General features: G+C 40.7%; 3 protein-coding genes and 1 pseudogene across 3 annotated transcripts; 2 read left to right on the forward strand and 2 right to left on the reverse strand.

Moving 5' to 3' along the window:
• Positions 1 to 886: 886 nt before the first annotated feature.
• LOC138590328 (putative beta-lactamase-like 1) lies at positions 887 to 8,813 on the forward strand (annotated as a pseudogene).
• Positions 8,814 to 10,412: 1,599 nt separating this feature from the next.
• On the forward strand, positions 10,413 to 14,021 carry LOC138589268 (guanylin-like). Its single transcript, XM_069659475.1, has 3 exons — positions 10,413 to 10,484; positions 11,476 to 11,671; positions 13,957 to 14,021. The coding sequence occupies exons 1-3, from the start codon at positions 10,413 to 10,415 to the stop codon at positions 14,019 to 14,021; spliced, it is 333 nt and encodes a 110-aa protein (XP_069515576.1).
• Positions 14,022 to 15,107: 1,086 nt separating this feature from the next.
• Positions 15,108 to 19,982, reverse strand: trappc6b (trafficking protein particle complex subunit 6B). The gene is made up of 6 exons (XM_069660825.1): positions 19,708 to 19,982; positions 19,552 to 19,619; positions 18,294 to 18,411; positions 18,115 to 18,198; positions 17,361 to 17,454; positions 15,108 to 16,421 (listed from the first exon to the last, which is right to left on the reverse strand). Exons 1-6 carry the CDS (start codon positions 19,786 to 19,788, stop codon positions 16,390 to 16,392), a joined length of 477 nt encoding a protein of 158 aa, XP_069516926.1. The 5' UTR covers positions 19,789 to 19,982; the 3' UTR covers positions 15,108 to 16,389.
• A 1,008-nt stretch (positions 19,983 to 20,990) lies between these two features.
• Positions 20,991 to 39,835, reverse strand: foxp3b (forkhead box P3b). The gene is made up of 12 exons (XM_069660824.1): positions 39,766 to 39,835; positions 28,245 to 28,411; positions 27,022 to 27,112; positions 26,713 to 26,887; positions 26,211 to 26,303; positions 25,967 to 26,054; positions 24,872 to 24,946; positions 24,558 to 24,711; positions 24,082 to 24,158; positions 23,517 to 23,618; positions 22,789 to 22,910; positions 20,991 to 22,702 (listed from the first exon to the last, which is right to left on the reverse strand). Exons 2-12 carry the CDS (start codon positions 28,407 to 28,409, stop codon positions 22,645 to 22,647), a joined length of 1,200 nt encoding a protein of 399 aa, XP_069516925.1. The 5' UTR covers positions 28,410 to 28,411; positions 39,766 to 39,835; the 3' UTR covers positions 20,991 to 22,644.
• Between the last annotated feature and the right edge of the window lie 12,184 nt (positions 39,836 to 52,019).

Here is a 52,019-nt window from a genome sequence, read left to right on the forward strand (position 1 = left end):
TAAATGTTACTTGAGCTTTAAGGGATTTCAAGCTCTTCTTAAAGGTGAAGTAAGGACACGGGCTTCTGTGCTCCCACTTCAAATACACGTTAACTAGTTTTCAGCAGCCAATATCGGTGCTTATGAACAGTCGTTCCCTTGCAGAACTCATCCTGGCTCCAGCACTGCTTCTTCCCTTCATCAGACCTGTGCTCGCTCATATCTGTTATTAATTTTTCTGCATGATGCTTAACCCTCTGACACGGTGATGAAGAGCATCCAGCGGTGGATGAGTGCGTGGAATTACCCCCCCCCCCCCCCCCCCCCAGGATGTGATATGATTTGATTGCGGAGGATGAGTGCTGAGCAGGTCTTCATACAGCCCTCCTTACGTTCAGCTCGGCGGCTGAATCTCCCAGCAGATTATGATGTCACGCCGGAGTGGGAATAGCATCAGCTCTCCATCTGAAGCCAGGGATCACCAGCCGGGATTAAGTGCACAAAGGTAGTGGTCTGTAGACGGTGGATGCTCAGGAGCAGTGGAGCTGAGTTCATGCATGTCGTGCTGACTTCTTCCCCCGAGGACCTCGCAGGAAATTAAAATGTGGATTTATGATTTCTGGGGATGAAGAATGACACAAAGACGATGACAGAAGACTGAGGATTGTTTCCCTTTTTTGGTAAGCTTTGGAGAGCTCAATTATCTGTCCTGCTGCTGCTGCTTGTGAAAGATTTACTGGTGAACTGAACTTTTAACATGTTAACAGCTAAAGAAGGGATTCAATGAAGGAAGTTTATGTCAAATTTGATGAACAACCTGTTTGTGCTTTACTTATTATTCTTAACTTTTCTCCCCAAACATTTATTTTGTAGACCAGCACCTGCTGCAAAACAAGCAGCGAGCAACATGAAGGTGAAATGGACCATGCTGGGAATGGTCGTCTTCTTCCTGCTCTCTGTGATCATGACCGTTGGCTTCATATGGCAGTACAGGATGCCGAAGTTGAAAACAAGTAAAGTCTAGCCACCACAGATTTACAGATTTAGCCCCTCAGACCACCCACACACACACCCACACACACACTTTTTAAAGACACACTTTTAGACCCGGGCTTTCCTTAGCCTCTTAGGTGTAATTGCTTGTTTGGAGGACCTGCAGCGGGATTACACAAAGCTGGAAATAGTGGCAGCAGGATTAAAGGAGACTTTGACTCCTGCTGAGAGACAGGAGGAGGAGGAGGAGCTGAGTGCTGCTGGATGTTCCTGCATGAACTGACAACAGTCCCTGGCTTTAGTTGCTCTGGCTCTGAGGGTGACATAAAGCTGAGTTTGGCTCAGGGACAGCGCTGTGTTCGGGGTGTTCAGGGTGTGACTGTGACAAACACGCTGTGCCTGAAGGAGTCAACAAGTCACATAACAATAAAAAACAACTCCGCCTTATCAGTTTGGACCGCTGGGAACTTTAAATCAGGCCGATAAATTTACAGCACTTAATTACATAATATAGTTTTATGGCCGGTGTGTACCTGCAGGATCCTTGTAACATGGAAGTATTACCTCCTATCTACCACCGGTGTTACAACAGAATATGTTTCTAACAGCTGAACAGTAACATGTTTCAGAACAGATGTATTACAGAGAGAACTGCCTTATAACACTAGATAATGTACTGTATTAGCAATAATATCATAATTCACAATACAAATATAGCAGGTATTAACTCATCCCAACTTACTTTATATTCATCCTTCCAATAAAAATGCAGCACAAAGAGGTTAACATTGCAAACTAAAAAAACAACAGAGCAGAAAACTGTTAGACTGAAACTAACAACAATAAATCCAATTTATTTTCAGTGCTATTAAAAGTTGATGAAGCTAAATTAGATCTACATGTGGGAGTATGTAACTAATGCATTTCAGTAACGGTGCATGCTCTATGTTATTCGACACCTGAGACACCTTGTGTAGTCATAACAAAGCCAAACACACTGTGTAGGCAGGAGCCTAAAGTTTGACAGGAAGCAGCTCTAAAGTCAACGGTCCAAAAATGTGCAAAAGATTATATTGTTGTTGTTGTTGTTGTTGTTGTTGGATGGTTTGTTTTGTAGCATTTGACTGAGCTAGGCTAACAGTTTCCCCTGCTTCTAGTCTTTGTGCTAAGCTAGGCTAAGCTAGGTTAAAAAAACGTAAACAAAGTCCTGTTCCTACCCTGCCTTTGATTAGCCTCACCCTGACATTTTTCAACCTAAACATAACCAATCATATGGAAGCGCTAAGCGGACATGCATCCATACATTTTATTATGGTGATAACAAAGTTGCACCTTTGTAACATCAGATGATCATAACTGGTATCCCCAGAGCTGCAAAGCACCAAACAAACACAGAAACAGGCTTAACTGACCTCCTCAGTGTGGCCGATGGCAGCATGGCTTGTCCTGCTCTGTAACATCACAGTGAGCGGCCTGTTGTTCTGTTTTCTAGATCAACAGATAATTATCCCGTTAACACGAGAAAACCAGCTTTGTTATCTCGAGATAAATAAGTGGAGATTGTGGGAAAACAGAGTAAATAAAATGTATGGATGCATGTCCACATGGACGGATAATCATGACCACAGGCCCTATACAAACGCAGATAGGCCGAGAACACGCGCGCTGCACACACCAGCATGGGGCAACCCATGAGCTGGGCTGCATTAGCCTCCTGGTCCCAGGGAGGCAGCACTGCAGCACCTCCCGCTAAAAAGTATCACAATCACCTTCCTCTTGCTTTTTCTTGAAAAATGTCGAAATCGAAGATATTTGATGGATGAAAGCGCCATCTTTAGCGACTCCTTCTCTCTTTAGTTTGTGTTTTGCCGACCCGCTGAGTCAATGTTTCTCCATCTTCAAAATGTCATTCTGACCATGAAATAGAAAGTTATCGTACCGCGCAACCCACGTCTTTACGTCTATGAAATTTAATTGCTAAATTAAAGAAAACATTCTGACAATTTTATTCAAACAACCTTGTCAAAATAACATTCATGTTCAAAACAAAAATACTTTACACATAAAAACAAGATATTCATCCTTAAGGCCATGGCACCCCATTGGCTCAGGGCCCTGGGCATGTGCCTACTTTGCCCATGCAGTAATCTATGCATGTCCACTTAGGGCTACTGTACAACTGAGTGTTTGACCTTAAGAATATTTGTTCAGTATGATTAGATTAGAACAGTTTTTGATCTCTCGTCCTGGTACGAGCATTTCTCTGCACTGGATGAAGTCATTTAAATCTGTCTTCAGACCGCTGGATTGACAGAGAACAACACCTGCTTGGCTGTACAGTTTGGTGCATATCCTCCCTTGACAGATAGAAAACTTGTACGAGCATGTTTCGTACATATTCTGACTGACGTTTTCTCTCTTTCTGCAGCACTGTTGGAAAAGAAAGGGATAGTAGAGGAGATGTGCCCTCGCTTCCCCGAGCCTGTGCCCCTCAAACACCCCATCACATCGCTGAGGGTCGCCCTGGAAAAGGTGAATCTCTTTCAACCAATTTACTAACTCGTATCAGTTCAATCATGAAAACATTCTGAATAAAGTCTCTCCCAACAGATCGATCTGCTGCTGAGGACGACCGTGTTCAAGACAAAGCTGCCGGCCATTTCAGCCATCGTGGTTTTGAACAACACGGTTCTGTGGAACGGAAACTTTGGCAAGAAGAACATCAGCGACCCGGCCTCGGCTGCACCCAATGAGTACACGGTGTACAGGTGTGATTTACAGAGTGTGGAACAGGTGTGGTAGAGATTAAGAGAAAGTATGACACAGATAAACAGAAAGGGAAGTGGTGTCTAAATGCAAAATACTAGTTTTAAATGTTATTAGTTCTGAAAGCTGCACAGCCAGCCCATAATATTAGCAGCTCCATTATCTGTCCCTAATGATACCACACAGGATGTAACCTGCAGTCTAATACTTCTATTGGATATAACATTATATCTGAGGCTTAGAGCAAGAATTAGGGGTAGGGGGCGAGGATTAGAACTACATGTGTGACCTGTGATCAATGAGACTGAACCACTCACTAAATTAAGAGCTTAAATCTGTGCAGCAGCAGCAGCAGCAGCAGAGGGGATGCTTTGTGTTATTAACCCAGGATGCATTCATTAAATCAATGGGAATAAGTACTCACTTTAATCCCTGTGATTGCAGAATTGCGAGCGTCTCTAAGATCTTCCCCACACTGATGCTCTACAAGCTGTGGGAGGACGGCCTGGTGGGCTCTCTGGACGACCCTCTGGAGAAGTACGTGGAGAACTTCACCATCAAGAACCCGCTGGGCAAAAGTGGGAGGCGAGCGTCGTCGTCGTCACGCTGGTCCCCCGGCATCCGCTCTCCTGCACTCACCCTGCGCAGGATGGCGAGCCAGCTCTCAGGTGAGCCTGCAATCTGTTTGAATGACACGGTGGCCATGTTTGATTGACTTACATACAAATATTGTGCAGCATTGTTGGGAATTAGCTCCATTATGACTGATTGATCAGTGATTGAAATAGGTCTAGTGTTCTCCTAATCTGTTAATCAACTGCTATTTGGCAGGCGGTATTGTTGTCATGCATGGTTAAGAAGCTAACAACCTACAGCCCCGACAAATACCGTCAGAAAAAGTGGTATAATATTCAACATGCATGGATGAGATGAACAGGTTAATGTGAGCATACACCTACTGAACTTGTTTTAGGAATATCTTTCTGCAACAGTCATGAAAAATATTAATTTCACTCTTAACTGCTCCAAACAACTTTAGCTTTCTGTCCTTTCAAAATTACAATAACAGGGCAGGTATGTCACCGGCTAGAAAACTACGTCTAGTAAGTAACAAGATACCATGAATACAAAACAAATGTAAAATGGTAGAAAGTGGTAACTCCTGATTAGAAGGCTGAGAACTTCGGTACAGACTGGAGAGATAGAGGTGTAAAGTCTTCCAAACCACCACCTTACAAAGCAAACAGGCCTTACCCCGTTTGTAGCATTGGAAGTAAAATGCTAACTGCAGATAAATCCAATATAGATGTTAGGTGTTTATTTTTCAGCTCTGAAACTGTATGCATTTAAGTTACTGCATTTACATTGCCAAACAGCGATTACATAGTTTTAGGAAAAAGAGGGATACCAGGTGCTCTCGGTCGGAAGGTGTTAAACTCACATCACTGTTGAAGGAGGGAAGTCACTGGGCTTTCTTCAGGCCACAAAGCCAAGGATTTAGTTTACAATGCCTTCACTGAATCAGAGCATCTCTCGTAAAAAACAACATCAAAGAAATAAATGCAGACCAGTTTAACCTTCATCGGGTCATCCTCAGGTGGCTTACCTTGTTTGTCCATGTTCAAGAAATTACATCAGTCACACTTACCTACAGGGGCAGGGCCAATATAACACAAATATGTAACTGGACTTCTAGAAAACACAATCTGAAAATGCAACACATCTCAAACACAGAGCCATACTAACTTAGAAAAAGGGTTTTTTGTCTTTAATTTTGAATTGCCACTGATTTCTTCCTAAATTTTGGAACGGACCCCAAACGTGATGTCACTGACACTAATGCCATCATTTTGCCTGACTACTTTATTAATGCAAGACGTGGAAATGGGAAGAAAAATGCATCTAAATTGTAATAATCAATAGCCTACACCAATTAACCAACAGACACCTGATTTGCTAACTTTGCAACCCTTCCTGTTGTATCAAAATCTGTCCTGCATTAAAAAGCAGATCAAAACAACATCAAATCATGTAAAAAGAAGAGACACATCAGTGTAAAAATAAGGAACACGTGGAATAGCCCTTCTTCTTTTTTAAGGGGTCAGTTCATAACAAAGCTGGGTCATTGTGTAACTGGTGATTCCACTTCCTGTCACCCAATTACATCAGCGTCAGCTAATTCACAAATGTAGGTCTTGACTCTCATACTGGGCACCATGTAATTCCTATTTAAGGACATATTTCTAGCTCCTACTACAGCCCCTAAGCTAACCTGTGTTCACATGAACCGAGGGAGTACCTACACACACACTGAGCTGTGTCCAGAGATAGAGCTAATCAGCTCAGCGATGTCAGAGTGAAGAGGAGGGATTAGCAGTGGGGGAAGCCCTGCTGAAGGCAAGACTCTATCTGCATCCTATTTTAGGACCAGAGACTCAGACCATGACATAGTGCAGGTGCACGATGGGGGATTACTTTTACTCATAATTCGGTTGGAAAGGTTCCTAATACCAAAGTAGTGGGCAAATTGAAACGTGGAGATGATGAGGAGGGGGCATAACCAAAGCTATAACCATTCATCCTGGGGAAAACATGTCTGTACCAAATTTAATGTTATTCCATCCAATGTTTGTTTGGACATATCACTATCAACCAAAAAAATCACTTGTGGTGCCACTAGAGGGAAGGCCAGTGGATCACCGAATGCCAGTCGGACACATTGTCTTGAGTTCTAGTCAAAAACTCACTAAAGCCATGAGGATATATCCTGTTGGACAGTGAAAGTCTCAGATGTTTCAGTCTAGACCAACTGATCGACTAACCAACCAAACTTGGAACAAAATGGCCTTTCATGTTAAGACAACTGACCCTCCGGAGGGACAGCCAATAATTCAGGGTATCAGGGCAGATATCTGAGTCACTTCCTCTCCTGACTTGTTTGGTCAATACTTCTTGGATTACAAACTGAAACCAGAACACTTCAAAGACTAACAGTCATGTGTCTTGTCTATACTCAGCATTTATACTCAGATATCTGTTTAAAGAGATTACTAACCAAGTGAGAGATCAACTTTGCTTTCCATAGAGCCACGCTGCTAGTGTTAATGTTGACAGAGACTCTGTAGTAGAGTGCACACATCCACTTTAAAGTAAGCCATTAAGTGTTAATGTGGCTGTTAGCAAGAGCTCCGTTGAACTCTGTTTGTTGATAATGTGCAAACAAAGCAGGCATTGCAGGAACTGTTCCAGAACATATCGATAGAATAGTGGTCATGTTAAGTGGTGGGTTAAACTCTTACACAAATATCTGAGGAATGTTTTCAAAGCTGTTCAGTGAGCACAGTCCTCTTTTTAAACCAGCCAATGCTCTTCTAAATTCATGCACAGCCCACAGATTGACTCACTAAGGTTTTCTATATTTTGACAGGGTTGCCCAGAAGATTAAGGTCAACTAATCTCCTTTGGAGTGGTGACACAGAGGAAGCCCTTAATTTGTTGCAGGATGATGTCCTCGTGGCTGACCCGGGCACCAAGTAAGACTCTGATTCCATCCTGCGCTGCGTTATATTTGACTGTGATAACTTTAGACAAGCACTGCATTTCTGTGGTCGGAAAGGAAAGAGGGAGTTGATGTCTTTTTGGATCCTTTTGGTGTTTCGAACCCCTGGTTAGGGCCTCCTTCCCTTAAAGGCAGACACAGACTGTAGGGTATTGCAGAGATTTGCAGTACGATTGCAGGGATGACCTTTACCGATCCTTATTTGGATAAGGCTAGGACCTTGAAGAACGTCAGGTCTATTCTGGATGACCCTTGTCTCCTGTCCAAGGATTTCAAGTGGCTTCCGTGTAGATGCAGACACTGTTTGCCAAGATGCAGGACGAGTAGACTTGAAAACTTGTTCGTCCCTGCTGCCATTGTTTTCCAAATAACTTGATGTGGTGTTATGGATGGTGTTTATTTGGAACTATTGTGAATTCCTTGCCTGTTGGAGGTTACTGCTTGCTGTACAAGCTACGTACGTCCCTCTGGGGAAAATAAAGATATCCTAGAACTAAGAACTTAGTATCTATAACATTACTGTCTCTTGTCCCTCAGATGCCACTACAGCAATGTTGCTTTTTCCTTAATGGCCAACGTCTTGGCCAAGAACGTGGCCGGCTCAGACTTTGAGACCTGGGTGTCAAAAAACATTCTGAACCAGCTCAACATGGAGGACACTGGTTTCAACATAACTCCAGCCATTCAGAAGCGGATGGCCGTTGGTGTATACACTAACGGCCAGCCGGCTCCACTCTACAACCTGGGCTGGTATCGACCTGCAGGCCAGATGTATTCCACAGCAGCTGATATGGCCAAGCTCATGATGGCTCTTCTGGGGGCTCACAGCGGGAGGCCGCTTCGCCAGGACACTCTGAACACCATGATGACGCCGCTCTACAAATGCCACAGCAGCTACTTCGCTAACTCCACTGGCACACCGTGGGAGATCAACGAGCAGTTTGGCTATGACGTGGTAAGAAAGGATGGAGACCTGGACGGTTACGCGGCCACCCTCTCCCTGGTGCCAAAGCTCAAGCTGGGAATGGTGGTCCTGATGTCCGGGGTTCGGCCTGCAGACAAGGACCTTGTAAACCAGGCCTACAGCTATCTCATCCCTGCAATGGCGAGCGCATTCAGGGAAGCTAAAAGAACTTTAAGACCTCCACCTGATCCATTTCCATATGTGGGCTTTTTCACCTACAGGAATATGACTTTCTATGAGATAAAGGTGGACTCAGACGGGGTGCTGATCATGCAGCAGTTTGGACCACAGGTGGACACAACTGTGCCATCCAAGTACCGAACTATTAGGCTGGATTACCTGCAGGACAGAGTGTTCAGGGTGGTGTTTGAGCAGCCATTCCCCTGCAAGCTGAAGGTTCACAGTGCCTCTGTGTCCCTGGAGGCGCAGGACCGACAGCTTTTCAACTTTTACCTTTTCAACAAGAAAGGTGTGTCACCGGGGTTTGATTCCCCAGGACTCAACACTTACAAGGTGGCGAGGTTAGGTGGCAGACCATTCTTTACGTCATAAAGACAGAAAATCAAGTCGGTCTCTGTAAGTCTGAAGTTGTGTTGAGGACTAATGCAGTGGGAAACTTGACATTGCAAACACAGGGCAGATTTTTGACTGATGCTCCAGTGGTCACATGTGTTCAGTGTCGTGGACCGCTCCCTTACTGAGGGTGATGTGATTATTCTGAATTTGTTTTTTATTGTTATCATTTACTTCCTGCTCATAGCACAAATACGTCATTTAGTCTTGTCAAACTTCAGTTATTTTCCTGCCCTACAACTAGAACAGTCAAAGCATTGCTGACATTAATGTTTACTGTACAAATGTTTGCTAAGTTGTGTTTGGTTAATGGACAATGTGGCGGTGTTCCTCTTGAACCTTTAAGTGCCTCCAGTGTGACCTAGAAAGAAGAAAAGCATGTTTGATTGACATGCCAAGAGGTCAAGTTTTTCATGATTCAAACCCAGCAGAAAAGCCTGTAAACATGTTGTCTATGCAATAAAAGCAATGATGTAAGATAAAATGCTGAGTACAACTTGTGTTGTATAAAAGATGTTTATTAAGCAAAAATTAGAATCTGGTATTGTGAAAGTCCTCGTCCTGTTTATGGTTATTCAAGAAGATCTACTGATCCAAAACACTTAAGAGCCAGGTATTTCCCTCAGGTGTTGGTGGAGACCAAACCAGAGCCTAAAGGAGAGCAAACACTGATCAACCTTATGACCACCTGCCTAATATTGTGTAGCTCCCCTTCTGCTGCCAAATCAGCCCTGACCCGTCAAGGCATGGACTCCACTAGACCTCTGAAGGTGTGCTGAGGTATCTCACACCAAGACGTGAGCAGCAGATCCTTTAAGTCCTGTAAGTTGCGAGGTGGGGCCTCCATGGATCGGACTTGTTTGTCCAGCACATCCCACAGATGCTCAATTGGATCGAGATCTGGGGAATCTGGAGGCCAAGTCGACACCTTGAACTCATCGTTGTGTTCCTCAAACAATTCCAAAAAGTAATGAATAAAGCTTTAAACCGGATAAGATTTACATGTTGGTTAGATTTAGGATTTTGTCACTAATATGTGACAAAATACTTCAGTTTAAAAAGCAAACTTATTTTGAGCTTTCAGACATCGTTAACGGTCTTAATCAGTAAAAATGAGATTGAACTAAATCTGACTTTTTTTTTAGTTTTATTGGAACATTGAGAGCACACATGCTGACCTGAAACAGATGTTAGAGCTGTGCATGAAGTCTTCCCCACGGAGAGAAAAATGAGCCTAACATTGTGCAACACCTGTCAAAGCCGATTAGCTGTTATTGATTTGTAGCCCCATTATCAACATCACAGTGCAGAGTACTGAACACAAGCTAATCAGCAACAAAAATGTAGGACAATTAATGGCCAGCATTATTCTTGAAATTTTCCACAGTTGGAGACAACAGAGCAGCTTTTATGGCGTCACAATCAGTGCCGGTTGTTTATTATTAACTACCCTGCAGGCGTTGCCAGCGGTGTGTACGAGTCGATCCCTCTATAAAAACACTGACGCAATGCTGCGTGCAGAACAGGGCTGAGAGACTCTCAGGAGGAAATTCATCAAATACCAGAGAAAACTCCAAGATGAAGACCATCATCTGTGTTTCAGCTTGTTTGGCAGTTTTGTTTCAGCTGTCCAGCGCTGTGACAGTAACGGTAAGAACACCTGAAACCCATCTGATGCCTGTTTAACTACAAAGAAGTAGCATAAGTTGAATTTTTGCTTTTTTTTCATCATATATCGTTGTTAACACGCTTCTCAAATGAGCCATAAACACCGTATTTACTGTACATAAAACATAATGATGGTAACTGGTTATTTTCCACCTTCAAGTGATATTATTCTTATCTTATTGTGAAAGGTCAAGGCACGTGTTGTCCCTCCACGTTGGAAAACAGAGGTGTTTGTAGTTGTTCTTTATGGCCACACATGGAGGTGGTGATGAAACCTGTTTGTAATGGAGCAGCGGACATGATGTTGTTGGAAAAGAGGACAGAAAAGAGAACATATTCTCTTCTTGAAGACAGTCATATTCTCAACCTATGAAAGTGTGAAAAAAGTGTGGATGAATTAAGGTCAGGCCTGGTTCCTTAACCTCCACACAGCCGACGAGAAGGTCCATTCGACGGTTCAGGAAGTGACAGAAACGGTCAGATAAAAACGTCTTTATCGGACATTAGAAAGGTGCTTGTGGAGGGTTTTTCTGAAACTGTGTGAAAAGCAGTGTGAATAACTGTGTGAAAAGCAGTTAATTTCAGTGTGAAATTAATGGACCCTAAACACCATTAACCCATAGATTTTTTTTGATGCTCAGACACCAGATAGTTTCTTGGGTTTATCCCAGTTTCCCATTTGCTCCAGAAACATGTTCCCCTTCCAGCTTTACACCTGCTTTGTTCTTTTAAGCACTTTAAGTGGAGACAGAAATTAAATCTTTATCAGTATAAACTAAAGACATGATTTAAAAAACTATTCCCTAATCAGAAGTACTGCAGGAGCCTTAAAAGTAATATGCAACGTTTAGAGACTCTACTTCTCAGTAAGGGAGTGTCTGAATCAAGTGGAAAAGTATGTGGGTCAACATTTCAAAAGTACCTGCAAACCACAGAAGAAGCTCCTCAGCTAACAGCATGTCACTCCCTGCAGGAAGGAGACTTGCAGTTCTCTCTGGAGTCGGTGAAGGCTCTGGGCGCTCTGATGAAGGGAGACGATGCCTCTGCTGAGCGGGAGCTCCGACTGGTGGAGTCCAAAGCAGCGGCCGTGTGTTCTCATCCTCACCTGCCCGAAGACATCAAACCTCTGTGTCTGAGGGACGACGCTGCAGCATCTCTGGCCCGGCTGGGTAAAGTCTCTCTTTAAAGACAAGTCTCCTATGTGTCTGAGGCTAACATACACTTCCCAGTTTTGTTAAAGGAACAGTTTGGATTTTTTAAAGTGGGGTTGTTTAAGGTACTTCTGAGGCACGGCCCCTGTTTGAAGAAGCCGGCCGGACTTCCTACATGGAAGCAAACCTAAGCACCGCTGCAGACGGGGTCAGGAGCACCACGTACTTTATACTCTTAAAAGAGTACTACATATAAACGAACATTTCAGCTTAAGTGCACGCTGTGTTTTAGTGTTTTGTCAACGTTTCACATTAACATCAGACAGCCCTTTCCTCTGCACTATGTCTTACTCTGCACAACAGCCCTGTATACCAACGCGTGCAGCGCACGGTATCTCAACAGCTGTTTGAGTGAGCGACAACAAATAAAAGAAAATACGGAAATATGGAAATTACCAAGTGTTTTCCCAGACATGCCGTTAAAGTGACGTATTTCCGAGTGAAACAGGACGTGCAGGCGGGACATATCATTAGAGGGATTTGATTTGGTCGTTGAGAAGTGGGCGTAGACAGACGTTCTCCACAGCGCAGTAGCTAGCTAACTGACCGAGCGCTCTTGGTGCTCTGCGGCTAAATGTTGCAGATTGATTGGTTGAAATTGTTTGGTGCTAACTTACGTAAGCACGCGTGAAATTTTGTTTTACTTGAAGAAAAAATGATCAGATTTTGATATAAGAATACGAAGAAATTTATTTTCTGTATTTTTTTTGGCCTATATTGTCAAATAGATGCACAATATTACAGAGGATTTGATCTAAAAGGATTAAAATGACATTTTTCATTTCACCTCGACTTTAAGTGTATGCTGCCGTATGTCAGCTGATTGGGTCAGAAGGTGCAGCGGCTGAAATCAAACTTCATGAAGATGTCACAGTTGGTGCTTTTTTTTTTCCGGACTGAGTCCTGGTTACCTTATAGATTACACCGAGTTCTGTCGATTGATGATGGCCTTAGATAGCAGTGGCTAGCTATCTAGTGCCACAGTACACTGACTATTGATAAGTACCTCATACAACCCCACTTCAAAAAACCCGAACTATCCCTTTAAAGCATCAAAAGTAAACCCATATTCCAACTAACCTCGACTCTATTCTTACTTTTTCTCACTAAGTGACTGGTCAGAAATAATAATAAAAATAATAATAATACATAGCAAGGTTCCAAAAATATGAAGTTAAAAATTACTTACCATAATTTTATCAGTGCCTAATCTGTCTGATCGTCTGACTCTTTCTCACCTCAATGGAAGTGATGTCACTTTTTTCTAGCAGGTCAAACTTGTGGGAACATGGGGTCGGTGTAGCTCAGCGGTTAAATCACGTGTCCCAAAAACAGAGGCCACAGTCCTTGATGAGGCGGCACCACGTTCCACTCCCGCCCTTGGCCCTTTGTCGCGTGTTATCCCCACTCTCTCTTCCCCTGTTTCCAACACGATCCACTGTCCTCTCGCTCTAATAAAGGCATAACAAGTTAAAAAACAAACAAACATGTGGAACATGGTGTTAACTTGGTGAGGGGTCAGAGTTTGGGTGATTAAGACACCAAAACTTCTGAGGGGTTATTATTCTCTTATCAGCTGACACTAATGTTGGCTTGTTGAGCAAGATGCAGCAGTCATTCTCGGCAACTGTGACATACAGTACTTACTGTAATGGAGATGCTAACTTTGTTAGCTTAAATCAGGCTAAATAAAATGTACTTACCAAAAGAGGAACAGCAGACTCCACAGTGTGTCTCGTAGTGTGACAGAACGCTTGTTGTTTTTCAGATCATTGTTGCAGTGACTTGTCAATCACAGGTAGCCACGCCCTAAATCATACCTGCTTTATCATCTGTTTGAGTCTAAACGGGAGCATCACTGACTGAAATGAACATCATGCTGTGTTGAAGAAGACTTGAAACTAGAGACTGAGAAACTCATTAGGAAAATGTTCACTAAGGTATCAGTAGGCTCAATTTCTCATTGACTAAACCTTTAGTTTTTAATAAGATGTATTTAAGCAACCAGTGGAGTCGCCTCCTGCTGGTCATTAGAAAGAATGCAGGTTTAAGGCACTTCAACATTTGCTCCACTTGTCAGACCCAGAGGCTACGTCCTCTTCTTGTTTACTCTCTCACATTGTTCATGAGGAGAGTCTGTTCTACAGGCAGAAAGGTCAGATACATGTTAACTGACATATCCTGTGGATGTTCACAGTCCCCAGCGTGTTAATAACAATATTACTGATGTTTGTTTTTTTCAGCTGTGATTGCCTCCAACGCTGACGCCTGTGAGATCTGTAAGTTCGTCGCCTGCACCGGCTGCTGAAGGGAAACCTGTGGTGTCATCTGTCACAGGACGACGTCTCCACAATCAGAAAATATACATAAAACAAAGGACATTAAATATTGATCTGTTTTTTTTACTTGCTCGCTGATTATATAATGTTGTTCTTGTTCTACAGTTACTATGGTTTGATGGTAAAAAGCTGTAGGTGCAGAATGTATGTGGTCAAGTTTTGTACATCTGGTTATTGTTTTTTAAAATAAAATATTTAAACATCATGAACCCTCCCTGTATTTAAGGAGTTTAAATGAGGTAAGATAGAGTGCTTAAACGAACGCTCTTGAACTTGGTTTGGATTCTTAACTTGATGAGCTGAACGACTGACGTCCGGTGTTATCAGAGAGGTCAACAGCTCATGTCAGAGGCAGAGAGAAAGACAGAGCTGGAAACATGACGCTGCAGGTGTATCCATGTTGGGTGGCAGTGAGTGGACTGATAAGTCTAATGTTTCAGTTCCAACCCATTATTACAGCCGTTTGTGAAACAGACACAGAACTTAAATCTTAAACGTCCTGGTTTAAAATCACACGCTGGCAGAAAGTAGAAGAAGTTTGCCTTCAGGACTTCCTGCCAGAAAGAGCTTCTCCTCTACCCAGGACAAAGCACAAGTTACCTTATTACCATATTATTTCAGCCGAATCTGGGTCCTCTCATAAACCTAAATATGCAGGTTTGGTGCCCTAACCAGACCGAGTAGTACACATGTTGATCATATTGCTCTGTGGTTGGATTTAAAGATATAATCTGGAAGATTTTCACTTAAATAAATGTCTGTTAAGTCTCTATCTATCACCGAATGAGGTAACACAATGGTGATTGAGCCGATGGCCCACTGATGAAAGCCTTTGCATTTGCAGTATAAAGTATTATTATGGACTTAATGGGTTAAAATCAAAGCCAAATTTAACAATGACTTTTGGTTTTACATGAACCTGGTGTCCTGGTTGTCCTGTGTTGGAGCCATCCATCCACCGTGACCTCCGGCAGATATAAAAGCCTTTTTTGTTGTTGTGCTTCAGAAACAAACGTCTGTGTGAGCTGAGACGTAAACACTGAAGCGTCCATAACTTGATTACACACTGGAGTTTATTTTAACTGATTCAACCTGAAGTTCAAACAAACAACTTAATCAAAAACAAAATCATTTCATAACATTGTGCAGACTGTTTTCATGCTTCCATTGTATTGCTGACCATTGTTAGTGTCGTGCTACAGTTAGCGTCTTTACCCTGTGGGGAGCGATGTGATCACAGACAAATGTCTTCATTCATTCATTTACTCACTTCTTATAAAGTCACATTTGAGCCTGTCTGAGGACTGTTGAGGAAAATGTTCCTCTTAGTTTATCCTAGCGGCTCAGCTGGGCTCCCTGTCCTTGTCTTTATATGTACATATTTGGTCAATAGAGAGGGCTAACTCTGTAGCTCCTAGAAGAACTAGGAAGGGTGGGAAAATACATGTACATTATTTATATAAAACTATTAGTGATGATAATCAATATATGATAATTACTTTCAAAATAATTTATAGTTTTTCTACTGTAAGAAATCAGATTGGCTTTGTGCAGTTTACTTTATAGCCACCAGAGGGCGCCAAAGCATTTTATAACATATTCAATCAAAGATTCATTTCTATAACGCCGTATTAGGGCCATTGTAAAAAACAAAGCCGCGATTATAAAGTCATAAACTTGCGAGAAACAAAAACTATTAAAATCGTGTTTATAGGAACCTTTTTTGAGGTTCACGACCCCCTCCCTCTCGATTCTCTTCTCTGCCCTGTCTGCTCTGCTGCTCACACAGGCGTGCATGGCACGGAGCTCGGAGCAGATTCAGCCTGTTTTCTCTGCACACAAGAAGCAGACTACATAGAGGAGAAAGACTGAGCGACCCTCTGCTGCAGAAACACACGTCTCTATGCTCCCTGTTTGCCCCAGGGGTTACATCACACATGGCAGTTACCCTACGACCTCATGACGGATACTAAATTTAAACAAACCTGCATAACAGAAAGAAAATATACAAAACTACTTTAAACTCTCCTATAAACACTTTTTTCAGGCAAATTAACCACTAAAGTTTCTTACAATGGCCCAAATACGCTGTCGTACATTTCTGTATAATTAATCTCATATAATATAATCGTATAATATAATCGTCGTGGCACTGGAAATGATTCGCTCGCTCGTGCTTATAATGACTTTTGACAGTCATCACTGTAATCCCCAAAAAGTAGAGACAGTTACATTTGACTGATGATGAGGATGGATGGCACTTCCCTTTCATGATAAAATCTCAAAGATGTATGAAGGCAAAAGAGAGAGCGGGGTGAGTGAGGCCTCTGCTGGCGGCTACATTTTCTGGATCATGACCTGGAATTTACCTGCAAAGAGTAAAAGAAGAAAGAGAAGCAGATTTTAGGCCATCAATTATTCATGAATCAAAAATGATCACTTTAGATTACGATCATGTTTGATGTGGACAGTCATGATCAGTAAGCAGCCTTTGACACAGGCGAAAACATTTGACTTTAATGTTTCTGAAAACATCACAGCACTGTTGGACTGCAGTTAGTGTGTTGGTTTGTGGAAGAGTTTCAGGAGTCATATATATAAATAAATATACAAATATTAAATAGTGAAAAAATAATGAGAATTAAAGCCTCAAATTATGAGTCAATCTTTAACTTTTTTAGTTTAAGCATTCATACCTCGATTAGAACAAAAGACAGCTATGGTCTGTTCAAAATGATGACTGGTAATGTCTGAATGCCCTCTAGTGGTAAGAACCTATAACCACATGCTGATAGCTTCACTGGCAATGAATAAGCCCGAGTGTGCAGTGGCTGGGTTCATAGTATATATTAATAAAAGGCTAAATCAAAGCTTAAATAAGCTTTAATGAGGAAAATAATTAAAACGGTGTTTTACAGCAGGTTTGATGCCTGTAATATTTAGTTTAGTTTACCTCTTTCACTTTGCTGATTACATTTTCCGATATCAGTTGATATAACTGAAGAAATAAATAAATAAAAAATAACACTGTTCATTGTTTAATTGTATTAACAATTTAAACGTGTAGGAACCACAAGCATTAAAACAAGCAAACATTGGGGCCTAAAACAAGATGTAGCTGAGCATCCTGCTCAAATTGTTCAAAATGAGTTCAAGAGCACAAATTAGTACTTTGAGAGCACAAATACAATGTGGTTATGTCACTCCTAAGTGAATAAAGTTTGTCTCAGGTAAAACAACATACATTTTGACAGAGATTTGGTTTAAAGGTCTCTGATTGGACGATGGACGGGTGATGTGTTTCTTACATGCAGGCATGATGGAGACCTCAGCTGTCACGATACTCTTCACTCCCAGGTTGGACAGAGCTCCTCTCACCAGACCGCAGGTGAAGGCCAGATACTGCAGAGAGACAGTCAGTCAACAATCTGCTATGACATCATGACTCTTGTATTAATAACTTTAAATCCTTTAAATATTGTAATTTATTTTGTATTGTTGTGACTTCTTTTTGTTCTGTGCTAAATGCTTTATCGGTGGAAAAAAGGCCACTTTTTGCTTCACTTCTCAGCCTACGTGTGCATGAACCAAATGTTCTCAAATCTTTACAGCACCAGATACAGCAGGATGTCGTATCATGTAATCAGGCGATGTGTCAGTATGTTACAGGACATGTTACACAAGTACTACACTGTATAATTCGAGGCCACGCAAAGTTGGATCACTGGCTTTACATTCTTGCAGAAACACACAGAAGAAACTAACTCTGATGACGGCTTAGGGAATATAAACATGTGCACTGGGAAGATTTTTTATCTGGAAAACATAAATCAATGAAACAAAGAATCTAATAAAACATAAAGAGCGATTGGAGAGCACACAGAGCAGAGTTGGATTACCTGCAGGCTATTTGATTACAACCGTGCAATGTTGCTGGTTTTTTAACTCTGAATGTGAGTCTGGAGGTGTGTGAAGCCCTGGTGGTCTCTGATCAGCTGCCTCATTAAAATAAACACTGTTTAAGAAGGAAGAGGACCTTGTAGAACAGATCATTAAAGGCACCTTTGGGGCTTGATCCAGATACTGTTTCCCCGCTGACAGCTGACTCAGTAATCTGAACTTGTTGTCCTGCAGAACGTAGATGCCCTGAAACACATGACAGCATCACATTAACACAGAACACAGGTTATGTGACTGATAGGGTGTGAGTGTGTGAATGAAAAGATCTGATAGAGTGTTACCTGGTGATTTGTTCGAAGGTTGTCGATTTGCTTCTTGAACACACAGGTCCAGAAGTCTTTGCAGATGAACTTCATGACGTCCAGCTCGTCTTTGAACCGCGCCGTGTCTTTTGTCAGTCTAGAGAAAAAGTAAAGCAGCTCATTGGTGTTCAGCTGTCTCCTGCATGAGGCCCTGTATGTAAGGAGTGTCGCGATGCTTTAAATCAACAATCAGATTAGTCTTTCTATTTCAAGGTCACAAAACGATTTTTGATTAAACCTTTTATGCCACATTTGTAGTTTTGCAGTGACATATGGATCACTAAAGCCTTGAAAATGTAGTTTTATTTGTCAACGACATGTTAGTTATTTGGATAAGTCGCAGCCTCAGGGAGGATTTCTATTCATTTTTAAATTAGTTTGAAGTTTGGCTTAGCTTGCTAGAAGTGGTCATGATGTCTCCAACAGTGCAGCTGTAGGCTACACTGTCTTGTCTTTTCACATTAGCAAGAAGGCAGGAGTGTACAGAAAAATATGTACTTCACAAGGAGAAGATATTAAAATTAAGAATCGAAAGAAAGGTGCCCCTGGTTAGTAGGTCTTTCAATACTTCCTGATGTCTCCATCCTGTCTGTGACTATTTCATACATATTTTTAACTAAGTTTCTCAAACATCTGCTCTCTGTTATTTCATCAAACAAGAAGGATGAAAAAGTGTATTTATTGGGGACTATTTTAACACATGATTAACTCATGTGGTGCTCTAAGTGAGTATTTGGGCAGCAGGATGGTGTTTGTGATATTAAGTAAAATAAATGACAGTGTGTGTGTGTGTGTGTGTGTGTGTGTGTGTGTGTGTTCTTGGTAATGACGGAACATGTCCCTCAGTGGCACAAAGAGGCTCACTGATGTGGTTTCACTAGTCTTTTGCCAACAGTGGGCCTCTATTGCACAGAAGAAGGAGGATTTGTTGACTATAAAAAAGTCATCACTGTCATTAGAGTAATGTATTTCTCTGACATTATTTATGTAGCATTGTTCCCAATATATTACAAAAATATTGATATTGCAAGTGTCCAGAAAGATGATAATAAAGTGAAAGAAATCTCTCAAAGTACTGTATATGATGAATCTCTGTCTGCTCACTTTATCAAGAGTCTATGGAGTTCCAAAGCATTGTTATTAAACCCTAGTTAAACCCTGTACAGTAAGTATCATGTTATATACAGACAAAGTACAAACACAGTAACTCTTTGAAAAGCAGAAGTGAGCTTGTTACCTCTCTATTAGTCCTTGGCCGACCCTGAAACCCATGTTTTCCAGTTTGGTGATATTTCTTCCATTCTCCTGAATGAATGACAGAGAAGTGATGCAGTTAAAAACGACTAACCGTTCAAGCTGTTGAGGATAAAACTCCTAATTGACAGTGTCTTACCGTCTCTCCGTTGTCAGCTGTCTTGTAAATATACTGTATCAACTCGTTGTGTAAAAACTGGAAAGGAGCCTCGTCTGCCATTCTTCTTCCCCTTACACAAACTGTGGTTCTCTCAGGAGCTAGCTCGCTAAATACAGTCTATGAACAGCCGGTACACTGTGTCATTTACACTCGGGCCGACATTATTTCAAACACAGACTGACGGCTAAAAAACAAAAACAGACATTGAACAGGAGGTTTATTAGACATATATACACAAAACGTTTCCTGCTACTTCCTTGTTATTCTTTTTCACCACCGGCGAAGGGCGAGGTGATGGTAAAGAGTGCAGTACTGCACCACTGCCCCCCGCCGGCCTGGAGGGTCAACTGCGACATCTTTAAAAAAGCAGTTGAGGACCCGTTTGTTTACTTGTCTTTGTTAAATCTGTTTACGTCTGTTTTTATGTAGTTGTCTGTATTTTTTGTCTGTTGAGGTCTCGCTGATTTGCCTCTTACTATTTCTTATTATTTAATTACTTAAGGCTATATTTATTGTAAAGCACTTTGTGGCGTTAAGTTAAATTTAATAAACTTTACTTACTTATGTAAGATAAAGTTTTATCAATAGCCGAGTATATATCAAAATATGTAGAAAAAAATCTAAACATTGTTAAAGAAAACTAGCATAATTTTCGTTAATATGTTTATATCTGTGAGTATATTATTAAAATCAGTGTCTATGTTTATAAATGATAGATTTATAGATATATGTATAATTTTTATGTACTTTTTTTTTTTTTTACATTTCTTTAAAAATCATAATATATACATTTAATAATGTACACAATCATGTGTACACATCACCTGACTGATACATTTAAGACATACTGCATACTGTATGATTCATCTGTTGTGTCTAACAAACCGCCTACCTAATGCCGCCAGCGTCAGACACTAATGTGTCATGAAACAATGTATGGGAAAGCTGCCTTTGAGTTTTCTTTACATACATTATCTTTGTGGTGGAAAGCTGAAAATCACAAGTTTTCAGGTTTAATGACACATTTGAAATTGTTTTTATGACAGTAAAGATCATTGATGTGAAGAGAGCAGAAGGAAAAGTGTAAGGTGTCGTTCTCTTTTCAATGCACAGAGGAACGATGTGAGACGATGCGGGATGACTAACCTCTGACCTACTGACTGAGGGCAGTTCATAAATAGGTTAACTCAGGCAGACAACGAAAAACCCACATTTACTCATGGTCGGATTTAGAAATCAGTCAACACAAAAACTTCCGTAAGTAATGAGTAAAAAAACTTTATGTGATCAAACAAGAGATACAGACAGCTAAGTTACACAAGTCTTTTAAAACGATACAGAATAGAAGCAGATATTTCAACAATGTTCAGTTCTTATGCAGTTTGATACACCAGGCAGAATGGCTGGGTAGATGTATATTCATTATCACAGCTATATGTTGTTTATTTGTGATTTATAAAGCTAGTTATATTTAGAGCTAACTGTTGTGTCCAGACTAAAAAGAGTAGCGAATGCAGATGCATTTTTTCTATTGGCCAGCAGGGGGCGACTCCACAGGTTGATTTGTTACCTCAGTAAACATTTTCCAAACTAGTTTATGTTCGAAATCTCTAGTTCAAGTCTTCTTCAACACAGCATGATGTTCATTTAGTTAATTACGCTCCTATTGACAGTCAAAAAAAGTTTAAAGAAATGTATGCTTAAAGGCATGGCTACCCTGTGACTGACCAGTCGCTACCACAGAGATCTGAAATATTCTCGGCCAGTTATAGAGAAATCGTCTGTTTCCTATTTAAGTATGTTGTTTGAGGCCTGTTTTTTGCTAGCCAAAATTAGCATCTAAATTAATATTAAAATAACCATGAATTATAAGCTGTGTCCCAATTCAGGGGCTGCATCCTTCAAAGGACGTATTTGAAGGACGCTTGGGTCACATGCGTCCTCCTTTTTCCGGGCCACAAAGGATCCATCAGGTGCATCCTTCGTGGCCCCGACGTATCCCGAGTTTCATTGCACGCCAATTCAAACAAGACGGCGAACTCAAGCAGCCGAGGAAGCACACTTTAAATGTAAAAGTTTTTGGTTTCAACTCAATCAAAGAGCTAGCGATACAAATGTTAAAAATGATGAAAGGGGCCTTGAAACAAACTATCTTTAAAATAATAGGCTAAGTTATGATAGCTAGTTAGCCTGCTAACCACGTGTTGCTTAGCGTCAGGAGCGGCGTTTGTTTAAGCAAGGTTCAGGATGGGAACAGCTGGTGACGCAAACAGGAAATCATCTGTATCATCTGTCGTTCGTGGCCAGCATCTTTCAAAGGATGCAGCACCCGGATTGAGACATAGCTAGTGAGTCACTTTGCTAACCAAGCTAGCATTGGTTACATGTTAGCCTTTGCTAGCCTCTCTCTCCACTACTTCACAACTGGCTCGTAAAAGAAAAGTACATTTGCAAAAGCAAAAAGGTCAAACTCAAGGTTCAAAACGGTATTCCACAAACCAAGGGGTGAAGTGACCGTGGCTACGTACCTGTCCTATATACAGTCTAACTAACATAAGTTCCTCCTGACACAGGGGAAAAGAAAAAGGGACTTAGGAGAAAACCCAGCACCAGTAGAAGCTCCAAAGTGTGTGGTTAGAGACATTAGATATGGGTTCAAAGCGGGAGGCAGTGACGCTGAACTGAAAGCAAATACTTAATCTATTTATTTCCCAGGCGCACACCCAAGAAAAACATATTTACATCCCAGTTTTGTTTGTTTTTTACCCTTTTTTATTTGGTAATGTTGTGTTCTTTCTTTGTTTTATGTCAATCAGAAGTGGGCCTCGAGCCACAAAAGGTTGAGAAGCTCTGATTTATAACACTACTCCAGATGTCAGACTGAAGCAGCAGCTCATTGCTGCCCTCTGCTGGTGTTCAGGAGTCCTCTGGACAATAGTGGGAGTAGGACTTGAACCACTTCACAGGACAGTCCCTGAAAAACACACATAGTTAGTGTGACTAACTAATTAACTGAATCTGGACTAGAGAGCAGAGATCAGCTTCCACATGTATTTGTACCTGTGATACTTCTGTCCTTTCCTCCTCTGGTACTCGGTTTCATCCACGGTCCACACGGCTCCCTTCCCTCCCTCCACTCGAACAAAACACTTGTGGAGGCTGAGGTTGTGCCGCACTGCATTCTGGGTAACACAGGAATAAAATGAAGGTAAACGTGTCCTGTTAGAAGTTTTTGTTGTTGTTACTGAAACCACAGGGCAACAAGACTACAGATTTTAAAAGTGCATGATGTGCACATTTCTTCCTTTCTAGACAGGCATATTGCAATATTTGAGTTATATAGGAGTTCTGTACTGTAAAAAGAGAATTTGTGACGTTGTTAGTAATATTGACATTTCTTCCTAATTTAATATAAATCTGCATGTCTTTCAGCTGTTTTAACCCCGACCTTGTCAGATCACTGCTGACGGCAACTTCTGCCTCACAAATCCATGAACTTGAACATTTTTTTGAATAATGGAGAGGATGGACTCACACATCAGTTACACGTTTAATGGATATAGTGTGTGGGAAATAGTCATCATTCTGATATGACTGGAACCTAAGGAAAAACTGTGTATGTAGATGATTTTAAAAGTGACATTTGCATTAAGACATAACATATGACACAGTGTGCATGCATGTATGTGTCATCTGTGCATGTGAGAGATGTATGTAGCTTAAAACAGCGAAACACACACATCCTTTCAGCAGGTATCAATTGAATGTCTAAGCAGAGTGGTTCAGACCTTCCAGGTTGCGGTGTTGTGTCTGAAGTAGAAGAACATGGTGGTGAACCAGTTGTAAATCTCATTCAGAGTGCGCTGCTTGTCTGGAGACTCCAGGATAGACTGCGAACAGTCAGACACAGTGAGAAACACACAGAGAGGAGCTGTGACAAACACTGACATACACTGTAAAACAAAATATCTTTAAATGCAGGTCTTTAAAACAAGGCTTTTTCCTTCGTGCATTGTGCAGCTGCTGTGGTTCTTAAATGTGCTTGACTTGACTTAATTTGCTTAGTTTGTACCATAATGACTGATGCAACACAAATGAGACACAAACTGGACTTGATTACGATAAAGCAACATTTCAGATACATTTACATCATAATAAAACATCCTCTGGACTTCTATTGACCTTTAATCCAAATCAATTCTGCTCTGGAATAACCTCATTTAATTTGAATCTTTCACAGATGAATGCAGCCATGCACCTTTATACATTTAAATATTTATCATGAAGACTTCACAACTCTCGCCTTGAGCGTACTCTATAGTAAACAACAACTAGTCTCTGAGAGAAACTCACCCATCTTATCAGGTAGGCGTAGGTGTACGGAGGCCTGATGTTGTTGTATTTGTAACATTCGATACTGGGAACCAAATCTGCAGCAACAGCGACAATAATATGAACAATTTTCAGTTCATGTAATCATTTACATACAATCAGGTTTATGTGGTTAATAAGCTGCCTGGGAGCAAATACCACGCTGCATTGGTGAGAAAGTTAAAAGCGACAAATTCTCATGCACAGCGCAGATTGTGAGAACATGTGAGAACAGATAAGAAGTATTTCTACGGTGGCTCTGAAGGGAAAAAACTACATTTCAGAAAACAGCACTTACATTTTTCATCCATATAATAAGTAGAAGTAGTGAAGTAGAAGTAGTGCTCGAGTTGTGTTTCGGTGGAATAAACCTTTTCAACTATTTGGAGATCATGTAACATTTACTTTTCTTGTTCTACTATTGTATCATAAACAAAGCTTCACAGAATATGTGTTACCGGGCAGGAAGTGGGCAGAACCAGCAGCTCTGTTTCCGTGCAGGGACAACTCCTCCAGATGTTTAATGGCCCATTGTTGCACTGCTTCTCCATCTGTCACCGCAGGCTGGGGCAGGTACAGAGGAAGGCTGTACGGCCACTCAGAGGCAGCCTTCTGCAGGCAATGACAAAACAGGGACAGTTTCATTCACACACAAAAAAATGGCTAAATATTCAAGTCTTCTTTTAACTCTACAGTAAGATACACTACATTAATCTATCATTTAAGCAAATTACGCTAAAAGACAGTTTGATATCAAAGAGAGGTAACCCACCAGATCAGTGTATTTGTTTTCAGAGAGGTGCAGGTGAAGCTGCATCGCAATCAGCTTTTGTTTTTCAAGGATGAGCTGAAAAGAGAAAAACGTGCACGATTTAATTTACATCAAATTGTGCTTTAATTTCATGAACGGACCCTCAGAGAATTTGTGGGTCATTAATGAAAGTTTGTTTCCACTGAACAGGCCTCAGATCATCCATCCATCCATTTTCTTCCACTTATCCAGGGTCGGGTTGTGGTGGCAGCAGTCTATGCAATACCCCTTTCCCAAAATTAGCGCGTTGACACAGGTTTTTCAAACATGTGAAGACCCGCTAATTAATGCCGATTGTCTCTTTTCCCATTGCCAGTGAAGTATACTCCTGTTGGTCTCTTTTCTGCTGTGTCACCGTCTGACGTCACAAACTCGCCGGAGACAGGGTTAGTAAACAGTGAATTACGGTGGTTAGGTCTTTATTGTATCTATTACTCATTCAGTCCGTTTATGAAACTCGGCACAGATAAATTTGGAGCGATATTCGAGAGATGACGAGGAGTCGCAGAAGTTACCGACAGTTACGAGCAGAGCATCGCACTGGAAAGGGGGCGGAGATTAACGTGTCAACACGGGTTTTGTGTTCCTATCAATGCCGATCGGAGCCGTGACGATAATTACCTGATGCTAATTGTAGCCTTTCCCATTAAGCAAAAAGACAGGTGTTTGCAGGTTTTTTGACCAGTGGGGAAAGGGCTCAAGTTACCCCCGATGTTCCTCTCCCTAGCAACACTCCCCAGCTCCTCCTGAGCTTTGGGTCTACCCCGGGGTTTCCTCCCAGTTGGACATGCCCGGAAAACCTCCACATGGAAGCACCCAGATGAACAATGTATTATTGTACAGGATGAATCACCTCCTGTAAGGTGTTGGACGTGCACTTACATGCATAAATTGTTAGCATTACTGAAGGATGAATGCTAACAAAACTGTCTTTGTTTCATCTTTGTTAAAGAACACCAGGATCTAATGTAGCAGAGATAGCTTACACCTTATTTTTAAACATTATTTTCCCAGGATCATATCTGGTGCAGCTGTAGACCTTTCTCTAGTTCCCACCTGACTCTCCATGCACTGAACCATATCCTGCTGGACTTTCCACTGAGCGATGCTTCTGTCACCATGACTGTGTTCAGAGCGGAGATGCCTAGAAGACAAACAGGACGAGGTTAATAGAAGCTCGGAGCTCCTCAGCTGAAGCACTTCTGTTTCTGGACAGTAACTTCAGGAGCAACCATGAGCTTTGGAGGCCAACTTCAATGAAGAGTGATTCAGTAAATGTTTTGTTAAAGAGTCTACTTACTTTAAGAAACTATGGAAATCTTCAGTCACTGCATTACAGCCAGGCCAGCGGCAGAAACCGCTCACAAACAGAGCACTGGTAGCCTCAGGGATGCTGGAGGGAAGAGAAAATTGAAATAGGAAGAGTAACAAATAAAAGCTTAAAGAAGGCAATATTAGTTATTATTTAACCAGGTATTGTCCTCAGACAAATTCACAAACTAAGTGTTATAAATTAGGCCATGGCACTCTGCTAGAAAATAGTGTTTTGCAGAAACTGTTGGACTTTTTAATGAGCCAGAGCTTCCACAGAGTTATGCAAGGACCAACAGGCTCACAGTAGCTCCCCTGTCCCCACACTCCAGCACTTTTTCCAACTTCCTGCACTCATTTAACCTCGCCAACTAAGTTAACTTTACTTCCAATATGCTGATATTCTACAGCTATTATTGCAGCAGAGTCCTGGCCAACCCATTAATGAGACATCAAACGATCTCGCCAAGAGCCACTTGCATCATTCTCACCCGTCATGAAGCCTGGCCTCAATGGAGCTCTGCTTCGGTCCATCTCTCCTCGAGGAGAAGAAGTGATGGCTCTGCCCGGGAGAGGAGCCCATGTGAGGTGAGGAGGACTGAGAGACACGGCCTGCATCCACCTCTTCTTTGCAAATGGAGATGGCTGCACTGTTCTCCGGACGCACTGAAAAAGGAAAAGTAACCTTTGATTTCTTGTAAACATGCAACAAAAGTACCAGTGCTGACACATGCACCGACACGTAAGATGATTGTCAAGTAGAAGGACATTAATGGTGTGTGACTAAAGTGTCTGCGTACCGTGATGTCGTCTGGAAGCTGTTTGGGAAAGTTGACGCAGCACCGACGGTCTCTGCTGCTTCTGCTTGATGCTTTCCATACTGCTGCAACGCTGCCAGGAAAAAACAACAGCAACTATTAAAAAGTAAAATTAAGTCACTGGGCCTCATGCAGGAACATTTCTGTATATAAAAGTTCCAGATAAGGCTCACTCCATCCACCCATTATATATACCGCATCCTGTTCAGGGTCACCGAGGAGCTTTAGCCCATCCCAGCTGTCATTGAGGGAGAGGCGGGGTTACACCTGGACTGATCGCCAGTCACTCACAGGGCTGACACACAGAGACAGACAACCTTTCATGCTCACACTCACACCTACGGGCATTTTAGAGTCACCCAGCATGTCTTTGGACTGTGGGAGGAAGCCAGAGTATCCGGAGGGGACCCACGCATGCACGGGGAGAACATGCAAACTCCACACAGAAAGGCCCGCTACGTCTGAACCAGGATTCAAACCAGGAACCTCCTAGCTGTGAGGCTACAGCGCTAACCACTGCACCACATTGTGCAGCCACATAAGGCTCACTCTTCAATTTAGTATATGAAGAAAGTTTGATAAGATGTTACTAAAAGTTACGAGAGAATAAAAAAGAACTGCTGTTGGATACAAGCAAACATAATTAGCAGTGTCAGTATGGAGGTATTACAGGAAGAAGAAAGTATTAATAGCAGAGCTGCACGTTAACAGAAAAAAAGCAGGAACAGAGTCTAAATAAATAAAGCAGTGGTTAGCGTTGTTGCCTCACAGCTAGAAGGTCACCGGTTCAAACCCCGGTTCGGGCAAGGTGGGCCTTTCTGTATGGAGTTTGCATGTTCTCCTCGTGCATGCGTGGGTTCCCTCTGGGGTCTCTGGCTTCCTCCCACAGTCCAAAGACATGCTTGTAAGGTTAATTGGTGACTCTAAATTGCCCATAAGTGTGGGTGTGAGCGCCTCTATGTGTCAGCCCTGTGATTGACTGGCGACCAGTCCAGGGTGTACTTCGCCCAATGACATCTGGGACCGCGACCCTGAACAGGATAAGCGGTATAGATAATCGATGGTTGAATGAACATTTATGTACATGAAAATCTTCGAGGTTATCACTTTAACAACAACCACCGTAAGTTGCTAAATTATGACGATAAAATAAGAAACAAACGGAGGATTACATTTGCAGTCACAGGATTTGTAAGAACAAATACCTGACTTCCTGAAGCAGGTGGTGTCTGAGGAGGAGGTGAAGGGGGAGGAAAGGGAGGGGGATGAGAAGGACGAGGCCGCGGCTCCTCCAACTTTTTCATTTTGTCACGTTGTGTTTGACTTTGATGCTGTCCACATCTCGCACTCTCACTGGACGTCCCGGGCATCTCTGCAGAGACAGGAGACAAATTTACGCTTCACTGCTGAGACTGTAAGGTTTAAATTAGCTGTTACTGTAAGAAGAAAAAACACTCCATGTGTACACTCACAAATCCAAAAGCTTACTGCTTCAAAGATCTGATTCAGAACGCGAAATACAAAAACTCTCCCTAAATATCATGTTTTGCTTTTTGTTGTTTGAAGTGTTTTTTCTTGTGTTTATTTGTTTTGCACCTCACAGCCACCAAACATGATCATCTGACTCAAACAAGACCTTTAAATAGTTCCAGACCGATACAGAAATGACTGTGAACTTACAGACTGCAGTCATGTTTAAGGGTTTACTCAAGTGTTGCAAGACGCTGATAAGCAGATTCTGTTCCAGACTGTCTGCTCTGCTTTTCTAGAAATAAATGATCAAACAGTCAAACTGGTCTCTGTCCAGCATCCCACGTTTTCTAACGAGGACGCGTCAGAACAAAGCAACTGTAAAGAAGCAGCTACAGTTTGATCGACTGAAGCAAAGAGCATGAAAACATCCTCACAGGAGGGATCATCTGGGACCTTCTAGAAGAGGTTGAACCTTTAAACTCATGTAAAGCTCGATATTATTGTCCTTTTCTGTTTCAGTTCAGTTCAATTCAATTTTATTTGTATAGCACCTTTCATACAGACGTAAACTCAGCGTGCTTTACAGATGACAAGACAAACAAACACACACATGAATAAAATACACATAAACAAATGAATCCAGAAACACCAATATAAAATTCAAAATGCATTAAGAAAATGACCTTGTACTAACCCACATAAACTCAAAGTATAGGCCTTATGCTCCCTGACCTATCCCTATAAGAGCAAACACACATGTTTACACCAGACGCACACAAGGGAATCCACACCATACAAACACACACACTCATAAAGTTAAAAAAGTTTCCACAGATCTCAGGTCAGGAGGCAGTTTGTTCCAGAGAACAGCACAATAGTTACTGAACGTAACTTGACCTGCTTTGTTTTGGACGTTACATGCAGGAGGCTCATAGCCAGGTTGTTTCAGTGACAGGTGAATAGGAAAAAGAATCATAAATGTAAATACCAAACTCCCACACAGGCTAACATGGAAGGTTTTTATGATGTGTCGCTCTCTTTCTCAGACTAAAACACAGACAGAAACTGAATCATCAGGTCGTATAGCTCTCCGTAATGTTTACTTTCTAACCAAATACTTTTTGTTTCAATCTTTCATGATCTGTTGATGTAAAGAATTTAAGGAGAGGATGTTTTTTGGTTTCTAGTAAGTTGGTATATTTTTTCGTGAGCCATACTTCAGAAGAATTACAGGTAATACAATGATTTGTACTGTTGCATGTAACAATTATAGCCCGCCTCTCGCCCAGCTGGGATCGACCCATGAGCCTGCACAGGATAAGAGGTTTAGATATTTAGATATATTCCATTACATGAACTTGTATGTATCTTTTACCTGTCTGCGTTTATCTTCCGTCAATCATCTCTATTTACTTTCTACTTCAGAGCCAGAAGAACAAATGAGTAATTCTTGTGCATGATTTGTGTTTTTGTGCACAACAACTTGTGTGATTCTTGCTTTTCTTGCATTACCTAATTTCGACACTTCATTTGCGCTCCTGAAATCTATTCCGCTTATCCTGTTCCTGCACGCCTACGGGCATTCTCTCAAAACACTGAATCTGTGCTCCTAAAACCTGCTTTGTTTTGCTTTCATGTATTTATGGAACACATTGGGACAAAGGACTTCTGATGAAAAAGCACCTTTGGGCTACTTCAGCCTTTTTTTCAACTGTCTGTTTTTACTAATGTGCACTATCTGTGTTCTCAAATAACCTAAACTAATCATTTGCATGTTGAAATGACAGGAAAATAGCATTAACAGCAATACTGTTGAAATGTTAACTTGTTTCAGGGACGGTAAAGATGGCTTAGTGCTGGTTGACTGGCAACATCTGAAGTATATCCATGTTTGTCGGTTACAACATCAACACTGTTTATCTGAAAATAAAGCACAACCTCCAGCCAATCAGCATCCAGCGTGAGCACATTAAAGTCTTCAGTGGTACAAAACGTTTTCCTTTATACCTTCAGACAGAGAGTGTGTGCTGCAGGTGCACACACACACACACACACACACACACACACACACACACACAGATAGCATCACCACAGCCGAGTGGGAGATGAAGCTGCTCCACTTTTGGTGCAGCTCCGTGGGATGTCACCTGTAACCACTGGGACCGACTCTTGTTTGTCAGAGATGCCTGGATGGTGTCGTTCCCTGAATTGAACTGCACTCAACGACGCTCAAACACAAAGCCGTCAGACTTTTAAAGTGATGCTTCAGACAGAGCACGGAGCTCCCACATATACTTTGTAGCTCTGCAGCTCTTCTTCAAGAACAGCTTGATGTACGTTCGGTTGTATTCAGTGCAGAAATATGTTCGTTGTGGGAAACAGAAACAACTTCTCCAGTGTCCGTTGATAAGCTCACTAAGACAGGATTGTTGTCTGGACTCTTCTGACTGACATGAATGAAGTCTTAAGGTCCTTTACTAGAATAATAGCAGCAATAGTACACTGTAAATGCACACTTTCTCCAGTACAAGTTAAAAATTCTAAATTATACTATTAACATAATAAGATATTGACTTATCTTAACTTCTATTATCAGCAAAACATATCAGCCATAATTCTTATAATGCAGGCATAATGGTAAATGTTAGATTGAATTGAATATATTTTATAGCTTCTATGATTAATTTAAAATCCTAATCCACAGCCTCGGATATCAGTGTTTGTTTCTGACCACTATCAGGACTCCAGAGAAATGTTTTCATCAGCAGGAAGCCTTTTTCTTTGTCTCTAGTGACTGCGAGGAAAGAAGCTCATGTACACGACCGTGACAGAGAGACGTATCCCTGATGATGGTTTTGCACGTAACCGTTAATCGACGACTTAAGATAACCAGCTTGTTTTCAAAAGACGCCCTAGAGTCTTTGCAGACGCCTCTGGTTTATAGTCCCACGGTGTAGAATAAAGGGTTATTACAAAGCTTTGTTCTCGCAGCCATCAGTCAAATGAACATGTAGTAACAACGCTGCATAGTTGCTTTAAGTCACTTATCTGTGGTGTTTGTAAAATGTGTGTCAGGATGGATGCCTGGTCACAACCGCAACCAAATATAACAAAGGGCGGAAATAAGGTAATCTAACGTTAAACTAACCAAAGTGAAGATGCTAGAACACAATGCTAATACAGCTCCCAAGAATATTAAGACCACTGCAAAAATATGTTTTTCTCTGGTTCTTTAATTTATAGGTTTGTGTTTGAGTTAAAGCTGTCGTAGGTAACATTATTAAAACTAACTTTTTGTCACATTTGCTCAAATTTAAACATGCAGTAGTACACGAGAGAGATAATCTGTAAAATAAAATCATGTTCTACTGCTCCTAATGGCATTTGTTAGAACCTAACGCTCCCGAAACACAACAACCAATCAGAGCCGAGCAGTCTCTCAGGCTGCTGTCAATCACACGCTGCGCAGCACCACTCCTCCGCGCATGCTCACACGGTCGAGCTCAATTTGTTCAGTGTGCGCAGCGTCAGCCGGTTTGTGTCTACAAAGGCTTAAAAACAACCACCGGGAAAGAACAAACTGACCATCCCTCTATTGCCAACTACGGCTTACAGTACAAAGACCGTTAAACTGAAGAAGAGAAAAGAGGAGAAGCAAGCTAAAAAGAAAGAGTTGGACCGAGACTGAAATGAAACGAGAGTAAACATTGGAGCGGCATGTCCGAGGTGGAGAGAGCTACGGGACCTGAAAGGATTAAAAAGCGATGCTGAGTTAGACAGTTCTGCTCGACAGGTAATTACCCCAGCTTCATTTCTACTGTAACTGTCTTCAAACACTGTCTCTGCATTGTTCTCAGTGCGGCTGCTGCTCAGCGTTGTTTAATGTCGGAGTGTCTGAAAATATCTCTGAAGTGCCCAGGCAGTGTGACCGTGTCAGACTTTCTCCTGATAGTTGTGTGTGCCTGTGCTCTCACGGCTAAATGTTCTCAACGTCAGTGTTACTGCTTAGTCGGCTCTGTGTTTTCCACAGTCTCTGTTAGCAAACTGAGTGCTGCTGGTTTTGCTAAATAGAATTATCTGTAGATTATCGTTTACAGCCAAAATTTCCTTTGGTTTGATGTGTATCTGCTTTGATAGTGTTGGTGGTGTAATACAACGGCTGCGGTTGTTTTCATTTCACGTTTTACTGGTGTGTCTGCCATATTGTATATCTGGCTCCTTCAGTTGCCGTGGTTACTAGCCTGCGTGCGCATGACAGCCACCTCTGCGGGGAGGGCTTTGGAGGCAGGACTGAGCGCTGCGGAGAGAGAGGGGGAGGGACCTGGAGGTTGTGATCTTTAAAATTTTGAAGCAAAGTCAGCTCTCTTCTCCATCTTACCTGCTGTAGCTTTAAATTGACTTTTTTTTTATCATATTCAACATTTCTCCAACGTCCAAATCAAATATTCTCATTAAGGTCTTTTACTTGCAGAAAATGACGACTGGTGAAGAAAACCAAAAGATGTTTTACAGAGCTAGTTCATGTTCATGTTGGAACAACATTGTTTCCTAATTTTTTCTGGAGCTGTAACAATACAGATGGGCCATGTGTGCAAGAGCTTCTGGTTTTAGTTTTGAAGCATTTCTTGGTAAACACATTTCTTGTTGCCACAGTGATGTTTGCAGGTTGGATCAATTCAACCAGATCAAAACAGGGGAAGTCGGGGGAAGGTGCATTTAGTCACCATGGTGCCGTTCTTTGTAACAAAGTGCTCTTTTAAAAGCAGACTTAAAACTTTGCTTGTCTCTTGTGCTTTTTGGCTGTTAGTTTGTCTGGATTCATTTGTTTATTTCGTCAAATCGTCTGCGATAGCAGACAAGCTAACGGTAGCTAATGGTAGCTTATTTCACATTTAATTTATTTGGGTTTTTTGTATCTAAAGTATACAAATACAATTGAATTGAATTGAATTAATTCAGGGAAGTATGAAGTGATCCAGCATATAACTCGCACTACAACCACAAATTCTTATTTTTGTGAATTACATTTGACAGAGCCGGGCTATCAGGTTATTACAATCTTAATCATCCTTTGCAGTTTTTATGACCATTGTTTTTACATTTAAATTTCCAAGACATGATGAAGATCTGTCATTGCTTTATCTTCCATTTACACGCCACCATAGCTCTCCGTGCTGCACACAATGATGACTGCCATCATGTAATAAGCTGTGATGTAAAGCACGAGAGTGGGCCCCTCTCACAGCTATCTCACTGCCACATCAGAGATCTCTTTAAGGCTGTAGGGAAGCGTGCATCTACACAACACACCAAACACAATATGTTCTATGCAAATGCACACCCACAGACAGGAATTCAGTAGAAAAGTGAGAGCACGCAACATGTTTGTGGTTGTCACACTCCTCTCACATTCTGGCTTTCCTTTGAGACTTCATGTCCCCAGAAGAAGACCTTCAGAGTGCATGCAGGTCGGAGTGAGGAGAGCTTTAGTCACACGAACCACTCAGAGTGATTCAATATAAGGCTGATATTCACTTGGTTTTTTTGAGTCAACATCTGTCGGCCACAAATAGGGTTGAAGAAGTATTTCCTGTTTGGATATCATAATCAGCCACATAACAGTGTGGAAAGTTGCAGATGCCTCATTCTGGTACTACGATCACCGTGCGTGTATTACTCACACACTCCCATATCTACAATCACACTTCCCAATCACACTGATACTTTCTAATGAATTTGTGGTACAGTCTTGTTTTCAGATAAAAATAAACTACATCACATTTTCTGTATTTTAACAAAGTTTTTTTCATAAATGTTTCTATGTGCTTTAGTTGTATCTTTAACTTTCTATGTATGCGTTATTTACAGCCTGAAAGTGCAGCGCTGCAGGCTGCTTAACAAAAAATCATGTGGGCTTGTGTGCGTGCGAAGAAGGACATTTGAATATGGCTAATCTGAATGTTATCTTTGGCGATGAAAGGTTTACTTTTTAAAATATGTAAAGATATGTCTATATCTATATATTAAACTCATCCCTGCCTGTTATAGATTTAAACGCTGTTGTTTATGCATTTATTTGCTTCCTATCTTAAATTCTTTCACTGTAGGAATCAGCTTCAGCTGCTTGTAAATATCCCTTCCCACAATATCCAATAAATAATACTCATACACCTTTCCAAACATGTACTGTTTTATTTTTTGGTGCATTTTTTTTAGATTCTTTTTTAGGACTTTTCTTTAGAGGAGGAAAGTCGATCGTGTCGGAAACAGGGGAAGAGAAAGTGGGGAAGACATGCGGCAGAGGGCTGAGGGTGGGAGCGGAGCCCGGGGTCACCGCATTGAGCCTGGGGTGTACGATTTAACCGCTGAGCTAAACCAGAGCCCACTTGGTGGTGAATTTTGCAGTTGAACTTGTTGTACAAGTTTGCAGTTCATACTTTTATTGTTGTTCTTTTTTAGTTACGAACATGTTTGAAACATAGATACCAATGCAGCAGTCCTTATTCCATCTCCTGACTCCTCAGATCTGGTGACCAATCACTGCTCTCCAGTTCATATTAGATCAGTCTGACACTAACACTCAGATCAAACCCATCTTTGTCCTCTACGCTGGCCTGTCCACGAGGTAGCTCTTATTTGTTTGTATTGTATTTCTTTGTGCAATGTGTGTTCTGACTTCTTTCAAGATTTCTTTGATTAAATGACATAAATCCTCTTGTTTGTGTCTGTGTTTGTATTTGATCATTCTTATTTCTGTTGGTGAATTAGAATTGAATGTTAAAGACCTACAGTGAATCAAAATGACAAATTCCACTTCTCAAAAAGGAAATGAATCCCTTCGAAAGACACAATAAAATTAATAAAAAGCGAAAAGATTCAACAGGAAATAGAGACGGTGGCTTTCTCATTCTGTCCCTGGAAAGCACCTGATGATGTAGTTTGTAAAACCAATGCAGCCGATTATTAACAGTATAGAAATCTAAGGTCAAAACTTTTGGTGACTTTTATGTAATCATAAATGAAATCAAACTTTATCTTTAGATGATCTCCTGATGTTGGGATTAAAGGTTTCTGTGCGTCACGTCTGTCAGAGTGGGTTTCATCGCTCAGCCCTCCCTGACAGCAGGAACAGGAAGCTGACGGCCTACACAGAATATTATCGTCATATCACCTTTAGATTTCTGTAAGATTAGAAGAGATCAGTTATCTATCAGTCATCAATAGACAGAGATAACTTAAACCTTCAGGTATATGTAAATGTATATGTTCATTACCTCTGGAGAAACAGATAATTATGCTGGGCTCTTGAATGAATGGAGGTGACAAATCAATGACACCCACAGCTGTGACTCAACTCTATCTCTAAAGAAAAACTTAAGCAGATTATCTTTTACTGGTTCTAGATAATTTCACTTTGAGTTTCAGATTATTCCGTCAGTTTGACGCAAAAAAAAATCTCAGCTCAGGGTCCAGTTAGAAGTCTTCTCCTGACCCAGCTAGCAGGGAATGTTCCCATAACATCGCCTAACATTACCTACAAGTTCTAATTACGTTGGAAAGAAAACGTTTTAATCTAATATTCAAAGAACGTTTTAAGGATGTTTATCATTTCAAATAAAGTTCTTGTAACGTTAAAACTTTAATTAAGACAAAACGTTTTAACTGCAACACTCTGAAGATCTTTTCAGGATGTCATCGAGGCCTGGGACGTCAGAACGCCTTTTATAAAACATTTGCTCAATGTTACATAAAAACAAAGGTAGGACATGCTTACTGCAACATCCTGAGGATCTTTTCAGGATGTTAGTTTGGCCTGAACATTCTGGGAACCAAATAAAAACGTATTACCGGAACATCGCACGTAACATTCTCAGAACGTCCTTAGAACAACACATTTCTCACAGGGGAGCTTTCAAACACCTCGAACAGCAGAGATATTATAACAATGTGAGCCGAGTAAACGTCTGTTTTCAAGGTCAGAAAAATTTATTTTTCGGAAGTGTATTATCTTAATGTTTTGAACAAGATGTTCAACAACCCAAGTAACAATGGAAATTTCTATTTAAACTAGACAGAGCATAAAAATAGACACTGTTTATGAGTCAAACCAAACCAATATTTGGTGAACTTTAAAGGCGTCAGAGGCTTCATGAGAAGAGAGATCTTCCAACAGCGTATGAAATCCCCCTCCCCCCCACACACCTTTAAAGCAGAATAGAGGGGCTTTCATAAGTAAGTTTAAGACATGTAAACAATGCAAGAGTTGCATCACGCTCTACAGAGATTAGACGTGGGTGTCTGATTGCAGCCTGACGAGACAATCCAACCATTAAGTCCGACCATTCAGAAGAGCCCAACAACAAGGTTCAACACAACCATCTATGACAATATCGTGAGGCTGAGGATGCTCCTGTTCTAATAACAAGAGACAGTTTTCCCCTTTTCTCTACCACTCAGCCGATTTATATCGTTCTATAGTGGCTTCAAAAGCGATTTCAGCAATGAGTCTTTCAACTTACAAATGGCTATTTGTTTAATGCTGGGATCCTAAGGTAATGGCACCCAATGACACCCACAGCTGTGACTCAACTCTATCTCTAAAGAAAAACTTCAGCAGATTATCTTTTGCTGTTTCTATAGAATTTCACTGTGATTTTCAGTATTATTCAGTTTCACACAAAAAAACCCTTTCCCCTCCCTGCTTTAAGTCCGACCATTCACAAGAGCCTGAAGGAAAAGTTATGTGGACAAAAGGTCCTAAACTCAAACATCTATTACAATTTCTTGAGGCAGTGGATGCTCCTGCTCCATTCATAAGAAATAGATTCTTCTTCCACACAGCTGATTTGTATCTTTCTATCGTGGTGAGGCTTTATTATTTGGAGGGATTATGGCAAAGCGATTAAAGCAATGACTCTCTCAACTTAGTAATTTAGAGATCCTTCATTGTCTCTGGTAATATTATTTTGAGACAAGAGCAGGATTGCTTAATGGAAATAATCCAGGATTTACAGCAATCTGTCATTAGGAAGAAAACCTAAATTACTCAGGTATTTAAAGGATACCTGTATTAGCTTGAAGTGACAGTTTCTACCTAAATATGAACTATTGAATTACATAAACTTGTTAGAATATTTTACATTAAAACGATTTAGCTGAGCTTTTATCAGAGGCAACGTACAATAACTGCATTTAACTGTGTGGATACAACCAAAGAAACTGCAACAATTATGCAACTAGCTGCATTAAAGAAGACAAACTGCTTCAAGTGGTGGAAGCTGTCAATGTGATCTTTGTTTATCATATTTACTTTCTTAGTTTAGGGTGTTAGCATGCTAACATTAGTCAAAAATACATCTGAGGCTGATGTGACTGATTAAAAATTATAATATTTACCAGAAAATGATGCAAGATTAAAATTGGCAAATTTAATTACAACCAGTTCAACAGTTGTGGAGACATGTCAGCCTCCATCACTGGAGTCATGAAGCTGTTGTGGCGAAACGTTTGTTTTAACACCGTTGTAGAGATGCAGAAAATGGAAAGTGCAATATGTGACATAGTGTGCGTGCATGTTTGTGCCATCTGCATATGTGGACGGAGATTTGTGCTGAATTATCTATGTCAGTAACATTGCTTCCGTCTGGTGCAGACAGCTGTTAGTGCTGGAACTGTGACTTTTGTGGAATTCTAGTCTGTAACTGCAGATGGACAAAGTATATCTTATCTTGTCTTAAAATATCCATACATATATTACATCACATCGTCCACGTGTAACCTGATAAAACATGCTTTAGGATGGATTTGCATCAGATATAAATTAGTTTTTGGCTCCAAATGGCACTAAAATCTGATAACTCAGTTTACTCTTTTCCCCCTTCATTTTGATGCACAGACTGTATTTGGATCAGGCCTTGCGTACTTCTTCTTGATTTTGAATTTGCCATTTTATCTTCCTGTTTCTTGTTGCTGAGACACAGCTTATGTTTAATTTTGGTTTCAAACAAGAGAACTGGATGATAGTGAACTAGTCATATAACAAAACAAAAAAAGAGAAATCAAAACTGTTATAGGAAATGTTTTCAGTGTTCTCTTGGGATGTTTTCGCGAGAACATCAGAACATCGTGAACCACCGCTCTTCACCTCTGCAGACCCATTTCCTGATTTCTGCTGCGAAGATGGCTGCAGCTTTTAGAGAGGTTTCATGAGGTGTTAAACACAGGGAAAACCCACGTTATGCCTAACTGTTTTTATTAACACCTTCAATCACTGCCTCTTTCCAACAGTGCATAAAAAATGTAAAATACATGTTGAGTGTACCAAAGTTTTTTTTATCAAATCAACCGAACAGCTTAAAGACTTGTGGTGAGCTAGTTACGACAATTTAGTGTATTTGTAGATGCAATAGTTCAGAGACAAGTTACATTACATTTACATTGAAGTAAATAAACATTTATTAATTATGTTTTTGCCTTTTTAAAGTTTAAGTTGAGGCAGATTTTGCGCAGCAGAAGAAGAACCGTTACCATGATCCTCACATGTCACTGCTTACATTTCGTTTTGGTTTGCAACTATTTACACAAAAAGCACATCCTGCTATATAAAGATCATATTAAAAACAATATTATTTTGTTGTTAAGTATTTTCTAAACCAAACCCGGACAGAAAACCTCTTCTGCTGAGTGTTTTCATGTAATCTGAAGAAGTGACGTCTTTTTTACTGTTTCCTGTATTTACTACAATTTGACAAATGTGACCACAGCAGCCGTCTGAGTGTTTCACGTATACTCGAGAGATCCTTAAAAGATCAATAAGAGAAAATTGCAGCTTTAATTTTTCATTGCACTCTACTGTGCATGTTACTCAGTCTATTACAAGTGTTTATTTCAGAAGAGCTTAACGTGATCATTTTGAGGAAAAGTGTGAGAGAGAGTTTGTCCAAAAAAAGAAAGAAGATAAAGATCAAAGTTGAAAAAATGTAAATCTAAAAAATAATCTCAAAGTGAATCTAAGGTTTCCTTCAGCCAGACAAACGTAGGCCCACTGTTTGAACTCTGAAAGCTCTCGTGCATGACGCTACTGTTGCACGTTGTCATTTCAAATATATGGAAATCCAACGACTGCACAGACATTATTCATAAGATACTGAACACATATTGTAATCAAACACAAAATCTTTTCCCTTCTGTCGCTCTGTAATGATCCCAATTAGATTTGACATTTTGGGGTAAAACTCTGAGATTTGTGCTTACCGTGTCTCCTCCGTGCAGAACCGCCTGCTCGTCTCTGTCTTCCTTTTCTCGGGTTTCTTCGAGGGAGCGACTTTCTATTCCACAGGAAATATGGGTTTAGACAACCTTTAAGACAAAGGATGGCAGACAGACTGCCTGAAGTGTGAAGAAGCCTGCATCATTTAGGTTGTAAACTCAAAAAAAAAACTATTAAAGGTGAACATTAGAATAAAATCAAAATAAAGTAATCTTTTGAAAAGTTTTACTGCAGTTGTTGGAAAGCAAAAAATCTACTTTACGACTTAAACACTTAAATATTTTAAAATACCTAGGGATACTTAACTATTTAACATCTTACAAATGGCACCTGATGTTAGTCTCAATACTAGAATAAAGGTACACATCGAGCATACACTCACCTGACGACAGCCTCAGAGGACAGGGCGCATCAAAGCTACGAGACATCCACTCTGTATTTATAACCTAAGGAGGAGACAGAGGACAGTTATCGTCCATGTCTCCAGCAAATCAAAACACAACAAGGAACCGCAACGAAAGCTGTTACACTTTCCGTACGACGCTCTGACAACCTGAAAAAATATGTTTGTTGGAAAGTAAGCCGTTATACACCTGAGCTAAAACAACAAACAGGTCGCCTTTCTGCAAATGTTCACACTGTACGGCAAAAACAATCTATATGTTAAAGGGCTGACTGTGTTACATACGCTTTGTTCCATCACCTCTTCCAGACCTGTTTCTGAAATAACAGGTAACAACTTGGTGTCACGTAGGATTTATTTGAAACATGAACAAAAAAAAAGGAGTCCTTTGCTGCTTTCTCCTCATCTGACTGCTGCTTTTATCAACAAGGCCTCTTTTTCATATCACCTCTGGATTCAACTCAACCAGCAGAGACTTAAAACCAGCCTTCACTTATTCAAAGATCTTAAGTGGCAAAGTCATATTTTTTAACTTACTAGTTGTAATGAACATGTTTCATGTTCAAAAGAGAGACTGTAAGCTTGACCTCGGTACAGTGGAGGTGAACAGAAAGCCTAAAACGTCAGTGGTGTTTTCTCTGAGACGTTTCTGCCCCAGATAATCCACACACCTCACTGTGAACGTCGTTGCTGCAAAGAGGAGATGTTTTAATTTTTAACAAACCTCCATTTGAGGGGCTGGGATTTAAACTGAATGGTTTTACCCAATACTATATATTATTTTCAGAAATGTACAGTAACGCATCCTGTGTCTTGTTCTCATCTGAAGGTGGTCGGGATGGCAAGTAGGTGTCAAAAGTTGTGTCTTGTTAGATTTATTAAAACACTTATTAAGGTTACACTTTAGTTAGGATTAAAGTAAGAAGGTGGTTTCATTCGGTTACAGCTATATTTATTTATTACATTTTTTGGCCTTTTTATGCCTTTATTCAGAGAGAGAGGACAGTGGATAGTTGTTCTAACAGGGGAAGAGAGAGTAAGGATGCAGGCGGCAAAGAGTGTTACCTCATTCAGCGATCGATAGTGACTTAGAGATTATATCTTTATCCATTACTCATGGTGGATTCATGTTGGGTCTCTCTCTATATAATATACAAAAAGAGTACGGTCTAGACCTGCTCTTTTTGTGAAGTGTCTCAAGATAACTTTGGTTTTGATTTGGTGCTATACAAATAAAATTTGATTGATTGATCGATTGAATGAAAGGGCCGACCCGGGGGCCGTATCGCGGACTATAGCCTCTGCACATGGGACGCTTGATCCAACTGCCGAGCCAAACAGGCGCCTGACACGGCTGTATTTATGACTGTGTTGTTTGTGTTTTTGCTTTGTGTTGCTCTAAGGCTGGGTGGCTATTAAAACATAGCTGACATAACACATAACAGACGGGATGAGATCAAATAAAATAGATTAAAAGAACTAAATCCCAGAGGTGAAATTTAGTTGTTGGATCAGCGCAAATACATCAAAATACCAGATTAATATATAATTACCAATGAATAATAAGTATTTAAAATAAGAACATGTTAAGTACTGCCTCAGGTGACAGGTGATACATTAACATAACCTTACACATTTACTTTTATAAGCACATTGGTATTAAAATGGAGATTGCATGCAAACTCTAAGATGTGTGTGTGTGTAAATGTAAATGTTTGCACCGTGGTAGTAACGTCACATTACAGTTCATCTCACACTGTTTTTTTGTCTTGTGATTTTTGGTTCATCTTTTGTCTTTTCGCTCCTGGGAAATTACCGTTCGGCAGCACAGGTGGTAACTAATTACAGAAGCGAAATCTCCTTTCGGCTGAACTGTAAACGTGTAAGTGAGCTAACAGGAACGAAAGCAGGACCCTGAAACTGCAACAGCAGAAAGGAATTCAGCTGAAAGATTATCCAGCTGTAGCACAGCTATGTTGTGTAATTCAAACTTTTCTGTTAAAGCTGTTTTCCTTTAGCTCTCGACATATGCGTAGATATTGTGGAAGTTTGAGCAGACACGTTGCGGTAATGTAAGAGTCATCATTTAATTTACTCTGAACTCTTCAAGTGTTTGGTTTGTGATTCAGTGCATTGTCACTTGTAACTGTTTTTTCATTTTCACTTGTGCATTTGACGCTGCCGATGACCTGAATGTCACAGCAGCATAAACAGTGTCTTAACTGTGTGTTCTCGTGGGAAATATCAACAAAAGCTTGATGACTGTACTTTCTGATCCCACATGATCCCCGAGCGGCACATGATGGTGATGATGATGATGAAGATAAGGTGTTGATTCTGTTTTTATTCTTGCTGACAAACTTCTTGGAGACTGCATGTGTACTGTAAAGGATGTTGCCATCTCTGTGCGTGATTCAGAGTGAAAACCATATAGTCGATGAGCCAAATGATTCACTCCTTCCCTTACAAAGGTGTTGGACGTGAGGGCTTATTCAGCACATTCGGAAAGATGGTGAGATTTCACTAGTAGTTGAATCCGACCAGTGTCAATCACAGGCACGGTTTTCATCTTTGGTTTAAACACGGTACAAAGTTTAACTGATGTATGGAATAACTTTAAAAAAAAATGTGTGAACACACTACGCGTTTCAGATCTGCTCTTCTCATGTTTCACAGTCCAGAATTTCTTTAGTAAACCTCCTTACAGCTGAAGAGTTTAAACCAGTGCTTGGTGGGACTTACTCTTTAGTAACACTCGGTTTATTAGGTCCATCTCACAAAAATGTCATTTTAAAGCCTATTTTCACGGGACTGGAATTTCCTGTGGACGGTGGAGGTCGTATGTTATGTTAGGTCTTAATCCAATTGGCATTTTTGTGATTGGTGACCATAATTTAGTTTTCTTTTTTGCAAGGTGTTTATTATCTGTTCCTTTTTTAAGCCTCTTTATTTAGAGCGAGAATTTTGAGGGCTGCATTGGTAACTATAAGTGAAACTTTTAACAGCATCTTGGGAAATTTGCAAATCAAAGAGACCCATTTTCAGAAAGAGCAGGAGAAAAATATCCAATAACAATAGTGCAACATTTTACTAACTTTCTATGCCTTAACTATTATGATGTAGTTGCGTAACATTACAGTTTGGACATGAATGTTATGCAGAGTATTCAAATCAAATCCAGGGGATGATATTTGTCAAATAAAATAAAAACAGACTACGTTTGCAAATGCGCATGAAACACAGAGACGTGGGGGTAATTTCTAAATCAAACGACGTCCCCTGGTAGTGTTTGTCCCATGGGAATGAGGCTTCATACAGCAGCTCCCTCCTTTATGAAGGTCATAATGTCCAGATGAAGTTGCATCTGTTTTAGAAAGGTGTTGATCAAACTACAGAATCATTTTAGAGGAATACGATTTTGGTAAAAGTCAATTTTTATGCAGATGATACAATCTTGTACGTACATGACCTAAGTCATGTCTCTGAACTTCAAACTGTTACTGAATGCTCGCCAGGAATAAATTAACCCATGAATGAAGTCCATGGCACTTTCTCTGGCAGCGTCCACAACCTCATTTTCAGAGCGCTTCTCTCTGGCACTTACTGTTGCTAGCTTAAGAAAGTTGTCAGGTGGCACTCCTGCTTCCTTAAGTAGAGACCCTTACGACTGTTTTCAATTGTTCTGTATGCTCAGTATTTGCTTTTATTTAAATACATTTTACAAAGAAACATAAAAACAATGTGAAGGAATCGTGTCCTGGCATTAGCAGCAGCTCTACACCTGGAAATTGTACCCTTGAAAAAACGAAAGGATTAGCATCTCCTCCGCCATTGTTGTTGACAAAGTTAATATCAGAAGTCCGTCCCTTCTCGATTTTGATTGGTCTGTGAGGGACAAGTGACATTGACGAGCAGCGGTGTTCCAGAAGTTGAACTATTTTGAACTGACAGTGTAGTGACAACAAACGCTCATGGTTTTTTTTTATTTAGAAAATAGATGCTGCCAGCGCACAAAAACGTTAGTGGACACAGGCCTTGATGCTCCTAAAAAAGGACTTGTGCAATCTTTTAGAAATACATTTCGTTGATGACAGTCTGACTTAAGTTTCATGTGGTCAATCGGCACAGAAAATAAAAATGGGCTTCTTCTAAAGGAGTTATGCTTGTTTTTCTCTGAAGTACAGAAAAACCATGATGCAATGGACACCTTAAAACAACTTGATCCAGGTAACCACGGTGGCCTTGGCCTCATTTCAGGAGATAAACATCATAGTAATTACTTTGTTCTCTATGAAAACACATCAAATGGAGAACTACATATCTTTCTATCTCTTAATGTCTCCAAAGGCGGCCTTAGTGTATGATATCCTTTGTCATAGTTTTGCTTTGTCTGATCTTTGACTGCTCATATTTCCTGCATCACTTTTTATCATTTATTGTAATTTTATAGCTCAGCTTTGGTTTCTGAATGTCTTCCTGTCTTTGTGCAATATATTCTTAATACACGAGAGAGATACAATTTACTTTAGGAGTGATAAACCTTTAGAAAACAACCTTTAGGCTCAGCAATACACTCAGAAATCTTGCATTTTCAGTAATGAACGTCTTGTTTTGGTTTGAAACTCTTCAAAAATATTATTTCCTGCCGTCAGAATGATTGTTCTGTGTAAACTCAACTTCTCTGTCATTGTCAGTATCAACAACCTCAAATGGTACACAATTCATGCCTAAAGAGGAAGCATTAACAGCAGTAAGCGGGGGGAAAGCCCAGTTACATGCTGTATGACATTCAACAGGTGTAAACATCTTGTTCTGAGGTTATTTTTTGTGTTGTCAAAGGTCATCTCAACCTAACAGAATGCCACGCAGGCAGAACGGAAGACAGAGTCCTCTCAGAGCTCCATTATTATTAACCTTATTAGGTAACCTGTGTTTCCCGGAATTCGTTAAGCTGCCGCTGCACTTTTTGCACCAAGTTTTGCAAATATTAAAACAGCTACAAATGATATACAATAAGATGATGCACATAAGAAGCAGGTACTCAAAGAACAAAAACAAACGTGGAGAATCTGATGGAAAGTATTTGCTCTCAAAGTGCTTTGAGGTTAATATCATTCTAAAGAAAATGAATTATTTCTTAATGAAGAATTTTATATTTGTGCTGTGCCTTACTTTTTGGCAATAATTATGTTCTTATCCCGTAAAGCCAAGTATAAAAACCAGCCATGTGTTTCAGTGTGTAACAGCGATGAACTATGAGACACATCTATTGTCTAATAACTTGTATTTAGTGTAGTTTATTAGTTTATTTGACAGGGGACGTTCACAACACAACTGTTGAGCCAAAGTTAGCTATATTGCTAATTTACATCTGTAGTCCCTGGGCAAATTTAATGTCTCCAAGAAGGATGTTTTTTATTTCAGAATCAGAAATACTGTGTTTATCGCCGTGGAGAAATTTGGTCGATGCAGTTGCTCTTAAACAGACAAGCAGCAAGAAATATGAATAGAGCTAAGTCATATGTAAAATATGTGATTTATATATACGATACAAGTGTATAGAACAATATATAAAGAAATAGGAATAGAATAAAAATATAAGCAATAAGAACATTTTGTTTAATTTAAGTACTCTGCCATTAGGTGTTGTGTTCTTATGCAGGCTACAATGGAGCCACTGTGATTCTTGATGAGCCTCTCGTCCCAGCCAAGCACCACCACTGTGTGAATAATATCTTTGGAGATGACCATGGTAGACTCGGTTTTTAAAACACTTACAGCATTATTTCAGAACGATCATTCTATTTTAAAATGCTGTAATGATTAAAATTCAGTCAGTTTAAGTTACCTGTTATCCTCCAAACCAGCACATACATATACTGTACATACTTTACCACATTTTGTTCAGCTGTTTAGATTTTGTCTGCTATGTGTGAGTTCAACATTCTGCTCTAATTTGGCACATCCCGCATTTGGGTGCTGCGTTAGCTCAGCATTTAAATTGTGCACATGCAGAGGCTACAGTCCTCGATGTGGTGGCCACGGGCTCGACTCCCACTCTTTGCCGCGTGTCATCCCACTCTCTCTTCCTCTGTTTCCCACACTATTCACTGTCCTCTCTCTATCTCTATCTCTCTCTCTCTGTCACTAAAGGCATAAAAGGCAAAACAAGAAAAAAATGGCACCTTGAATCATCCAAAGTAACTGTGAAATACTGAAGAACATTTAAGCTTTACTGTAGTAAATTCAAGTGTCACTGCTCAATGAAGAAATAGTACCACAACATAATATAACAATTGAGGCACATTAGAGTGCATTTATACTTTGTGTTTGTTGTCTGTTAAATGCATTAGTTTCACTTGGCATGCCTGGTTTAAAGTTCGGATGTCTTTCTTTTCCGTCTTCGAACGTGTCGCTCCGTGGTTTCAGCCATGCTAGCGATAAAAGGGAAGTGATCACTTACATGCGTGTTAACAAGTTTGTTGAGTATTCATGTTAATGTCACGTTGGATTAGGTGGTTTTCAAAGTGTCTAATTTGAATGAATGAATCATGGAAAGGTGCGATAATATCTGGTTCATTTGCGTTTTTATTTTTCATCATTCTGGCATTTGAATTCCTTTGTCATTGAAACTTTCTGGTCTGGCTTGTAGTTTCTTTATTACGTGTTTTCTTTCTGTTTAACTTAAAGAAAGCTACATCATAGGATGAGTCATTATTGACCATTGAATTACAGTAATGCAAACTACAACGATCAACCACTTCTGCATTCTTTTACGCACTGAAATCATGCGTCACGTCTTTCAGTTCTGATCTGAATGTGGCATCGAAAAGCTGTTACAGCCGCTGTAAGTGATGCTGTTTATGAGGGAATAGAAATTATTTGGAAAAAAAAGACTAATCCACGGCACTTAAGGGTTTTTTTTCTTTATTTGCACAATGATTACAGAGAAGCGATCATTGGGTGAGAAATTCTTAGGCTCCCTCGAACTATGCTCAAAAAATATGTTTAAAAACAGAATTAAGCACAAATGAAAACAGAAAGTAGTGCAGAAAAATACTTAAGCTAAAGTTTTTTGAAGTATGAAAATAAAACATGATGAAAAAAATGAAAAAAACATTGTAGTAAACAGATGAAGAATTGTGTACAAGTGGGTGAAATGTGCAGTTTCAGTTGCTTTCATTTGAAGTAAATAGCAGGAGTAAAAATGTACACTTTGGAAAATCAAACGACAATTTCTAAACTAAAATTGAAGTTTATCGCCTTCAAATGTTACCTTCTCCCCACTGTTTTTATTTTTTATGGTGCGCAAATAACTCTAAGTATAGTTTTAATACAGAGTGAAATATATTCAACAGGAAAGAATTACAATTATAGTTTATCGCCATAGGTGCTGCCAAAGAGAACAAAACTAAAAAAACTTCTAGATTAGCACTTTAATATCATCCGGTGTACTCAGGGGAGGGGCAGGTGCCCCCGTGTCTGAAAAATCGCAGTGAAAGTGCCCTCATGAATTCTTCTGTCGTTGATAAAAAATGATAAAGTGCCCAGTGGGTGTCCTTCAAGTGAATAATTGATAGAATTGATTGAAGTTGGAAAATTAGTTGGCCGCCACACACTCATACGTGTGAGACAATGTGCCCTCATGGTATGCCTCTATCACTAAAAATGCCCATGTTGTTTGCATCACAACTTTCTGTGCGCCACGGCATACGCTGGGTGCCCCTTTTCTTCTGCCCTTGCCCCTCAAACAGCCTGAGTACGCCACTGATCATCTATCAAAAGATTCAAAACATCTCTCAAAAAGTTTTTTTGGGAAGTAAATTGCATGACTTTTCTGCTACAGATCTAGATTTACAGATCTAGACCTAGATCTACATTTCTAAACTATGGCCAATAAAAATGTGCACCAGGAAAGGGTTAACCAAAGTAATTTAGCAGCTAATTAGCTTGGTTAGCCACGTGCATCACTGGTGACTCAGATTAAAAAAACCTGCGGTACATTTTCACCTAGAGGCGCGTAACTGATCTTCATGTCTACATAAATAAATGAACAAGTAAATATGTGAGTGCTAATGTGTAGGTAGGTGCGTGTGCACTGTTGGCGTTAGAAATGTGGAACATTCCGGTCCTCATGATGAAAATCATTAAAGAGTAAAAGTAAAATGTAAGATGAGTAAAATGTGGGTAAATTTGTGGCCGGGTTTGCTTCAAGACAAGGGTTAAGTTAATGTGCTGTCCTTTGAAGTGATGGAAACACAGCTGTGTGTGTTAGTGTGTGTCTGTGTGTTACCTCCAAAAAAAGAAGACTTTATCATTTAAGTGTGACTTAAATCCACACACTCGCTACTTACTGGCCGCTGTGTCGCTGAAAGCGACCTCTGTTATTCATTCAGTGAGTTATGTGGGTCAAATGTTTTGGCCCGTGGGCGTTGCGGGAAGAATGAAAATTAGGTGAGTCAACATTCAAAATTCCCTTTGTAGAATGAAATGAACCGAAACTATATGAAAGTGAAAAGGATTTTGACTCTTGTATTATTTTGCAGTATGGCTCGTTGGACTTTAGATGATTCAACAGAAGTTTTAAGTCTTCACGCCCAGTTTAAGGGTGGCACAGAAGTGAAACAGCCCATTTAATACGCCCCACAAGCCCTTGTGCTGTGAAATAGCAGTGAGTGTTTGATCCCTGGTGGAACGAACTGTTCCGTGAAACCAGCTTTGTAGAAACGGCGGAGAGAAGCAAAACTGATAACAATCCAGCCTGAACCAGGTCAGGCCAATCGCAACATTTATCTTTTGCAGGGCAGGTTTGGTTCGACTGACAGAGGAGCACCATTGAGGCAAACACTTGAAAGATAGATAGATAGATGTACTTTATTGATCCCAAACTTGTGTTTTTTATTAACTCAATTATTATTATTAAATCCGTCAACATTTTCTTCATCATTTTATGCTCTCAGTCACGAGTTACAAGTCTTCCTCAATACAGCAGGATGTTCATCTTTTAAATTATGGGCCCATTTAGTGTAAAATAAACAATAAAGCGGGGTTTTTAGGGCGTGGCTACCTTGTGATTGACAAGTTGCTACCAAGGCGGCCTTTAAGCTGCCTTGAGCGGCATGATAGTACTAAAAGATCTGTAGTCTTTTTGTTAGCCAAAACTAGCTTTCCCCTTAATATCAGATTTAACATGAATTATGGATGCAAATTGCAAACCAAGGTAGAGCTAGCTTATGACTTGGCTTTTGTTAACAACTGGATCCTCTCTAGCTCCAAATATGGTCACTTCTTGCTCCAAAAAAACAAGATGTGTGCCAAATTTGACGCTTCAAAACAGCAGTCCATACACCAATAAAAGCTATGCTACTACGGCCCATTGCCCAAACAGGGCAACAAATCATTACGGCGGTTCATCCAAAAACAATACAATTCTTTTCTATCTTCATGTTTCTCTGCTACCTGTCTTCTAAATAATGATGTCATCTAAAATAGCACGGGGACACAACGTCTGCTGTATTCTAGGAGAAGAGTAGTGGTGGTGCATTTTGCAGAGTCCAGCTTCCAGCAGAGCAGACATCTGTTGATGTATAAATCCTGGCCACACAAAAACACACGTCTGACTGGCCATGAGCGGGGCAGTGATCCAGGCCATACTGTGAAGCTTTTCATGTCACCACCACTGCCACATGTTCCAGTGACCTCTGCTGACTCCAGCACAGTGGGCTGCAGACACAGATCTGAGTAAACTGCATGACTGCAATTAAAAAACATGGAGCGCCACTGCAGCTGCCTCGTTAGTCAGCACAGCATTCATTAACATCAGTAAGTCTCATAGTGTTAAAGAGGTACTGTATCGACAGAGCTTGTTGACTGATTCTTACGCCTTTTTTACGCCTGTGAGAAAAGAAGATCCTTGTCATCTGTGTTTTCAGTACTGAGCTGACGGTGTGGTTAGCTGTCACTTCCTCAGTGTGACAGTCCTTCCTTTTGTGCCAGTGCAAGGCCTTGGTCATTAATTCAGGGCACCATGCTTGTCTTACTAAACGTGCATAATATTTTAAACATTGCAGGCATCTCTATCTCTTCTTTTATACATTTTGCTAGCATTGTTGTGGTCACAAGAATATGAGTCTACAGCCATGCTTGAGGGACGGTGGTCCTCAGTGAGCCACTTAATCTTAAGGAGAAGATAAATATGTGTACCAAATTCAAATAAAAAAATCCAAACAGTATATGTTCTACCAAAAGTTTTGGGATCACGAAAACTAGTGCGAATCATCCCTTGGAAAACACGAATTTCTGTACAAAGTCTGAAGTCTTGATAGTAAAGCGCATTTGTTTTTATGCTCTGCAACATGATTTTTCATGATCATTTATTTAAATGTATTTTAAATAAATAAATATATGTAAAAGAGCAAACTGGATATTAAAATATGTGTAACCTGTATTTACACAGTGTGCCTGAGCTCTATGAAAATAAACTATGCATTTGGGGCCCCCTGGTGTTTGAGGTGGGGTATTAGGTGCAGCCCTCAAAAACCTTCAGGCCGCCCCTGTCCATGGACCATTCAGACGGGATTAAAATCACTGCCGATAACAGCAGCAGTTGCCTCTTCTGACGCCTGGATACTGCGCTTATTCCCAAAACCAGCCCAGCACTAACAGCCGAATAAAGCAGCTCTTCCACCTGCCAGCGACACCATCGGAGCAGGCATTTCATCTGGGATATTCCATCCTCAGTGTTTTCCTTCATAACCGCTCTCTGCTGGTGAGATGCCCGGCTGGCCGCTGACGGGCTGCGGGACAGAATGAGGATCGGCCTCGGTGTCATCCCGCAGCCCGAACCCGCCTGCTCGGGGCTCTCTGGCCTCAGCAAACAGATTAGCTTCTGACCAAATGCCCTGCGTGATGATGTTTCGGCATGCATAAGGATCTAATGAACATGAAACATGAGGTTTCACTGGGCTTGACTGGAACAATGCGAAAGGAAGTGCGGCGGCGGATCGACAAAAGGGTTTCCGAAGACCGCGAGCAGGAGATGCTCCACAGGGCGTCTGCTGGTGTCTGTCAGCTGCAGGATATTATGAATTTACAAATGCTGGAATAGGATGCTATAATATCAAGACTGAAGTTGACACGCCAATAAAATAAACAGCATCTGAATGGTGATGAACCCGCATCCAGTGCTGTCACTGGGACTGGGGATTTACAGGCAACTGGCACGAGCGTCTGAGGAAAACACGGAGACATGACATGCACAAGAAAAAAGAGGAAACGCAGCTTTGGCTTCTTTAAACCCTTGGTTTTTTAAAGGTGGTCCGCAACAGGCTTCTATAAACCCCTTCAAAACAGAATTGGACCGTTGAGACAGTTGACATTGCTGTATTTCTGATTTAGCATTTGTTTCAGGCTTGTCATTTTAGTGGGAACAGCCAGGTGGATCGCTGTAGCCCGTATTTCATGTAGACTGCAACAGACGGCCTGCCTGCCATAGTGTGGAGGACAAGCAGCCCACAGCAGGTAAGCAGCACAACATGACTACCATTTTGTATTGCCCACAGGTCCCTGATCTGCAAAATGTCATGCTGCCTGCTTCTGCATCCCTGCATGCCATTTATTTGAGTGCTTACTGCCGTCTCTCTGGCTGCCTCCTGCAGGCCCAGACTGCCCCAGCTCCCTGAGAGTGGTGTCTTTTGTCTGCCTCAGCCTTTACAGGGTGATCACCTAATGCAGAGCAAATCCTAATATTACATGCACGCATCACAGCAGCAGTGACGCTGTGTTGTGTTGATAATAAATAATACAGGATTTCCACCAGCTGTAGGGCCTCGCTCT

The sequence above is a fragment of the Semicossyphus pulcher genome, unplaced genomic scaffold, assembly GCF_022749685.1.
Source record: "Semicossyphus pulcher isolate SPU_LCO1_2020_fin unplaced genomic scaffold, fSemPul1.0.p SCAF_13, whole genome shotgun sequence".
NCBI lineage: Eukaryota > Metazoa > Chordata > Actinopteri > Labriformes > Labridae > Semicossyphus > Semicossyphus pulcher.

Bases quoted from the DNA above. Each gene is read 5' to 3' on its own strand.
- foxp3b (XM_069660824.1), bottom strand. From the start codon at position 28,409: ATGCCCGGGACGTCCAGTGAGAGTGCGAGATGTGGACAGCATCAAAGT. The intron at 23,619-24,081 runs GTGAGTTTCTCT...GACTGTTCGCAG, and splicing joins ACGCCTACCTGATAAGATGG to TCTATCCTGGAGTCTCCAGA. The intron at 22,911-23,516 runs GTCTGAACCACT...TGTGTTACCCAG, and splicing joins ACAACACCGCAACCTGGAAG to AATGCAGTGCGGCACAACCT.
- LOC138589268 (XM_069659475.1), top strand. From the start codon at position 10,413: ATGAAGACCATCATCTGTGTTTCAGCTTGTTTGGCAGTTTTGTTTCAG. The intron at 10,485-11,475 runs GTAAGAACACCT...CACTCCCTGCAG, and splicing joins CCAGCGCTGTGACAGTAACG to GAAGGAGACTTGCAGTTCTC. The intron at 11,672-13,956 runs GTAAAGTCTCTC...TGTTTTTTTCAG, and splicing joins AGCATCTCTGGCCCGGCTGG to CTGTGATTGCCTCCAACGCT.
- trappc6b (XM_069660825.1), bottom strand. From the start codon at position 19,788: ATGGCAGACGAGGCTCCTTTCCAGTTTTTACACAACGAGTTGATACAG. The intron at 17,455-18,114 runs GTGCCTTTAATG...GTCTCTCTGCAG, and splicing joins ATCTGGATCAAGCCCCAAAG to TATCTGGCCTTCACCTGCGG. The intron at 16,422-17,360 runs GTAAGAAACACA...TACTCTTTGCAG, and splicing joins GGTCTCCATCATGCCTGCAT to GTAAATTCCAGGTCATGATC.